Source organism: Onychostruthus taczanowskii, unplaced genomic scaffold (assembly GCF_017590055.1).
Source record: "Onychostruthus taczanowskii isolate IOZ18803 unplaced genomic scaffold, ASM1759005v1 scaffold4, whole genome shotgun sequence".
Lineage (NCBI taxonomy): Eukaryota > Metazoa > Chordata > Aves > Passeriformes > Passeridae > Onychostruthus > Onychostruthus taczanowskii.
Genome location: NW_024501459.1, coordinates 11,508,622 through 11,580,710, shown reverse-complemented (window position 1 = coordinate 11,580,710; position 72,089 = coordinate 11,508,622). Strand labels below are relative to the sequence as shown.

The window sequence follows — 72,089 nt, the reverse complement described above, 5'->3', positions numbered from 1 at the left end:
CACCTAGCTCTTGCAGAGTTCATGAGCGAATTTTGAAAATATACATAAAGTAATTTAAGAACATAAATTCTGCCCTGTAAGACCCTAAAAGTAAACAAAAATATTTTGAGCTTACATCAAATCTTGCCAGCATAAACAAAATTGGCACTGGTAAATTCCCTATTTTCTATTCCATGGATTTCACTGTCAGAAGAATGGTTCCTTTTGACATTCATTCACTTCATTGCAAAGTGACTATAAATTGTGATTATTCTGAGAGTAATATGCAGGTACTTTATGCAAAGCAGATACAGGATTACTTGGATTACATTAGGAATACATTTCCAGATATGCAACCTTTTTCTTCCTAAAGTATAAGTTCACTCGTTACAGTAAAATACAAAATTTTATTATATTGAATTCTCGAGAGGTACCAACATGATAAGTTCAAATTCAAGATTAACTAAATCTTTAAGTTTGTAATCTACCTGTATGTCATCAACGAGTGCTGCATTTGAAGCTTCTAAATTTTTTCTTAATTTTTGTCACAAAAAAATTGGCAAATCTCAAAAGAAAATCTTCTACTCTCATGTCATAACTTCTCAAGCTGCATTTTTAATACTCTATTATTTTCAAAATTTTAACCAGGCGTAAAGTTGACCTTTGTAATTATACAGGCACTAAGAAAGATTCGTTTCCAGCCATAATCTGTAGCACACCATAAAAAGAATGAAAGTTAAATTTTCACTTCAGTGACTTGACATCTGTGCTACACCTGGGACCCAGTTATTTCTGCTTTTACCAAAAAGTCATCAATATTCATTTAATATTCTTCACCATTGGCTTCTTTCTTTTACAAGCTATGTTAAATGAAGTCAGATGAGCTAGCAGTGGCCTATCTGAATATGTCATCAATGGCTTTGAATGATCTGTTTTCTAAAGAATAATCTAACCCATATCAAAATTTGCCTCATGTATTTTGGAAGGTATACGGCAATTATTTTCTTCTGTGAAGAAATGACATGGCTCAAAAGTACTTCAGAAATGATAGACAGTCCACACCTGCTCACGGAATTGAGAAAACAAAATAAGCAAGAGCCATTTATGTACCACACTCATTCAATGCACAGGCCTGTGTGGCAAGGATGAATGCAGCTAACCTGTGATCTACCAGGGAGACACTCTCCCATTTTGGGATATTTTGAACAATATCTAGAACAGCAAATATAGAAAGCAAGTATTGTGTGGAAAAAAAGCATTCTTCCAAGAACTGAAACTCAGCAAGTCCTACAAACTGAATATTAGGTCTAACAACTGAGAATGAGTATTACACAAGTACAACATGAGTATAGATGTAAGCAACTCATCAGACAAAGTTTATTGCTAGTTTGCTATCAAGATAGCAGAATATATTCAGAATAATGCCAACAGTTGTCTGCTCTGGGTGTGGTCTGTTTTTCACTAGGGACACAGATGATGAAATAGAGAGCATATTTGTTCGATTTAAAAAAATACCATGCAGAGACAAGCCACAAGCTTTTGGCAAGGCATGATTTGAATTCAAAGTTGTCTCAGCAGAAGTGGATTTTAAAAAACAGGATTCAGTTCAATGAGAGAACCAGTGCTACCCCTAGGCTGGAATTATCAGCTGAATATACAATGAGAAACAAGCTAGTCAGTGATCAAGAGGAGATTTAGAGGGACTACTCATGGAATGTGAGACATCAGGGTCATATCCATTCTGATGAAGTTATTATCCAAATTCTATTAAAATAAAATAATGTCTTCTAAAAATTTAATCTACTTCATTAAACTTAAGATGTAGTCACCAGAGAGAGAGCCTCAAAGTGGAGTTCAGCTAGCAGCACCAGAAAAAAAACCTTTAGAAGAATGGTAAGTAATCTGAAAAATACAGTACATTGACAGAGATACAGTAAAGAGCAAAAGACATAGGAGAAACACAAGAAATATCTCCAAATAAAAATGTGGCCACCATAGAAAGAAAAGAAATTACTTCTTTTCCATGTTCATTGGTAATAAAGGGTAATAGATATAATGTAACAAGTGACATAAGACAGCCCAAGGGGAAAAAAACCAAACCTACAACTCAAAGGGATGGGAAGAGTAAACACAGGCAAAACCAGTTCAGGAATATTGCAATGTCTCCATCAGAAAATAATGTTTACTTGGGTGATTTATCCTGGTTTGGAAGGGAATGGTGGTTTAGGAAGGGAATATGGACTAGACAAGGACTTCTGCCATAGTGAGAGGGTTCTGCCCATTTTCAGAATATTGTTCAATACGCCAAATATCTCCAAAATTCCCAAAATCTTGTGATTACATTGCAAATACTGTACTCATAATGGTGTAAATAATCACTAAAAGCAATCTCACAGCAACTTCCTCACTGTGGGCCAAAATCTAGCAACGATACCTTTCAAGTTTTTTATGATAAAAAATCCACTCTGAATTTTAGTCTAAATAAGGCTGCTGGTACATTTACTGCACAAGTGGAAGATGGTTAGGGGATCAGTAGTAACTCCCTAGCATTATCACAACACAGTTAAAAAAAAAGTGTACTCTGTGAAATTAGATTCATCAGTCCCTCAGTGGTTTCATCTGAGCCTGACTATGCAGCAATCAGCATCTGAATTCTATTTTCTATCTAGATCCACTGCATTTAGGACACAAAGGGATTACTTTGCAATTCTTCAACTGTTTTAAAAAGTATAACTCAAATAACTAGTCTACTAGGAAATGGACACCAGCAAACAGGATAACATAGATCAAAGCTGTTAAAAAAATCATACTCATGATTGGAAATGCATCATGTAGACAATAGTGAATGGAGACACCATAGACAAAGATACAGAAATTAAATTTTTTAATCAAAATGTGTCAATATTACATCATTTCAAAGACAGAAGAAATACACCTTTGATGCTGCTTTTTCTTTTATATTTTTCCCCATTTTTTCTTCACTAACATTCAGAACTTTAAGCAGGTTAGCACTGTCTCTTCAACATTTTGTCACCAAACTGTAAACCCACTGCTAAAATATTTTAGTCCCACCTATAATTTAATAAATCTTCTCAGGCAGACACTTATTGAAAAAACTGTAAAGAGAAACATCCAGTGAAAATGTCCTGTATCTGTGTTTTCAATTACTATTTATTTGATTTTTGCTAAACCGTAGTACTGTTTAATACAAATTGCCATAAAAAGTTGTAACTCTAAGTATATTTCCATCACAATTTGATATTTTATAACTTTCAGGATCCCACTTAGTTTTTACATGGAAGTTACATTCAAAATAGTCTCTGGTCATGCAATTTAAGTGTTTTATCTAACAATGGTGGCTAAGCTGTCAAACCCAGATTGTTTAATAAATGGATCAAGAGCTCTAGGGGATGTGGTGTGCTATTGGAGCAAGCCAAGAAATGTTTGTTGGACATTTAGTAAATACTTAAACCACAAAAACTGGAGGGGTTAAATGATTTTCCCTTCAAGCCTGTTTTTGCTGCTAAACTGAAAGGTGAAAATAAAAACCAGAAATAACACTCAAGAATCCTATCAGGTGTCATTCAAACAATCCCCACAAGGAAGAAATAATAAAGACTGATCATCTCCTATATGATGTTACTACATTTTCCTAAGCAACCAAGTATCACTTGGATAAAGATCTTCCCAATCATTCCCCCAGTAGTTACTGCATTTATAGACCTTTTCAAAGAAACCAAGGCTATGAAAGAAAAAAAAAAATCTTTCAGAAATAAGATACTAGAAAAGTTAAATAGTGACTGTTTTTTTAGCTTTTTTTTATTGTTTTCATCAATTGTGCACAAGAAGAGAACTTTGACCATTACTACTTAAAATATATTTAGTTGTCAATTCCCGTGGCCCCTACTGACCTTGAAACTGAAAGTGCACTCAAGGAAAGATCATTCCTCAATGGAGACAGCTCTGCCTAAGCCATAGTTAATCACAGGCTCCACTGAGGCACATATAGAGCCAAAACTGCATTAATCTGTCAAAAAATTTGTCCATTTAATTTCTTTGCACAATCAGCAACTTCTGTTACTGTGCTTTTGATCAAAACCAGTGAGCAAGAATACGTAGGAACAGACATCCTAGGAATGAAGTGCAGGTTACTCTAAAACATTATCTTAATTAATCTCAATTTTCTCTAGTGGGGCATTAAAATGTGGCTTTACTTTTAGTCTCATTCTACATGATGAATAATTGAAGGTTCAAATTTCTTGTCTGAATCTTGCAGAATTTTTAATTATTGCAAAATGGGCCAAAAAATTAGGCAGAATGTTTTCAAAGAAATTTATTTTTTATCATTCATCAGTTGACAATCCCATCAAGAAGTATTTTCAGAGAAGTTTGCAGTATATATATATATCTTGAGGATAGTCTGCATTGCGTGCACTATCATGAAAATGTAATCAGATAGAAATCACATATTTTCATATTACAGTTTCCAAAGCAGCTGTAATTAATCCAAGGTAAGTTAGAGATTCATCAGGACCTGTAATTTTAAATGTCATCATCTTCTTTATACATAACTTTATATCTCTATAAACTGTACCTTCTTCTATTTATGTCTCATATATATGCATAATGTGCTAACTTAACATTGCTGTAGGAGGCATAATTTGGTTGATAAGTTTCTGACTTACGCTGTTAATTTCTCAACAAATCTCATGACTAATGTTGCATTAACATATCATTTGCACAAAATTCCTCTGCTCTTAAAAACTGTGGTAAGTAATTGCACATAAAATGGAAAAGCACTTTATGCCTCTTTTGAGTGTGTGTAATATTAAAATATTAAAAAAGAGATAAATCCAGCAAGGGGGAAAAACACCCAAACAACTCACTTGATTGGAAATTGATGTAAATGCATGGAGTAATTTGTTTCAATGTGCAGTATGAGATTCAAAAGTGATAACATGCATCCACATGACATTCTGCTCAATGCTTTCTGAAACGGCTGCACACTGAAATAAACATGATGAATTTCAACCTAGAGAATAACCTTCCCAGAAAGTTATAAGAGCTTGAAAATTGCTGTTTGGAAAGAATCTGAGCCATAGAAGGAGACTAGTTCATCTAAAGTTTCTATTTTATTCAGATCAGTCAAGAGCTACAAAGAAAGAATTTATTTTGACTGCTTTTTAAACAATAAATTATTTAAGTTTTTTGTTTGTTTGTTTTGTTTGTTTGTTTGTTTTTGGGTTTTTTGTTTTTGTTTTTTTTTTCTGAGGAAATTAATTAAATAAGCAAACAAAAATTACAAAAATCTAAACCTGTTTTTGGATAGTTATTTGAAATAGGGGGTTCAAGAAGTAAAGAAAAAATATTTGAGAATCTAAAGTTTAGATGTCTGCCAATGCAGATTTCATACTTCAAGCCTATTTTATTGTGAGAAAGTTGCACATCAAACATTCATGATTTAATACTAGTGTCACATTGCTATGGTCTTTCCAGCTATGGTTGCACATTCACCTGATTCTCTTTGCAGTTTGATTTCACTTCTTAACTGAGTACCAGCACAGATGGGGATTCTGAACACAGCCTCTCCTTGCTTGAGAAAGAAAGCATGAGCAAGTCCTCATGTCATCATCATCATCATCATCATCATCATCATCATCATCATCATCATCATCAATATACTGTAGACTTTCCAGAAAATTACTTCTCTTTCCAGAATCCTGAATAACTCTATCATAGCACTTTAAGTTCCACAGGTGTCAGGTATGGTGCTCTTTTTCTCAGAGCTTTTGAAATAGTACTTTTCAAATAATTTTCTCCTAGTTTCATCACTGTTCAATGCTAGATGAGCCTTATGGATTTCTCAGAACAAAGTTGCAAACTTCTATAATGATAAAACAAGTGTAAGAAGAATTTCATCTGAGGGGAAACAAGAAAGAAAAAAAAAAGACAGGCTATACCCCTGAAATTTTGTTCAGCTTTCTATCAAACCCAGTGGATCATGTTCATAGAATGAACAATTTAACTGAGTAAACAAAGCTATTCTAAAGGCTTCATGTTTTCATTTTTGTTTCAACAGATCCTCTCTGAAGCCGGAACTCTTTTTTAAAATCTTCACGAAACAAACTCATTAATGTTCTTTGTGGCAAAGTATCTTGAACCTAAAGGTTATGTTGAAGTCTGTGTTTTAAAAGTAACATACATGCTTACAGGGGGTACAAAATGAAAAGCTTTTATGCTCTTGCTTAAAGGCAAGTATGTGCATAAACACTGCTGAATGATAATTTTATGATTGTTCATTGTCTAGAATAATTGCTCTTTTAGAGTGTAAGATTCTTATGTAACTCCCATTTTCTTCAGTGGGAGTCTTTTAATAGCTTCAAGGAAAATTGGAAAGAATTTGGTATTTGCATGCAGAGTTAGATGTTACCACTTCCCTCATCACTTGACACTCAATGTATGCTAAAAGAGTGTTCTTAATGAGGAGAGGAGGTAACTTGGAGGGGGAGAGGGGGCAAAACCCCATTAGTTTCTCTGTTAAATCCATGCCTGGAATTTTATGAAAGGACTTAAAAAAGTTGTAATGCAATAGTATCCGGTCCTCACAGCTATTTGCTCAACAGCCAGTGACAAGTTCAGATGATGTAATGCTTCTAGCACGTACATTGTTACTCAAGTGAGTTGCTAATTAATACCATGCTGAAAGAGACTTAGTTGGGTGTCAAGCTACTCAGAGCTGGTCTCTGCAGCTTAGGGAATGTTTCTGCTTTGACTCCCTCTGCTCTTGCTGTGCACAGTCTTCTCTTAGCAAGTAATTTTTTTCATTTTCAGGGTTGTGTTGTTTGGGTTCCCTCCCCTCGATTGCCTCAGGGCTCTAAATTGCTACACACATGGCACATTACAAATGCTGCTCCCAAATGAAATTTCTTGTGTGCCCTGGAAAATTATCATTAATTTATTGACAACTGAAAAATCATTCTGGCAGTAGTTTTCTAGGATGGGATCTGGGCTGCAAGAAGAAATTTTAAATGGAATGGAAAAGCCATTTGAGAAAGATCCTCTTAAAATATCTGTGAGAAAGCACGATGCACACATCATATGCTCTAGGGATGCATGTGGGTTTTTGGTTTTTTTTACGTGCAGCTGTTTTTCAGTACTTGCTCTGGAAAGCAGATGTAGTGATTAACTCATATGCTAGGAGTAAAATACATGTCCAGAGTGTGCAATGAGATTGCTAGATAAATTAGAGAAGGCCTTAAACCTCAATGATGTTTAGAGGTCTAATAGCTACATGCACACTTCCTATTTCCAACTGAAACAATAGATGTTAAGCATTTAACTAAGGACCAGTCATACAAATATTTTCAAGAAAGTAAGACTTAGCAGAGTCTTGCAGTAGTAATTTCTTAGTGATGTTTCCTGACAGGCAGTGAATATTAATATTTTGAGGAATGGAACTGGAAATAAAATATATAATGCATATAAATAGGATATCCTATTTCTTTCCCAGGAAAATGATTATTCCCTGAAGTGATGTAAACCAAATTGTGATGCTCAGGCTTTTTATTTGCAAACCAGAGACAAGTATATTTATATCTTCCTGCTTTAGGTAGAAGATTTATAAACTTCAGCAAGAATTTTATTTATTTAAATAAAGACAAAACAGTGAAGAACAGGCATAGAATTACACACATACTTCTCATTGCTGAAGTCAGTGACCAGAGTTAATATGAAATAAACCCTTATTAAAATGTATTCACAGAGTTAGAGCTGTCTCTGTCTGGGACTATCTGCTCTCATAGGTATACAAACACATCAGCATGCCTGCATCAGGGCCACATTTCTGTGCCAAGGCCTGGCACTACATCACAGGTTACAAAACAAAGCTCCCAGCAAACACACAAACTTTTTTCACAGATCAGCTCCAGACAGTAATACACATAACTCACTCATTGAATTAATAATTAGATATGATCTCTCTATTTGTAATGCTGGAATTTCATTCAGGATGTCTGCCTTTTTTGAACAGTCAAAGGAACTGACTAAAACTCTATCTGTTTCAGCTTTATTCCTATACTCTTTTAAGATTACCCAGACCCAGGGCACATTTCAATTAGTTACTTGGAATTGTAGTATTTCACTGTAACTACTTAAACGTTATTGAAAATTACTCATTCAGCCAATATATTGGCAAAGAGATAATTAAAAGCCCCTAAAAGACATTAGTGTAAGTTTGCTGAAAGCCAGCTTCTCTGAGACAGTTATGAAATATTCCCAAATGCCAACTAAATTTCCTACTGGAAGTACAGCACAGTACCCTGAATGCCATGCCTACAAAATGGCAGCAGAAAAGTTTCTTCGTACGGTTAATCTAGATGGTGAATTTATGAAGGCTGTGAAGGTTAATCTAAAGCAATAAGATACAAGTAACCAAAATCCATATTATATTTACTGCATTTTTAGCTAAAATTTTGATTGTATGATAATTCATGAGCAATAGAGTATGAAGGGTGAAGCTGGGATTGAAAGAAGTCCTTGGTTAAAATGCTTAAAAGTCTTAATTGTTTACAAAGAGTAAGATTAAAACCATTTCAGTGAAAAAGTATGCTTGTGTCCCTAGCTAGATTTCTTGTTTAGAAATACCATAATTCACTAGGGGTCTTTTTGGCAATATTAGTCCTTGGCTCTATTCAGATGGCCCTTAGGAATAGATCCAGTATTTAGAGAAAACAACTAAGTGGCAGAATATCTGAATCAAAATGCACATGTCATTGCACCAAGTCTTGACTAGTTTGCTGTCAAGCAAAATCAGCAGGCACTCCATAGAATTAGATCTTGGCAAATGCTCCAGGTAATTATTTGTGTTATATGTAATAATGACTCAATTTCTTTCAATGAAAGAAAGCATAAGGAAGGCTCAGATGAAATTTTTTTATGTTCAAACTTTCAAGCCTAGAAGATACCAAATGCTGATGTCAAGATACTGTTTTTCTTATATTATAAAAGAGAAATCCTCAGGTACCTAAAATTAGGAACTTATCCTCCTATGTTTGTTTATGGCAGTTCAGAAATCTTAAAGCATCTAAAAGCCAGACAGGTTTTTCATATGGAAGCTGGCAGAAGCAGAGAATTGTCTTTAAGGACATTAATGGTTTTCAGTACACATGGATAAATTTTTATCCCAAAATCCTCTAGTAGATGACTGGTCCTTCCTCTGGACAGCAGTATAGATGTGCTGATACATTACAAGGATTTTCCTCCATGTCAGTTCAATGCTTTTCGCTTAATAAACTAAAACAACTAGAAGAAGGTGACATCAAGGTTGGACTTGATTTCAGAGTCTGTTTTCCAGCCTAATTATTCTGAAATTGATTCTATAATAACATTACATCATCCACAGTCTAAATCTGACTTCAAAAGCATAAGACACAAGTGCAACATTTTCCTTAGTAAACTAAATATGGAACCAGGTTTAATTCTCTAGCACTGAGGGCATGCTGCAAAACTCAGCCTGAGTACAAATACTTTCCTGTGTTTTCTAAATCTGTATGTCTTTCCTTTCAAAAGAGCTCTTCTCACTTCTCATTGGGAATAACCTCTAGACAATTATTTTCCCAATATTTTGCCCAGACAGAATCTAAAAAGGTCCTATCAACTGTTAGGAAGAGCAATGCTAGAACCCATGACCTGGCAACAGAGTATCTACACCTGCAAAAATAGTGCAGCCATTTAGTAGCATAAACTGTTTGCTATATAAGAAGCATATAATACTTCTAGAGTTTATATAATATGTTACAATAAAAACAGTGGTAGATTACACACAGGAGTTATGGAAGACTCTACACTTCCTCTTCAAGATGGCCAGGAAGCTCAAAACATCCTAAGTGCTCCTTCTTGGGAACATGGTAGTGGGTGTGCATTTGGGTTGGACTACATCTCTTCTGTACCTTTATTAAACATATTGATGAGTTCTCTATTGCTCTTAGTGAGACCTGGCAGGTATGCAGAATTATTCATATAGACACCCAAATTCACGTCAGTTTAATTTAATCCAATCCACAATAAGTAAAAAGATTATCTGGTTTGTGCCGAAAACATGAAGCCTGAGGTCTTCCTTCACAAAGTAAGGAAAAACAGAATGATAGAGAATCCAATTGTTGTTTCACGTCTTTCTTCGTGAAAATAGTGAAATCTCTGTTTTTTCCAGCTCTTCAAATTCTGCTGGACAGGTCTGGATATGAAAACAACCTGCAGTCATTCAACACAAAAAATATTTTTCTCAAGAGAGCCTCCATATTTTTTTCAACTATCATTGAGTTTCTAGCTTTGGATTAGTTTCTAACGTTGATTTTTTTTTTTTTTTAATAATATTTACTTGAAAATTATATGTGTATAAAATGTGGCGTATGCTATATGATACATACTCTATAATAGTATATAATGTGGCAGAAGGGAAGACTGATCTAAATGTGCCCCAGTTCTTCTAATGAGACAAATTATGCCATATATTCAGAGGTTATAAACCATCATAATTTTACTGACTTTTGCAATTTCTTTAACTATAGAATTGCTGTGTTTGGCCCTGTTTCCCTAAGCTGGATGTGCTAAACACTTTAAGCATAAGCACAATATCTTTGGTGGCATAATGCACCACATCCTTCTAAACCTGATGGAGTACACAGTTTTAGTCCAGCACTTTTGTCTAGTAAATTCTTTCACACATCTAGCAGGATAAAGTGATCAAGAAATTAAGCAGTAAAAACCATTGATAGTCTTCTGGTCTAAGAGGTGCAAGATTTTATTATTGGTGATTATTCCCTGAATGGGAATGGAATGACTAATGGAAGGCATGTAGCTATGTAGTGATAACAGCCCACAGCTTGTGTAAGACTTTGCGTACAGTTGGCAGCTCACAGTAAGATTATTGTTCATAACAGAGACTGGTTATTAAACGGTGTCATAAATTAGAGGAGATCCTGAATGGAAAAATGCAGACAATGGGATAGACTGAAACCACCCTATCAACCCAGTTTAGAAGGGAATTTGCCAGATGACTGAAGAAGACAGTGGTTTCAAATGGCACCACCTTTGGTTCTCCCTGCATATACAGATGAAAAGCAAAGGCAGTCTGTAGCTGTTTTAAATCTGCTAGTTCCCAAACCAAATCAACTGAGATAGTAGTGAGAGTTCTAATTGTTTCAAATATCATCCAGACTATCTTTCCTTCTCTCAATGAAGAACTTATTGCATAGAAGGATTGACAGATGATTTTTAAATGCTCTATTGAATAACAATACTGCTTCGTTCACTGATGAAGCCCTTTTCCATTTTACTGGCTTTTGATTCTACTTTTACTTAGGAAAAGGCAAAAATAAGTAAGAGAAAGCTAACCAAGAGTCCTATTTTGGTTTTAAAATTTAGGAAATAATACTGAAAATTATTAAAACTAAAGTTTAGTAAGTTCTGAAACTGACACCTCTGTTAGTGTGAGAATAAATGCACAAAGTTAAGGATTATATCTCAACATTCCTGAGTAATTCCAAGTGTCATTACATCCTCAGATTTTGACAGAGGTATTCCAGCTTTGGGAAGCTTTTGTCACTGTCCTATTTGCTTCTCAAATCTATTTCATTCCAGTTCCTTCCACCACAATTAAATGCAACTCACTTTTATGGCAGAAATGTCTTTCTGTAGGTCTGGGGCATTAAGAGAATATTTTTAATGAAACACATTTCAAAAAGGTGGTGTTCTGGGGTAAGGGAGCAGGAAAAAATGCAATCAGTCACATTCTGGGTAGAGTGCAGAGCACTGTCTTCTTTACATGAACACCTTTACATGAACAAAGGGAAATCTTTCCAGTGAAACAAGCAGGAACATATCAGTATAGAGTAAGCCAAGATTTGCCAGCATATTCTTCTGAAGAGGGGCAACATTTGGCATATCACCCATTTGGGAAAATTTCTGCCTGAACTACTCTGCTCTGGATCAAGAAAGGAAGTGGGAGGAATCTGTGTCTCTCCCAGTCATGTACCTTTGCCACACCTGCCATGGAAAATTAAATAAGTGAATCCATTGAAAATAATCAACTTCATTGCTTTAACTCTATAGCAAAAATGCCATCTAAGGTATTAAAAAAGTGAAAGAAGGTATTTTATGTTGAAAACATAAAAAAACTTCTAAAATAATTAATCAGAAAAAAAAATCTAAATTTTTAACAAAACTCTCAAACAGTATTAACTATACAGAAAGAATGAAAAATAATTTCATCTATTTTCAGAAAGATTAAATATAGGAAAAGGATAGATTGAAATTAAACCCTTCACTACCATAACACTTTTTTGGTCCTTGAAACTGCTGGGTGGACAATATGAAACTCAATCAAATGTGACTGGCAAGAGGTGTCAAGTCTTATGCTAGTATGCAGAATTAGCCAAGATTTAGAGAATAGCATAATAGACTGGGAGTCAGGAAATGTGGTTCTATTCCTAATTGCTCTGCTTTCCAGTTGTGTCACACTGTAATATGAACAATTTTCTAATAATGTAATTTGCAGAACCTTTTGGTTTCTCTTAATCTTAAAACTGTCCTCCCTGCCCTCAAAAAAAAAAAAAAAAAACACAAAAAAACCCCAAAAAACAAAACAAAACAAAAAAAAAAAAAAAAAAAACCAAAAAACAAAACAACAAAAAAAAAAAAAAACCAAAAAAAAAAAACAAACAAACAAAAACACAAATCCAAAAACCTATGTAGCATTACGGATATTCTCAGGTATGATTATTTGGCCTTGAACACTTCCAGGAATGGGGATATCCAAGTGACTGATATTGATGACTGATTGAAAACTCCTGTTTTATGACAGAGGCAATTGGTAATTGACAATTGTAAAGGACACTTCAAACATTACATAAACCTCTTAAGCCCCTTTTGCTTTATGGAACTTTTGGAATTCAAACGTGATTCAACATCTTGCCTATGTGTGTCTGGTCCTGCAAAATTTCATATTCAAAAGTTAGAGATATTCTAAGAACATCTTAGGTATTTATTTAATTTACCCTTTACCATTTATTCAAAAGGTAAAGATGTTCTAAGAACAAACATTTGCAGTTTTTCAGGTGCCTTTTCAGTTGGTTACATGCATGTACATCATGCCTCAATTCATCCAGATTTTGTCAGGGTAAATTTGGGTTTTTTTCCCCACATACTCATTCTGAGGTTCTAAAGAAATAAAATGATACAGCCCAATACATCTTTTTGGACAACAGAAATTCTATACCTTGTGTGAGGCTAAATCAAATGAATTCCAATCTCAAGTCAATTATGTAAAGATTAATAGGTTGCCATATGAGTAACTGCAAGAGTTTAAACAAACATTGTAACTATTTCTCTTACTGGGAATACTGAGAATGTTTACAAACATGGTATAAGAAGTACGGCTGGCTAGAAATGCTGGTTTTGGGGTTTTCGTAATTATTTTATGCCTATAATAATAAGAAACTCTTTAAAGACAATTAAAACATAAAGGAGAACTTGTTTAAAAAGTTAATAATTAACTACAACTCTCTGCACTATATCTCCATTACGTGTATGTGGAGACAGTTCTAATGTGAAAAGAATGATATCTGTGTCATTCACCAGATCCTTAAACACTTTTTTTTTTTTATTGCAGTATTTTTTTATTATGTGATTTAAACTGGTGAACATTTTGCTATATAAATATTCTTCACAGAAAGATATTTAAGAATGAAATTTATGGCAATATCATTATCCCTCTGTATAGAGAATATGTATTCCTTTAGATACACAAAAGGAATTGATTATTTGGAATTATGTCAACATTTATCACTGAATCAAATTAGTCTAAGTCCAATGAAATACTTAAGTTCAGCCTAAGAACAGATAATACAAGGTAAGTGTCTTTGGACCTCACACCTTTGTAGATAAAGGTGATTTCATACAAATCTACATATACATTGACTTTGCCACACAGTCATTTAAAATGTATAATAAGTCATCTTTAGAGAATACAGAAAAGAAAACAACTGCTGTGCTTTAAGAGTGGAACTTATCAGTCTTTACCAGCAATACAAAATAAGAGGCAGGGGCACTCTCCAAGGGAATAGATAGTACAAAAATTCCAGAAACAGGCAAATGAAATGACATAGGCTAAACAATTCTTTCTTGCCTTTCACACAAAAACAAGAAAAAATATTTTGAAATGAAAACCTGTTTTAACTTTGTTTTTTTGTTCATACAAAGGCACACGAGCAGGCACGCAAGTAATCACTAGGTAAGGATTTATGCTGAGAGGTATGAAGAGTAATAAATGTAAGTCTCACAGAGGGAACTTAAGTTTTAAAAATATATTTCTTATAACTTTTCTTTCCTACCCTAGAATCTGTTTAGTTATAGTCAAAGAAATACATAAAACAGTGTGAAAGACTGCTTTTGTAAAATTGTCCAGTGTCAGGTCAGTTGAATAATAATTTTTGTTACATCTTTTAACCTTAGCCACAGCATGTGAAGAGGCAAAGTAGATTCATGGAGGGAGATTTTTATAACAATGCTTTCATTCGTCTTCCAGAATGAATAAGATTTCAATGGTGTTTTAGTATATATTTCATTAATACAAGAAGGGCAAGAGGCAAAGTCAAAATTTCATGGTTTGATTGTCCTCTCTAATCAAAATGTTCAGTAATTGCAATGAAGTGAATTCTGTTCACACTGCTCACCTTTATTCATAGGACAATAAAAGGCCCACAGATGATTGTATTGCTTATTAAGACCAGTACTGCAAGCAATGCAGTCTTTATGCTTGGTGTCTAAACAGGGGTGAATTCCACCTGCAGGCAACCTTGGCCTTTTGTACTAGTAATTATATTATTATAAAATATGAGCTTTATAGATGAACTAAATCCCATCTAGAATCTTCACCCAGAAAAACCAGCACTGCTGTGCCTTGTTCAGAATTTTTGTATTCCAGAGCTGGCATCCAGGTGTGTACTTGAAAAATATCTTTGATTTTACATCTACAATAAGCATAACACAATTTAAAAGCATAGATGCCACAGAGCTTAATTTAGAAGCTGCTGCTTTTATTAAATTTAGCTACTTTTCCCCTGCAGCTTTACATCAATATTGACTTCAAAGTGATAGTAGCTTTCATTAAATTGAATTACTTTCTCCTGTAATTTGAAAAGTAATGAGGCAGTTACTAAATGAAGCTGTTGACAAGAACAGAGGCTATTAAAAATTACATGGCAAAGAGTGAGTCATAAACAATGATGGTTAGTGTTCAAGGGTGGTTTCTGCATAAAATTGCACAAAATCCACAAAATAAGCAATTTTTCAAAGTCATCTCCTCTGTGCAGCTAAGAAATGTGAATTCCACCTGATTAATTATATTTCTGTTATGTTTCAAACAGGTTCTGTAATGATGCCCTGCTCTTTGTATCTGAGTATCTTCCAGCTGAGCATTAACAGATACAATTAGCATCTTCTACCAGTATCTTCTGGTTTGTGTCATTTGTTCTTTTATTAAGGGTTGGATTTGATGATCTTGGATGCCTTTTCCAACTTTAATGATTCTCCAGTTCTGTAATTCTCCCTAGAGAGAGAAGTAGAGTTTACTAGAGAAGCATTTTATGTTTTGGTATGCTTTGTAAGTGCCTTTCATTTTCCAAGGGAAAGTCTCCCAGTTTACAGACAAACATGTAAATATGGTGTTCTACAAAACTGATTAAAAGCACAGCAAATAGTATAGGAAGAGGATGAGTACAATGCACCTTCTGTATTCTTCAATGATTTACACATAGCAGCATTCACAATAACTGGAGTTTTCCAAATCCTAAAGCCTTTGTACCTGGAGTTTGTTTTCCTGTATTCTACCTGGAGTTTGTTTTCCTGTATTCTGCAATACTTTTCAGAGCAGCAGTAATGGGAAACTGAGTTCTGTTTTACAGGATGACAAAGAATTGGCCACTCAAAAAGAAATAATCTGAGCATGCTCTCCTTTGTTCCTTCTGCTTTGTTGATTGGTAACTTAATACTGAAATTGACTTTATCTTTGCAAAAGGTCACTTGATTTAGTATATTCCAATAAGATGGAACTTTGTATCAGTAGCTCATGATCAATTTAGCCAAATTGAGAAGTTCCCCACTGGTACTCTTTGGATGTTTCTCTTTGCAAATGGTGCAGACAACAGTGATCTGTGATCTGTGAATTGTGATCTGTTATAGTTTCCAATCAAATGTCTGTATCACATTTTTGCCTGCAGGGAAGTTTCTGCCAGTTCCCAGTTCTATTTCTTACCATATATTAATAATGAGAAAATTTATTAAAAACTTTATGTACACATTGGAAACAGGGCATTCTAGTTAGGTAGATGGCTTCAACCTTTTTTCCATCAAAAATGTGCATCTTCAGAGCTGCAGTAATACACTTCAGAGTATATAGAAAGACTCCAAGTGGAGCTATAAGGAAAATTCACACCGGAAATAACCTTTCTCTGCACTCTATCACTAATATAGGTGTGCCCTTTGCGAACATTCCTTTTACAAAAACTCAGTTTATACATTGTCTAAACAATTCACTCTTTCTGAAGAGCCATCATTCTTCTATAATCAACACTGAGTGTGAAAAAGAGTTTTTAGAGATTAAGAGTGTATATTTACCCTTTTTGCATGGATAAAGAAGAAATCTACTGTGGTCAAGAACTACTGTCTCCTTTTTTGTGAAATTCTAGTGTTTTCTATTTGGGTGGACAGAACATAGTGGGCACCAATGGAGAATGTGCCTCATGTGAAGAAGTGCAAGAGCAGCAGTGGCCTGACCAGAACTGGTTTTGTTGCCCAGTGACTTTAGGGCAACTGGTTTTGTTGCCCAATGACTTTAGGGCATTACCTCTCCTGTCCCAAGTGGTCAACATAACTGATGGAGGTCAAAGTAGTGAATTAATTCTTTGTTTTGGATTGCTTGCTTGTGTGGCTTCTGCTGTCCTTACTAAAATGTCTTGATCTGAACCTTCAAGCTGTCTCACTTTTGCTTTTTGGATTCTGTCTTTAATTTAACGCAGGGGAGTAAGTGGCTGTGTGGTGCTATAGTGGCTGTCTACTGGAGTTAAACACAACCTACACAAAACAAATGTAAATTTAAACAATCAAAGAAAAATGGATGTTTATTTAGATTTGCTTACTTTTATTTGTGTTCCCATAAAAATTTAAATTAATAAAAACTCCCAGTGCTCAAAAGCAGTAAAGCAGTGAATGTTGAGTAAATCACTCAATTGCCCATGTATGGATTCAAATACATAATTTCTGACATTTCTTTTAGAAAATGTGAGTTTCTGTATCTTACTTTAAGAGTTTAAAGTGAGGTCAATATCTTGCTGGTGCTTTTCCATTAACTAGTGCCAACTAAAATCTAAGAGAAGCAACTCACCACAACTGCCCCCACCCCAAGTATTCACATTACTGTTTAAAAGCCCAATTTAGTAATGTGACAGCCACCTCAGACCACTCAAAAATATTTGAACTAAAGGCAGTAAATGTCGTGCTATGAACTAACTCTGAACACCTTGTCTGCTAAACAAGAAACCTGCTCATGATTTCTAAATAATCTTATAGCACAAACAGGTATTACTAGAAGGTATTGCTTGCTTGGCATTTGTCTCTAAAAGATCTCGGAAACAAGCACTGAGCATAGTAGTCAGTAAGTATCCTTATTTGCTAGGCTGCAAGGAGACTTGTTTATGAAAAATGGTTCTTAATTATGTGTTTCATGGGTGATAGCCAATTCTACTACAACTAAATGAATGTATATGGCAATATTATTGACTCTTCTTTCCCAAAGACCATGTTAAATGCTTAGTGCACAGCCCCATATCTGTAAAGGCCTGTGGATCTGAGAGGAATTTCAATGATTTTCCAGTATCTGGCTTGTTCAGAAGTGCAAAGCAATAGAGCTGAACAGAGCTGAATGCCTGCTCAATGTACACTCTCCAGCCTTATGGGTTAAAGTACCAAAGAGGGGAAAAGAAAAACTTGTAGTAGTGTCTAATCTGTCTCCCAGTTACTTTACCACTTCAATGCAATTTGATGGTTTGTTTTATTTATTTACTGAAGTGTCATCAGTATTAGAGGGGTTTTGAGGACCAGAACATAAATATTTTTTGAGAAACTTTACATTCAGTGGGAACTCAACAAGCATTTTAAAAACTCCACCTCTTCTGCTAGCTGAAAATGGCATTGAAACTGGTTCTCTTGAACAAGGGCCTGGTTGAATACTTAACATTTTTACATTCCAATAAGTGACTGCATCTCTCATAGCATAATGCATTCCTCAGAACCTGACTCTGTCATATATACTCCCTTTTCTTTAATGCTATAAGTCACAGGAGGCTAGACTGTAGATAGAATGAAGAAGAGAGAAAGGAAGGAAGTGTAGATTTATGTATGGAACAAATTTCCTAGTCCTGCATGAAGTACAAGAAGACAGAAGGTAAATATTAATAACAGACTTGGTTCAGTTTCAGAACTAAAGCACTTTTCAAGGGATTCTGTTGGAAAATGATATCCTGTAGAAGTTGTAGCAGATAGAATGGGAAAATTCGATCTCCAAAAGCAAAACACTAACTTTTACTGAGTAATCTTTACTAGGAATTCCTTATGGCAGGAAAAGAAATATTTCAGTTTTAGAACTGATGCATTTTGAAACTGCTGCAGCTACTGATGAGCTTGTTGCCTTTTTGTGGGCCTCCATCTTAGCATAGACTCTAGGGAACAGCTGAGATCCTTTCATCTGAGCATAGGGGATGAAATCTAGCATGGTGCAAGAAACTTTGCAGCCCCACCGTCACCATGCCCAGCTTGATAATGCTCTGCTCCTCGATGGGTTTCCAGGCCCTGCCCTACCCCTCCAGGGAGCCCCTGCTGCCCTCAGCTCCCTGGATCAAGGGATCTTCTAGCTCATGGGTGGCCAACAGTCTGAAAGTCCAGAAGTGGATGATTTCCAGGTGGTTGGATAAAAGGGAGTGGTGAGCACCAGTGGCAGTCTTTTGACCCACCACCAGTGTGTGATACCTTTTCTAACTGGAGGAATTATGCTCGTATAAGGGAAGGTGTGTCTTCAAATGACACACTTGATGGGCCTATTATCCCTGCCCAAGTTTCTTTAAAGGTATTGTTTTTGAAGTTATTGAAGGTAATTTTAATTATGCCAAATTCAGGAATCTTAGATAAGAAGAAATACATTAAGATACTAGTAACTCAAATATATCAAGATAAGTGGTTTGTTGTAGCCCATAAAGCTTTGCGCAGCCAAGTTCCAGTCAAATGTCAATTTTCATTTCAATAACTTTTCTTCTTCAATAGCAAGTAGTAGTTTGTGAAGGAACTGTAGATTTTTCTTCTGGATAAAATTTAAGCAGTTTTAAAATATTATTATAAAGGCTAGCACACTTTTTGCCCCTCAAACATCCTTAGTCTCATCTTACCCCATTGAGAAATGATTTTGCCTTCATTCAAATTTGCCTATTCACTTTTACCTCTCATGTTAACACATCTGGTTTTGCTGTGCATACAAACTTTGTCGTTCTGATTTTATTTTTCCTGAGTCTGGCAACAACAAAGTCAAAATTATATTGGATTGCTTATACATTCAAATAGAAAGGAAACACTGCCTGTGGGGATAGAAATAATCATCTGCAATTTAAACGACCCCTTCAGGACCCTCCAAATATAGAGGATGGTAAACAATAATATGTGGACAAAAGACTGTGTGAGTGATGACATTTTAGAAAAAGGAAATATTGGCATGGGAGTATAGTCAGTAATGGAAAAGGAAATAAGAAAATTTTATTTCAAAACTGATCACGAGCTCCTACTTATTTCTCAAGCAGGACAATTTTTGGGTTCGCCCCTGGTGGTGTGCTACACACATTGTTTTCCATCATATGTCTGCGTTAAATGATGGAGCAGTGGCACAGGTTGCCCTCAGAGGTCGTGGAACCTCCATCCTTGGAAATATTCAAAAGCTGTCATGGTCCTGGGCAACGGGTTCTAGTAGACCCTGCCTGAGCAGGGGACCAGAACACCTGCAGAGATTCCTTCTCAGCTCAGCCTTCTGTGATTCTGAGAAATGTTAATTGTGCTTATATGAATTATGGTATTGCATGTAAAATATTATTACCGAAATTTGATAGCCACCTTACAGATAATAGTATGATATTTTCCCAGTGTTCAAATGGTTTGATTTCAAACAAGTAAATGCCAGGCCAATTGTTAGCACATTTTACTTACTATCTGGTTAGAAAATGGCTCTGCTTATCCATTCCAACAGAATGCAAAAATTATCAGGCCTATTTTAATACAGAAATATTTTCCCCAAACTATAAAAGAGATATTTCCTTTTTTTCTCTTTTTCACTTATTGTCTTCCTTTCCCTACTCCTTAATATTTTCTGAATATTTACATATATATGCCTATATGTACACACACATACTCTGATTTTCTAAAAAGCTGATGGAAACAAAGAAGAAAAAATATGACTATCACATTGTTTCAGAATGTAGTTTAAATATGTTCATGATTTAGTAGCTATTTTCCCCCAGAATCATCTACTAAAATTATTAGGTTTTCAAAGTACCTCTGATCTTATCTACAAGTGCCTTCTGCAGGGATAGATTTTTCAAAGGACTAGGTGAATTAAGTATTGTTTTACTCTGATTTTATGTTCCTACATGTAGTTTCTAACCCTGTACTCCAGAAATCAGATTTTTTAGAAAATTTGTCTATAAATGTACAGGTTATGTACCAACAAACATATATGAATATCCATATATATACATATTAAATAAAAACCCACCATTGTTACTTCATTCAGGTTCAATTAGGACCGTTTGTATCATAGATTTTTTGCCCTAATTAATAGAGAACAAGGGGTGTGTGTATTTTTCCCTCTGAGTGTTCCTGAAGCAATGCTAAGGAGCAGAGGTTTGGGTTATGCAATACCATACATATTCATAGGATGTAATCTATATTCCACCAAATAATAACAAAGACTAAATCGACAAAACTAATTTAAAGAGCTTCTTGTTCAGTCCCCCTAAATATTCACTAGATGCAGAGAAAAAAAAATCAGACCACTCCCCTGTGATTTGGCACATTTTGGAGTCTGGCAAAATATCATCTAGAACTGGCTCACCAGGACACACCTATAAAAACAAATACCTATTAGTTTGTATGAGACTGCTCCAAATACCTGGCTTTTTACATTACCATTATTTCCACTGTGCTTAGCTTAAACTCTGTCTCTGAGTTCAGCTTGCATAAATAGTTTGTGTGCTGGGGACTCTGCAGGGGTTGCCAAAAGAGTCTCTCTCAGTCAAAGAAAATTAATGACAGTAAAATTACTTCATGGTGCAAGCTAGAGTTTCTGTCCCATCCATGCAGCAAATACAATTACCTTCATGCTGGAAGAGATATCCTCCATTGTATAACCAGTTATTTATGAAATATTTATTTCAAAAGCAGTAACTTTTTAAAAACACCATCAATTTAAAGAGAGTTTTGTTTGTTTCCCTGCAATACCATTTTGTGTTGTAAACCAGGAAATGAGCCTGGGAACAGGAAATCATGCATGGTCTGTTGTATAAGTTTATGGAGGTGACAGACTATGAAACCAATTTAGATGTCCTTTTAAAAAGCTTTGCAAATGTTTATTTTCTGTGAGTTTTTGAAAACTGTAGCTTTAGAATTCTAAACTATACTATCAGCTCATGTAAATTAGCAAATTTTCCTTGAAGTGAAAATCACTGGCCTGATTGACACCACCTGAAAATTTGGCCTGAGCTTTTAAAAATCACTGTGAAAAAATGTTGGTGTTGTTTTTCTTGTCTAAGATTGTTTGTCAAAGTGGAAAATGAAGAAAAAGCTTTGGGGCTAGAAGAGTTTCAGCTATGCAGCTCAAGGACAACTGGGACAATGGGCCATTACAGGCAGTTGCTTCTTCCACATGACAGTAAAGTTAGCAGATTTTTTTTTTTTTTACTAAATTGTGTCCTTTAAACCAATAAATCCTGTTCATTATGCCAGGGCATGCATTCCCTGGCAGAAAGAGATCAACGGAGCTGTCAGCTGTGTCAAGCACAAAGACTGTCTGAAAGTCAAAAGATTTGTAACTTCATCTCCAAACTTGACATACCAAGTTTGAGACCAGCCCACATAGAGAAGAGAGGGAAAGCTCAAGGCTTTTCTGGGGCAGAAAGACCTCTAGCAATGAGGCAATGAGACCATTCCTGTTTCATTCCTTTGGTTGAAGTGAACTGTACCTTGCTTGGAAGAACATCCTGTGTCTCTGTGCACTATTCTTATTCACAGTAGTAGAGGGTACAAGATTAGTCATCTTGCTGTGCAAAAAGGCTGGCATACAGAGAGATACACACACCTGGATCACAGCAAAGCATCCCAAAAAGACATGCAGGGATAAGACTGTTGAGGAAATGTACGTAGTGGAGAGAAAGGAGCGAGATCTAAGATTAAGCGTCCACCTGGAATTTTAAACACCACTGAGGCTGTCTGAAGTAAAGCCAGAGTCAGTCATTCTTATGTGATAGAGAAGCAAAGCATTTAAAAAAAACTTGTTCACTTCTTTGTTAGTATTTTTTTCCCTCTGAAATAATTTCACACTGTTTTGAAACTTCTATAATTCATGCTACTTCATCAAACATTTCTAAACCAATGTGCTTTACTTCCTCTGTTCCCCATAGAGCTGTTCTGGTGAAATCAGACAAATAATTTTTTTTTTTTTAAATCAGTTCATTCATCACACTCAAATCTCTCTGCTTTGTTTATTGATATAATGTAGAAAAAACATTTACTTTTTACAGAGTTTTGTCTTATCTCATGGCACTACAACACCTCCCAGTTTTGCATTGTTTTCTGAGATGTGTCTTTAGTTTATGCAAATAGGCATTAATAGATTGACACAATGCTTTAAATTTGAATATGTCTGTCAGTGATTACAAGACTGAGTAACAGTCACCTGAAACAGCAAAACTGGTCATCACTTTCAGTCTACTCTTCCATTTTGTAAAGCACGTGTTCTGAGGTGGGTATTTTGGGCTCCTGACAGTGGAAATTCAGGACACTGTTTAGAGCTAGATGAAGGTCACAGACATACATCCAGCAAGAGTCGTATGATAAGACTGAAAAGGTTATTTTTTGTTATTTTCCAAAAATAATATGAAAATATGAAAAATAATATGAAAATAATATGAAAATATGACTGCATATGTGTGCGTATATATAGGTATATGTATGTATACATATACATATATATATGCATACATATATATATGTATATATATGTGTTTGCCAGTGTCTGTAGACTACCCCCACCTAAAGAATGAAAAGCATCAACTAATCCCTACTAATCCCTGCATTAAACTTCCTGATCCTGCAGCCACTGGTTGAGCAGATTAATCACAGACTAGTAAAAAGCACTAGAGGCAAGGCATAAAGAGGATCCTTTCTGTCAATAGATCAACTCTTTCCCTTAAGACCCTTGCAGAGAAGATTAATGAGTTATGGCCTTGATGAGCAGAGAGTGAGGTAGATTAAAAACTGGATGAATAGCGGCACCCAGAGAATCATGATCAGTGGCAAAAAGTCTCATTGCAGACCAGTGTTCTCCAGGCACCTGTACTGGATCCAAGCCTGCTCAACATCTTCATTAACCGTCTAGGTGAAGGGGGACAGCATATTCTCAGCAAGTTTGCTGATGACACAAACTGGGAGGAGTGGCTGAAGTGCCAGGTCATATGTCACAGTCCTACAACTGAAGTGGAACAACTCTGTGCACCACTGTATACTGGGGAACACCCAGTTGGAAAGCAGCTTTGAAGAAAAGAACCTGGGGGCTCTGGTGGACACCAATGGGATATGAGCCAGCAGTGCGCCTAAAGAGAATCCAACAAGAGGCCACACAGATGATTAAGGCACTGGAGCTTCTCTCCAATGAGGAAAACTGAGAGACCTGGGACTGTTCCACCTGGAGAAGAGAAGGCTCGGAAGGATCTTGTCAAGGTCCATAAATACCTGAAGGGAGGATGAAAAAAGGACGGAGCCAGGCTATTTTCAGTGGTGCCCGTGGCAGGATCAGAGTTAATGGGCACACACTGAAACACAAGAGGTTTCCTCTAAACATCAGTAAATTAATTTTTTACTGTGAGGATGACTGAGCTCTGGCACAGAGTGCCCAGGTAGGCTGTGGTATCCCTGGGGACACTCCAAAACTGTCTGGGCATGGTTCTGGGCAACCAGCTCTAGGTGGCCATGCTAGAGCAGGGTGGCTGAACTCAAAGATCTCTTCCCACCTCAGCCATTCTGTGATTCCATGATCATGAGCAATGAAAGTCCCAGTGAAGTGGATTAGCTATCTTTATAAAAGTCTCTTTATATTAACGTACCTCATACCAACATAAGACATCATTAAAAAGAGACAATGTTTACCTTTTTTCCACTAAAAAAAATCTGAAATACCAAGATAAAAAATCATGACATCATCATAAAATTTTGGCTAACAGCTGAATTATTATTATTATCATTATTATTATTATTATTATTTAAAGAAACGCTACCCTTATTCCAGTTTTTGAAAATCATCTGTCAATTTTGCACCATTATATAGTAATAAAGAGCTTGATGGCTTCATAATACTTTTTGCTAAATTTTCTGGTGCTCAAAAATGGTCTGTTGTCATTATTATTACAATGCTGAAGATGCCTTTGTTATCATTCTTCCTTGTACACACTCCTTCTATGGCAGGACTCCTTCCCTCCCTCCCTCCCTCCCTCCCTGCCTCCCTCCCTCCCTCCCTCTCTCTGTGATTTCACATGAGCATTTCCAGTGACAGAGCCCTGCAAGCAGTCTGCCATCCCTCTAGCCCTGCTGTGCAGAGTGATAGCACCACAGACATCCTCTCAAGATTTTCTCTTCTTTTGAAACTCACACCTTTGACTAGGAAGGAAAAGAGGCATTTATGCTCTTGCTGAGACACAAAGAAGCTGGGTTAGGTGGGAGGAGAGGCACTGCCTCTATTTCACAGTCACTTCTGTCACTAGGCATGAGTTATGAGAGTTGGGTAGCAACTTCAACTGTGCAGATACTTTTTGTAACTCCGGGGTCAACCCCAGAAGTTTTCCTGAATAACAAGTCCTTCACTAACACATATCAGTTAGGCAGTAGGTTGAAAGACGCTATTTCCTTTATAGTGGCTTTTGGGGAAAAAAAACTGCATTCCACACAAGCAGATTACTTTCCTTGCACTGTGAGGATAACCCACATATCATTACAACCTTTTATCAATGCATATTCTCTGGATTTTCATTCCTAACACACTGCTGCCTAGAAATATATATTATCAGGAGGGTATTACTGGCCAAACTGGCAGAGACATATGATGAACTAAAGATTGGAAACAACAGCAAAGACAAGAGTCTTGAATTGAACAGACTACAGGAATATAAATTCAGTTTTAAGTTTTTGTAAATTATTTAAAATAAATTACAGTTTGGCACCTCTATATCTACAAATTTAAACAAATATCTAACTCTAGAAATTAGGAGATTGCTCTGTTTAGAAGACAGGAAGATGTACTTGCTAACTAATCTAACCAATTCGGGAAACCTATTATGGTAAAACTGTAAAACAAACAACTCCCCCACCTCCATCTTCCACATCCATCACCTCCTGACTCTTAGAATAGTTCTTAAATGTGGAAGATCCATAATAGTCTTTTTATAATCAGAGAACACTGAGAGCTGTAGCTTTGTATTATAAGCAGATTCAAGGCATAAAGAAGTATTTCTGAAATACAAGGGATATTTCTTATTTCATCTTACAGCTATCACTAAATAACTTCAGACCTACATTTTTTAAAACAAATTACAAATCATTTTTTTTCTGCCAGTCCTACAAAACAAGGGAATGTAATAACTCAAACGGATACCCATTTCAGTGTTTTGTTGGCAGAAAGAATAAAGCTCACAGGAAAACTGTTTTCTGAGAGTTTGAGTACTTGTGAGTGAACTAGAAAATTTGCATCCGATTTTTGTGCACCAGTATACCTCATCAAGTTCCTATCCCCCTATTAGCCAAACTCCAGAAAAATTCTCATTCTCAGCCCTCCTGACCTTAGTTTTTGCCTACTTTTACAAACCAAAAAACCAACTTAATGAGCTTTCAGGTGTTGCTTAAAAGTTATTTGCTTTGGGATAGTAAACAGACAGTTTTAAGGTATTGAGATCAATCCTTATTCATATTCACTCTGTTCTATAATAGCATCTACCAGTTCTACTCATGGATCGTGTGATACAAGTACATAGGTTCATCTCCTAATACATCAAAGTGCCCTTCTTTCCTTAAGAGGCATTTCTCATATTCTCTGATATCTCAACTATTCTAGCTTTTGCTGAAAATTTGTCTCACATTTCCTATTAAACCTTTTTCCATGCCTTTGACTTATGTTAAATCAGAAGCTGGGCTGGAATCTCAGCCTTCTCAGGGGCCATAGACTGACATTTTTATAGGAGTGGTTCTGAGTTACTGTTTGGGTGCTGTACTGATGAGATAAGTAAGAGCTTAATGTCTTCTGAGACACTTTGGTCGAGATTATGATTTTCCTCAATTATATTTAGGTGTTTTAATTGGACTGTACTTCTCCAGGACTTGCAATGAAAACTACAAACTGAATTGAAGCATTAGCAGAAAAGAAAGAAGAATACTTTTATTGTGTAGTAGATGCAACAGTGCATCTCAGTCAAGGTATGACTTCCTTATTTCTAGGACAAATATTTACATATTACAAAACAATAACAAATTAGAAACTAATTGCCTTGTTACTTTACAAAACTGCTTTAAAATGCTTTAAAAGCTATCAGAAGTGTCCAAATTTAAATCCTTTTAATATTAGTGCCAAGCAAAAAAATCACAGCATCTGCACCATCTGCACATCGCTGAACATGTTTGGTATAATGTGAATAAACCCTCAGTCACTGGCAGAAAGGCATGTCTTTATTAATAAGCCACCTAACCCATCTGTCTAGCTATTCCTCTTATTTAAAATGGCAAAGTGATCTACTTTACCCTGCAGCTCTTATTGGATAAGAGAGAAGGGCTCAGAGTATTTCACAAAATTATTCCTTGGCTCAGTTTTATAGCTGTGCTGGAATAGGACTATCACCTCCTGTACAGTAAGCACTAAATCAATTCATACAATGCACTTCTTTGTGTACCAAACTGAGCTAAATCCAAAATCTGAGACTAAGTCCTTTTGCATAAAATGATTGCTCTGTTTCTGTGTTCAGTGCAGCCTGCAGCCTCAAAGGTCTTGGAGTTGTTCTGACACAATGAAAGAAATACTTATTCAGAGGACATGATCTTCAGTAGGCAAACAACCACCAATAAGAAACAGATGGATTTTAACAGATAAATATGGAATGAAAATTGAACTGACTACAGGGAGGTTTATTTAGCAACTGTTTCCAATTTATCTTTGAGATGTACAGTAGCAGCAATTTATAAGAAGTCAGAGCCAGATTGCTATTTACATTGCATATAAAGAAGCCTAAGTGAATAATTAAGCCTCTGAAGTACTTGTTTTTCAAACTGTGTAGGCTGTTTGGAAGCCCTACTACCTCCTAGCACTTCTAATTTCTTGAGGATCCTAAAAATAATTAGTATTACTACAAAGTCTTATGAGTTTCTCAGCTTGCAGATACATGAGCAAATCTAAAGGCAAGTTCTTGCATTTATTTTAAGATCATACTCTTATTATGGATATTGTCATGGAAAATCATTCATTCAAAAATAACTGCAAACACATCAAATAAAGTTTTTTAAACTGCATAACCAGACTTCATATTAAATTTCAATATTATTGCTAATATTGTTATAAATCCTTACGGTTTAAAATAAAATTGGAGATTTAAAAGCCCAAGAGTTACTGATACTGGCAACTGAAATCTTTTCTGTGCCTACTAAGACAAAGTGTTGTTTGGCCAGCGTATCTCAGTTTGTAACCAACAGCTTTGCTGCCAACCCTCAGAGACTAAGCCCATTGTTAGTAAAGACAAAACCAGTATTGGATAGAGCACTGGGGGCAGATATTGTATTGAATAACTGGGGTGATTACTGCAGTAATTGATGCTGATAGTAACACATAGGAGCTTCATGGCCATTTTGGTTGCATATTCTTGACTTTCCTCCTTTCGTCTCTTCTATTTTCCTGTGCCTTACCATACTAAGCTGGTGTGACTGGGGGCTTTGCTAGCTTCTGAATATTTAACACTCATTATTAGCACTTTTTACAAAATGCTGTGATGGTTTAATGATGTAGGAATCTGTCTCCCAGCAAACAGGCTGAGATGAACAAGACAGCACAGATCATTGAACAGCTGATGGCAAATTCCAGGTGTCACATTATCATCTTATGCTAACATGGAGCAGGAATCACATCATATTGTATTTTCACTTGTCATGTCAAGGACTTCTGCTTTACTAAGAACAAGATCAATAATAAAAATAACGACCATATATAAAATACTATCTCCATCATTTATTTCTGACAGCAAAGGCAGGCTAAAGCTAAGACTGGCAGCATGGCTTCTTTTCCTATATTCACAATGCATGTTTTTATAAAATCATATGCAATTTTCTGAGTGTTAAAGTGTGCTGTCATTTGTATATCTAAAGCTCTCTAAGATACATATTACGCACTGAATGAAACAAAAAATCTTCAGGCTTTTCACTCCTTGTATAATTCCCTAGAGTTCTACAGATGCTATAAAAACCCTTAAGCCATAGAAGTGTGACTGTACAGTATTTCATACAGTATTTATATACATTTCTGAATGGAATATTGCACTGTATGAATAATCTTTGTAGCTTCCAAATATTTATGTTTCTAAATCTTGCCCTTTGTATGACTGCAGAAATTGCAGGAAATAAACCCTCCCTTGTGTATTCACAGGAATCTGGGTTATCTGGCTTTTAAACAAAATTCAAAACATACTTCAAAAGCAATTGCCACACAGAAGACACTGTTAATGTGAGTACCTTGGTTACATCTCTGCCATATGAAGTAAAGGGTCATGCATTGTCCTGAACATATCTATCAATACATGAAAAAAAGCTGATGTTATTTTCCTCTTTCAAATCCACTGAGAACCCATAGACAGCTGACACTCTTGACATTTACATACAACTTGAATCTATTTCTTCAGTTAAAAAGCTGTAAACTTACACAAAGGTTCTCCCAACCTGTGTTTCAAGTTTGGTTGCAAAATCACTTTATGCAAAATTTTTCGATCAGACAGTCCTCTATGCAGAAATCAAGACACAACAAAGTATGTGAACCCTTTAATAAAAATTCCTCAGCATCCACATTTTAGGAAATATTTTTTAAGTTTCCTTAATTCATGTCCAGCTAGTACTATGAGTAAATGTCCCAAGTTCACTAAAGCCAAAAATTGACTTTTCTGTATGCTTTGTTCATCAGCAAAGTTTTCTCATACTGTTAGTTATTCTTTTGGGCTTTGTGTGAATTTCTTGTGAGCATCTGGCCTACAGTTGCTTCTGCTGCAGAAAGAAATACCAAAGTGTATCTCCCACTCTACAACTTTCTGGAAATGTCTCCTCATTGACTTATTACTTACAGTAAATACAGAAGAAAGTTTCTCAAAAAGCTGGTGTTAGCTGGAATATTTAGATAAGAACAGGATAGTCATTGCATGGGGGAAAGCAATAGAACTCCAAAAATTTGAGCAATGCAATATGTGAGGATAAAGGGTGGTGAGTAACTTTCTTCTTGTCGCTCTGTTGGTTAGTAGAGCTGCTTACAGCAATTATTCACACATGGAATGTTGGAGCTCTCTTTCTCCTCCCACCAAGCACTAATTTTATTGTTACGGCCCCAAGGGTAAACCCATGCCCTGTTGCACAGGAACTTGTACTTTGGTTTCAATCCTGAGAAATGGTTAATGCCAGTATTGCAAAATCTATATAAAAGCTTCTTTCAATGGCCACTACTTGCAGAAAAAAAATAGGGTTGTACATAAAAGACTCTTAGTCTTCCTCATCGATTTGACCCTGGTCAAAACTTGAAAAATGAGATTTATCCATAAGACTTCTGATGCAATTAATGAAAGTTTTAGGTCTAAACTCCCTTTACAGTTTTAGAACCTCAGATTATGGCTGCTTGCAATGTTTAGGTCAGAAAAACAAACAAAGGCTAATATTCAGGGTGGCTATTACATTTTTTCTCTTGAATCAGGACCAAAAAAAAAAAAAAAAAAAAAAAACCACCAATGAAAGGTATTCTTACAATGTAAATTAATTTTATTCAAAACTGATTAAAAAAACTAACAAAGCTTGCCTAACTACATGAGGTAGTACATGTAGCAAAAGAGAAGGCAGAATATAGTGTTCTAAAATATGAAGAATATGAATAAGTTTACATGTTGGAGTGAAATAAATTCAACAACAGAAACAAAATATACCAAAAATAAAGTTTAAAAGCTTTTCAGTCTTAAAGCACCAATACACTTTTCATAGAAAGAAACATAGTATCACCACTACATGTTCTTCATATACCATAATATGGTAAAATTAATGTATCAAGCTGTTCATCATAAATGAATTCTTTAAAATTGTGAAGCAACAAATGACATAATTGTCACTGGGCTTCGTGCCACTATACTTCCTGGCCTGCAGGAGTATTTGCCAGGTCACAAGGAGCGAGGTTAGCCTTTGTTACCGTTTTCTTTGGTTTTTTTGAACATTTACTCCTATATTAATGTTTAGCATATTGATAAAATGTACAGCTCAAGGCTATAAGCTTGCAAATTTTTTTGGATTTGTACAATATTACATTTTTTGTGAACCCAAATTTAAGTACATTGAAGGAATCACATGGCGAAAGTAAAGCATGTGTTTGTGCAGAACTTCAAGCTTATTCCTTAATTTCTGGTTACTGCACTTCTCAATACAAAGATTTTATGAGATCCTTCAAGGTTATATATGTCTGTTTCACACACCCATCCCAAAACAGTGGGATATCTGTGAAGAATTGGGCCATAATGAATTATGGCTGTTTGAAATAAAGAGCTTAGCAGCATCCAATAAATATTTTATTAATCTATTTAAAAAATAATAGACATGAATGACCCAGTCTCTTAAGAATATTTTTCAGAGGAAAACATGCTAGCATGACCTAGGGCTTCTTCCTATATTTCATATGAATTTATCCCAATTTATTTCAAAATAGGTATTTTTACTTGTTATGATTAGTGTGAAATTGAGAAAAATCTAGCCTCTTCATTGATGCTTTCATAGTTAATGCTACTTTAAATCAAAAAGTTATATATGTATTTATTTTATCAAAATATTGGGATGACTTCTTTTATGTACATTGAAAATAAAAACTCAGGCCTCCCTCTGGTATAGTTTTAAGGTTACTGTTAGTGGCATATATAAAGCACCATACAATAATATATTCAGATGAAGAAAACAAAGAACATTTATGAGCTTTGAATTAACTGTATAGGAGTAACTGCTAAGAAAATATAGCAATATTTAACACAGGATTCAAAGTAATGTTATATATCATTATAGATTTTCAAATGAATTTTTCTCCCATGTTTATTTTTACAGATTTTTTTCATTAAGATTTATATGTAACTTAAATTTCTTGGTGGAAAGCAGTATACATCTTCTGTACAACAATGTTACAGCTTTATACAAATTTTAGGAATCACAAGAAATGGCCTGTATTAATCTTTTCCAACTGCTCGGGTTTCACTTGCCTGTTGTGTGTTTTACTTGCTAGATTCAAACAACAGCAAATACTCTGAAAGCCTTGCTTCCTGGAGGATTCTGTAAACTGAAACATAAAAACAGTTTTTATGTTAAGACGATAACACTCCAATAACAACTTTTTAAAATTTTCAATTGTAAATTCCTGCAGCACTTCTTGTGACAACTCCTAAATTCATCTATCTAGGATTTCTTTAAAACTGCTGCAAATAAAAACTACATAAATTTTAGAATTTTTTTCCCAAAAAGTTTGATAGGAACAAAATACAACATAGAAAAATTCAATAGTAATCCTTTGTGATGAGGGATTGTGGTTTAAAGAATTGAAGCAAAATGCTAAAAAGTGTTTTGGAAATAGAGAAAACATACATGTCAGTCTTACTCTTCTAGCAACTGTATTTGGAGAGAACTTGCAGACCTAGGAGATCACTTGTTTGTTAGTTGCTTATACAATGAATAATAGATTTCTGCAGAGACCTAATGTCTAACAAAAGCAAAGAGAATGCCTTCTGAATGGATGAGTATCTGGCTTTCAAAGAAAAGAAACAAAAATACCCAATTGCAATGAAATGTTGATAAAATAAGTATTTTTGCCTTAAAAGTTGGACCAGCACATCCTATTTAATGGTCCATTGTTTTTTCTTCAGACAACCCTGCCTGAAGATTATCTGGGAAGGAAAGGGAAATGGAGTGGAATCAAGGAAAGGCACAGTGGAACAGGTTGCCTACAACAGCATCAGAATTCATAATTTCTGCTACACAGAAAACTTGTATGTGACTCTTTTCCAAACTTCTGACCTCCCAAACTGTACCAAGGTGATTAATATGTGTATCTATACATATTTTAAATTTATATTTATAGATAATATCTAATACGTATAATAAAGTATAAGTAATTATCAAATTTGCAATATTCTTCCTGTTTGCCTCTCTACTCAAGAATATTTATACTGAGAGTAAAAGTGTCAGTAAGGAAGCACTCTAAGGGAATTGGATGATCACAAAGAAAAGTCAAAAAATATGTAAAATCAGTCATCCATTGAGCAAAGAAAATCTTTATTTTCACAAGCTTCCAGAATTGTTGAATAGTCTAAGAGAAAGAGAGAAGATATTCTCCTACCCACAATTAAAAACAAGACAAAAATACTCAATATTTTCCTACTTCTGAGTTTTCTAAAGAAAATTTTTGAGGCTTTTTTCCCACTCAAATTTCTCAAAAAGGCTATAGTCTGGTTAGGTAAACATAATTTTTAGTCTAAGAAACATTCTTAGCTTTACAGGACAAAAAGAGTGGCACAATGTTTTAAAAGTGATTTCTCTTTCTTCCTTTAGAACTGGGAGAACCCTTTCAGGGATTAAATTAAACCTGCAACATATAGCCACGTGTTATCATCACACAATGCACAAATACACTCAATACAAGCAGTGAACTTTCACAGCATTTCCCCGTCTTTCAAAAAACACTGTTAACAGCAAATTATTTAAAAAGAACATAAAAAATATGTTTAAATGATTGTGAATTTCAATGTTGGTGAGTATTAATTATGATCCAGGATCACTGGTTCGATACCATGTAATGAACAGTTCATCAGGAACCAATGAACCTGCATCATTAACGTTAATTTTTTAAAAAATCCCCAAAGGAGTAGCTGCAATTTTCTTATTGTGTTAGTTGCAACAGAACCAGCAAAGCAAACAAGAGGTTTGCTTTATTTCATAAGCAGCTTTTCAGGGTAATGTTGCACGAGCTTAGAGGAGGCAGGCAGCTCCAGCAGCACAGCTTCTCCAGAGTCAGCGCAGCTGCTGTTACACAAGCCCTGTAAATCACCCCTTGTGGCCCATTTGTTTGGCTTCCAGCACTGCCCAGGTACAAGCAGACACAATGCAAGACTGAGAACCTTATCGAGGCCAAGAGTAAAGTGTAACTTCTGCAGATGGGCTCTGTACCTTTCTGAATATATCCCATTCTGAAAGGAAGCCACATAGACCTTTCTTTTGTCCACTGGCATCACATCAACGTAGCCGCCCTGGTTGCGGACCACACCCGCGTGCACTGCTGCCCGGCAGATACTGGAGATCTGGGGAGTGAAGACACAGATTAGCTTTGCAGTCATCCTTTCATTTCACCATTTTTGAAAGAAGACAAATACAGGTGTTTAAACCAAATAACATAAAATAATTATATTTATTGCATAACTAATTTTATTAGTCTTATGATATTTAAACCAGCTTCATTAGGAATTAGGCCATTTTATAGGAATTCAGAAAGAGATTTCAGATCACTTTCACCATGATGCAAAAAATAATTTATTTCAGGCTATTTGAGTTCAAAGATCAGGAAGATGTTTGAATTCTTCAACCTTTCAAAACTAAATGATCTATCAGCCAAAATCTCAAACATTAGTAAAATGATTCATGATTAAAGGAAGCATCACGGTTTTCTATCCAGGCATGGGTAAATACTAAAAGCTAATTAGATGAAGGGTATAATGTGAGCATCAGACAGAAGACAGAGGTCTAAAATGAAAGTTCTCTGTTAAGTTAACAGCACTTATAGCTGCTTGAAACTCTATTTTCTGGTCACGAATTTCCCTTATTAACCCATGAGGAATAAACAATATCCACAGAAGGATTTCTCAGTGACCATCTTGATAACGTTAATTTAAATAATTGATTTAAACTTGCAGTACTCTATTACTCTTTCAGCATTTTAATAATTGTCAGAAGAATGAAACTTAGATATTCCAGAAGGTAGGTCCCAATCTTTAAAACACAGCATAGCAAAGTGCAGTTCCAGCTTCAGTGTATCTCCACTTAGAGACAAGTATTTTTGGTGGGAAAAGTTTTCAAACAGACCACGATTTAAACAATAAACTGCACTTCTTCCAGTTATAATTGGAATAATTTATATATGTTATCATAGTCATTTTCAACCTCAATGCTATATGAAATCAGGAATTTAAAACAGCAATGATTTTCCTACTTTCATTCGAAGCACAGGACTTGCCAGGTTCACTCATACATAGTTCATCTGTTAACATTGCAATATTTAAAGCAGTAAAGATCTGAAATAATTTATGCAAATAATTGTTTGCAAAGATGCTTTAGAGTTTTTATTTCCACACTGCTGTGTGCAGTTTTTGAACATGCCAGAAAGGATGCCATTTATACCCCTCTGTATTTTTCCTCCTCCCAGTGTTGCAAAACGTTTTTTATACCCTGAACACCAATAGATGCCTTATTGTTAAGATTATAGCAAGCCTTATTTATCCATACTGTGGAGTAACTAAAGAGTAGACTGATCATGTGCTATTTCAAATACCCAGGGGGAATAATGGCCTCTCCAGTACAGGACTACAGTCAGAGGAAATAAAAGATGATATTTACAAGCAATTAACTACACTGAAGAACTAGAAGAAAACTATTCATTCTATTCATTCCTAGTACAATAACACAGCAGTAACTTTGTTTTCAGTTCCCACTGGAGATATAAAAAAAGGCTGGAGGTACAACTGGGGAAAAGAAAGATCAGCTTTTTCACCTCTGTAATAGTAACCAAAATGTACCCTCACCATTTACATCATGACATAGGGGTTTCATAATTACATTTGAGGATGGCTAAGATGTGGCGGCTGTTCCAACATTATTTGGAAGTTTCTAATCAAGTAAAAAGGAAAGAAAAAGTCAAGGGATGGAGATTTTGACAGAGCAGGCTGACTGCTTGTTGGAAACAATCTCCAGCAAAGGACAGGGCCATTGTTAGGGCTGACACCACAACTGGACCAATCAAGTATGGCTGGGCTAATGCACGACATTTCAAAATGATGGCAAGACACTTGAATGGAAAATGTGAAAAAGGAGAGGTCAGAAGACAGAGGTTCATGAAGCCAGCTCAAAGGCTATTTTCAGATGAAAATAAACTGAGAGTCTGATGCTACATTCCAGATGAGACTGGAGAACAAATTCACATAGTTTTTGAATAAATGAACAATTACATGAGTATAATTTCATAATTATGAACTTGTTTGTAGGAACAGCTATGAATAGATACCTATAGTTTTATAAACATATACAGAATATCTTTTTTTACAAAGTATTATCTGGCCTTATCTCTCAATAACTTCTCATTTTCTTAGAATGAGACTATTAGACATGCATCTAAATGGAATCAGATTCCAGTAGTGATGTCACAGTATTTCCTATGCTCAATATTATGTCATCCAGATCACACTTCCCTGAACCACAAAGGCAAGCCTCCTGTTAATTTAAGCAAAACATGATTTCACTATGTCTGTCACAAATTTCAGCATATTATTTGTGGTATACATCAGCATCCTGGTGTCACTTTTGGGAAAACTTCAAAAATTTAGGGTTATTCCTTGAATTTTGATGAAGAAATTCCAAAGGATGTATAAGGCAGTATTTTAAAGTTAGTATGAACATTTTATGCAGCATTACTGTGTTGTGAACACTCCTAAGCTTGTTGGTATTTTTAACAGGTCATGGGATCTGAATACAAAGTTAATTATATTCCTTCTTCAGATACTCAACAAATACCAGTATCTAACAGCACAGTATTACTCTACAAAGTCATTTAAACCACAAGTGTCTTTAACATACCATCATAGGAATATGGAGCTATTTAACTTTCTACATAATATTCTCTATATTTTACCATCGTAGAGAATTATGAATACTTTTGCAAAAGTTTCAGGGAATATTTGTATACGTGGTTACTGAAACAAAAATTAGTACAACCTAAGTGCTCAAATGGTATAAAATTATACAACTCCATAGAGCTCTTTAGATAAAAGATATTTGTGGCCTCTAGCCCCTGGAAGAAGTAAGGCAGACACACTGAAAAATTCAAACTAATTCTGCTCTGCAGACACCTGTTTATCTCCTTTACCACTATACTCTCTGTACTAAAAACTACTGAAAACATAACCTAGAACAGCACCTTCAGTGTAAATGTCTATCCTGATAGCATGTGAAGTTGATAAGAAGACTCCCATATCTGTTTTTTCACTTGTATGCATATCCATTCTTTTGTAAAAGCAGTATGGCTGCACACATTTCTACATAATGAAGATGAATAACGAGATAGTACACCTGAAATAATGTTAAAGTGTACCTCTATATCACTAATTAAAGTCACCTAGGACTTCTCCAGCCAAAGAAAATACATATTCAATGTAAATTTCATTGAATTCATTCAAAAATACATAATCTGAGATTTCACGCTGTCAAGGTTAAACACAAGCACGTCTTTCTCCTACAACAGTCTCTTCTAACTCACTGGGAAACTTTGTCTGTAGCCCTTAATTGCAACCACAGAGCTGAAAGAAAATAATCTTCCACGATCTGGACTTGCATTGAATCTATTTTCACTGCCCCTTTTAACATGCCCTGCATGTTAAGGATCCAGTTCACAAATCAATTATCTTTCTGAACTGGGAATACTACTCACACCCATGACACTACTTAGGGACAAGAGTGTTTTCAGGACAAGACACTCAGGTGACATATGTCTTGTCAATGGACATCAGCTAGTTTTATAATGCTGAAGAGTAAATATTCACATACTGTTTTCACACATTTCAAAGAACTGGAAAGTAGTGAAAATCATCATCTGACCCAACTGGTTGCCATACTACTCTTTATGACATACATAAGACAGTTAAACTACAGTTTACTGCCAAAAATACAAACTGCTTTCTCTGCTACTATACCCTGGCTTCTTCATAGAGACATGACAAAGGAGGGCTTAAATTAGAAATCTCTTTTCAGACTTTCTACCCACCTCAGAAATAAACATGCTGTAGAAAAGACAGGGAAAAAAAGTTGACTAGCAAACAGAATGAGAAAAAAAAAGACTGCTAAAATAATATGACGGTGTGAGACACTTTACACAAATATATCACTCTGTTGTAAATACTTAGCTATTCACACAGAAAAGAAATATTCAAAATAATGAGAATGTAGACATTTATTTTAAGAGCAGTATTTTTTGTATAATCTGATAGAATTATATCAGAATTGCATCAGAATTTGAAATGCAAGGGTTTAAATGAGTATACACTGGTAATGTTGGACAAATGTTGAAGAGTGTGAATTTTGTTAAAAATAATTGAAAGTATGGGTCAAGAGCCTAGTAAAGCCTATAATGAGTTTCCAAATAATTTTCTGTATCTTCGACATCTGACCACTGCTGACTGAAATGGAAGCCTCTGAAAAATAATTTTTTAAAAGAAAGGGGTTTTTTTGTAAAAAAATCATCATATGGAGGAAAACTGTATATCAATATTCTATCTTATAGTTACATTATAATTTTTTCATAGAATTTTGTCTCATTTTATCACACAATGTAAATCCCTATACTTACATCAGAATAAATTCGTGTACCAATTACACGAGCGTAGTGTGCATTTGCCTGCATACAGTTGTGAGGACAATACACTCTGAAAGATCAAAAACAAAACCACACACAGTTAGGAAGAGTATCAGAGGATTAATATATCATGCTCAATGACAGCATTATTAAGTATAAATCAAGTTGATTGTCTATGCATATGGGTGCATAATGCTATTTAAAACCTGTCAGTTTGCGAGGCTTTGACCATAAAACTGAAAGCATTACTGATGTGTTGAAGTTCATGTGAAGTGCTTAAAATGATACTTTAACAAGTCTGGTCTTCTTTCCTTTGAATAAGTAGATGGTATGCTTGTTAAACATATGTGAGGCAAGTAGAAAAGCCAGTGAGAAGAAAGCCTGTTCATTATTCTATAATTTATCTAATTCTAAGTGCCCTATACAAAATGTACAGTCAGATACCTTCTCAGAAGAGGCAGATGTGACTGAGGACCTGCTTTGATACTGATGACCTGGTGACACAAGCCAATTTAGCAACTTATAATGAAACTGAGCATTGGCATATGTGGCTAGAACGAAAACTCTTGGAAAGCAGTGAAACTCCTAGCTGATTCTGGGAGGTCAGAAACCTACTAAAACAAACACTGTCTTTATTAACTGCATTTTGTTAACATTTGAGGAAAATTTTCTCTGTGATTCACATCTTCTATGCCTTCAAAATGCACAGGAAAACCATGTGGCAAACTAAGTGTAGTACAAAAGGTGTCAGCATTTTATTTGCTAACTGTGATATGCTACAAGCAAGAACCATCAGCTGACTCTAGGTCTACTCTGAGCTACTTCATTTGAAAAACAGAGCCACCCTATATGGGACAGCCCTGGGCAAGTGTTCCTCTCTAAAATGTTATCCAGGCTCCAATCAATATTTGGAAGTCAAATCACTTGGGCATGCTAGAGTCTTGCCAGATGGGTAACTAAAACATGCTGATAAGAGTCAGGAAAGATATTTTTGTCAGAAGGAAGAAAGAAGTTGAAGAAGCCTGTTGAAGACCTGCTGATTTATGAGCTGGGAGTAAGAGGGAAAATTGAGGTTGTGTAATCAATGCCATGACTGACTACTTCTTGTAATTCCCAAGACTACATTTTCAGAATGAAGAGCATGCACGGAATCTTGAATGAATCACTGCCATTGTGAAGTTCCTTAAGTTGACACATCAGAATTATGTCATTTTAAACCTTGTACTTATTCTTTAATTTTCCTAAAGAATAATCATGTTTTTCTCTTAATGAAGCTAGCTTTAGTTTTTAATAATGAAAAGAAAAAGAAACATATAGGAGATTGTACCCATCCATTCCTGTGTTCCAGTCCTTAGCTTAATTCTCCACATCTTCCAGCTAGAAAGCCAGGAGTCATAGCCAAACACCAAGTAAGTCCATGGACCCAAGTGCTACATGAAAGGATGTTTTCCTAGCAGTTTTGGCTTTGTACTTGTTTCCTGTGTTGGCTGTAGGATTGCTATGAAAGTAATCCTGTGGATATCTGCAGCTTAATTTGTGGTAAGTCATGCTCTGGTGTATTTACCTTTGACTCATCTATGGTTTTAAGAACTGTTACCAAATTCTTTTGTCAAAATATTGCGGTACAGGAGCCTTTCAAAGAGTTAAAACACAGGCTTCAAAGAAATGGCACAGATATTTAAAGCCAACCTGCAGACCAGGCCTTACCTTAACCAGATATATTTAAAATTATTTTTAAAATCCAGTTTCTGCAGATCTCCCAAGCGAATTGGTAACTTCTGTGATAATTATCTGAATTTTATCCTTCTATTGTATCTGCTTTACAGGTAACTAAATTGAAATAAAGTGTACTTTGCCCAAGGTGCATATATATAATAATGGACAAAGAAAAATAAAAATGTACTTTTATTCACAGTCTTTAGTGTAAGGATTTCACTAAGATTAGCAACAGGATCTTAATGAGTGAAAGAAAAAGAGATTTTCTTAATGAAAAATCCTGCAGATCATCTTTACCTACCTTGCCTTCTACTGAGACCAAAGACTAAAATATCATTTGAACATTTTTTACTTCATTTTTACAGCTACTGTTGTCACCTTTCTCAACAACTTAAGATGACTTAAAATAATTATTAAATGGCAGAAAATAGAGCGGCACTTTAAATTAATAACATTTTATGAATTTTACCTCGGACAGTGTGAGGCTGGTTTTTGAAATGGGCACAGTTGCTCCACTGTGGTTTCACAGGTGATAGCCTGAACTGAAGAAAATAAAACACAAACAAGTGAATGTTTACTATTTAGAAAAAACAGCAGTACTGAGCTTGTAAGAAATAAATACTGACCTGTTACTTTAGAGACAGTGAAGGAGTTAGCAGATTGGTATTTTCTGAAGAAGAAATATTAGAAATTATCAGTAAATAACATATTTCAGTGATTTCTTTTAGCTAGAATAGTTTCTATTAGAAAATATGGAAGTAAACCCAAGAGAATGTCCCCAAACAGTTTTTACTCACTGCACCCCCTTGTCCCCAGCTGGAAATATATTTATTGTAATGACATATCTACTTTGTACTCCCAGCGAATGTGTTTCAAAATGCGTGTTAAACTCTTTCAGGAGTTTAATTTTCAAAGAGAACTTGTGATAGAAACCAATTAAGCAATATATTGGTCTCTCATAATGCAGCATGTGGTTGCTCAGAAGCTTTCATCTATCTGAAGAGCTCATTCACCTTTTGCTAAAGGTTTATTCCTATAAAAAATTCCAACACTGAGATGAGTTTCTCCTCACAGCCTTCCTGAAATGTTTCAAAAGTAAAAGATCCTATTTTACTTTTGGATCTTGCATCTCCTGTTATCATCAGCATCATTAAAAACCTAATTAATGTAATTATATGGCACTCAGATGTACCTGCTTCTTCTTGTTATAAAAAGTCAGGTACATAGATTATGTTGTTTCATTACAAGTTGATGAATGTTTCTATTTTATTCCCCCCATCTTCTATTTTCCTCCTCTTTTGACTCCTAGGATATGCATCTGATTATGGTATTTTTCATCAGCAACAAAAAAGCTGAGGATGCCTTTGGCACCCATAAAGTTACTTATTAAAAAAAAAAAAAAAAAAACCAAACAGAAATAACAACAAACCAAGGAAATTATTCCCTATTTAGATTTAGAGCAAATTGCTCCCGTGGATCTCACTGTTTGCCCGCGTCAGTTTATTTACTTGTCTGACTCATCAATGGCACATTACTCATTTATTGGATTCCAATTAGTTTCATTGATGTAGCTCATACTTCTGTTGCCCCAGCACTGTCAAACACTGATGTAGGAATATGTATTCTATTTTTCACTAGCTTGTTGAGATATTCAGAACAGTACCATATCCTAAGAAAATCCAACAGCTGAAAAAACATTGGCATTGGCTATCCTGATAAGAAGTCCAAGGAGCTGAAAATTAGGACACTTGCTGTATGCTGCCCTGACACTTTTCTGTATTCTGTTTTGCAATACACAGTATAGGCGAGATCCACTTTATTTAATCTATTCTTGAATAGATTAAATAGTAGCTCATGCAAAGCTCCATCTACATACACTGGTGAGAGTCAGGTAGCTGCAAGACATCCCCTGCCTTATTGATGGGCCTTTTGAAGGTTTGAAACTTTGGCAAACAACCAAAATAACTTCCCCTGAGTTCCAATTCTCAGAGGATAGGTGCTAAATACACTCTGTAGGCTGGACAATCATACAGTTTTTTCTCATATAGCATAGAAACTCAGAGATTTCAACTGATGGGAAATCAATTTGTTCCAGTTTAAAGAGTTTTTTACAGCTTATCTACTCCTATATTTGTAAGCAAGCTGGCTATTCATATGTTAGCATTGATATAATCAAGGTCTACTTCTCTCTTTGTGTCAAAGCAAGTAAAAAAGAGAAATGTTTGCCTGTATCTTCATTTTTTAGGAAGGTACATCAAACCAGAGTCCAGTCATCAGATGATCCAAAGAAACTGATTGATATCAATGCCTTAAGTGCTACCCAGGTAGCCCAAATTATAGGCCACTGAATTTGGTCTACCATGTCAATGCTCCTCTCTATGCTGGCTTAGACATACCTGTTGGAAAGGGAAATTATGACAGGTGTCATGGCCTGTATCATTTGTTTGAACAGCACAGAGTGAGAGCACAGCCACTGATGATTACCTATGTCCTTGACTCTTAGGTTTGCATGTGAGCCAAATATGTCTCAGAAAAATCCTGTTTTCTTTCAGCTCAATATTACCTCTTTGAGCTACACACATACCACTATTACACATGTACTAAGTATAGACAGAAATAAAGACATCAATGGAAAGCTCTGAAAAATACATTATGATACAGTGAAGCATAATTTGCAACCACCAGTAATATCTTAGATTCAAATATATTAATATTGATGTCTTTCTATCATTGGATAATTATATATGAAACAACCAAACATTCTCCATTTCTATGTGTTGCTTTTCTGGGTTTTTCTTTCGCATATCTACAAGTATTTGGAGCCGTTTCCCATACCAGTCTTAGGGAAGGCACCTCAGCAGTGCAGTTTCCACAGTATGGAATATTATTCCATCACTGGCCAATGTAGAAATCGTGCAAAAGATTTGCGAAAAATGTCATAGGTAAACTGTGGAACTGTGATGAAATTACTGAAGCATACAGGAAGAGATGTCTTTTCTTCTTGTTCCACATGCACACTGCAAGAGGGTCATTTACAAACATGAACTTGTAATATTATTGCTTTGTTAACTGTCATAGATTGCTCTGTCCATGTCCAAAAAACATAAAATAATCTGCCAGTATGTGCTAGTTTTTGACAATAAATATATAGTCTTATCAATTAATTAACTGAATACTCTCAACAGTTTTAATTACAAACACCAACTTACTGTCCAAGTCATTCTGTAAATTATTTAACCTTCTTTCACATTACTATTACGCCAACTCTCTGTCCACCATTAAACACTGGCTAAAGTTTCAGAATGCATACAATATCTCTATATCCACATGCCTTTTTATAGAATTTTCATATTCTTTATGACAAAAAGCATAGCAAAATGTTATTAAAAACGTGATATATTTTGAATGAAATAAAAATAAACAGATTAAAACCTTTTCATACATTTTAATTTTAAGAAAAAACTTACCCAATTGACTGAACACCATTTCTGTAAGACTTGATAAAGTAATTTTTCCTCCCTTGCCTAGTCACATCAACCCAACCACCTTCATTGTCTAGGATGCCATAATGTATGGCAGCTTTACAAATACTGGATTGCTGAAAAACAGACCAGGAAAAGCAGATCCATGTCAGACAAAAAACAGGTTTTACTTACAATCTGTCATTAAAAACTTGGTAGAGAGTCTTTTATGTTTGACTTGGTTCATGAAGGTATTATTTCAAGCAAATAAACCACCACTTTGCCTTACTCAGATATAAACTATTCTCACTTACAGTACACTTGTTCACAGTAGCTGTCATTTCCTATACTGTTTTCCCATTCTACAGAGTAAATGATATACTCTCAGCTTGTATTCAGGTTACACAGAAGCAGATCCATCTTACTGAAACAATTTATACAAGCATACCCACACATTGCTGTACTCCTCCTTTAGTCACACCTTCACATATTTGCATGTAAATATGTGGGCATAAAAATTCTACTTCTGTGTATGTATAAGTATGATGTTTGTATAGTATACACAGAATAGCAGATGCAAATTTATCTCATCTGATGCTTTCTTAAACATTTGGTGTAAGCTTTTAGTTTTGGTGAATGCTGACATCCTCAAAATCCACTCTTAATACAATTTTAACTAGTATGCCAACAGAAAAGACATTTCATCAAACACTCTACTGGTACAAAATCTAATTTAAAAGTATTTACCATTTCATAATGTACACTTCCAATAACTTTGGCTTTGCTATCCAAACAACCAGCAGGACATTCATACCTAAGAGAATTAAATACAACTTGGTTTTAAATCCTGGGATTACAAAAAGGGGAAATATTCCAGCTCATGTACAAATATAGCCTTTCAGAAAAATCTCAAAATGATAACTGTAAAATTTACCGTACCTATTGCAAGTTGTTCCTTTGCACTGATCTCTTAGCCTTACTTCACATGAAACAATCTGAGCTAAAACAAGCAAAAAGCAAATTCACTGTAATGAATTTGATACTAGATAATTCAATTTTGTTGACCACTTGCAAATCAGGTAAATTCCTTACACATTTGCTGTGTGCTTATCACTTCATTTTTCTCACTGTCATCAGTGCCTGTGGAGGCTGAAGGTTGATGTGTTCTTGGCCAGCTTTGCACAGTTGCATCCTGGGCTTTGGATCGCTGACGTTCAATCTCATTTGTTTCCTCTTCTGGTTCATGGGGGGAATAAGGCCTTTCTGAATCCTCTGTTTCAGAAAATGGGCAAAAAAAAAAAATCTCTCAAAAGAAAAATGGAATCAGTGTGGAATGTAAATCCCTTACCATGTTTCAGTAAAACAGCTTTGTTCTCACAAAATGGTGGACAAAAGGAAGAAAGCAAGGAAAACTCTCCACTGCTTCATAAGATGGAGAAGTCAAGATTAATAAAACACCTCAAGTATATTTGTGATACATTTTTTCCCAGCATATGTAGCACAATTGAAGTATCAAACTGCTCTTAATGCTCCTTTCGTATCTTCATGCCATCATAAAACCAACTGGTCAAGGACAATCTCTGCTACACATGGGCAAAGTTTTACCAAGCTCATAGATAGCATGCAATTTAAAGCTTCTTTCATAGTAACAGTCACCTGAAAATGAGGTTCTTCTATTCATACGTAGTGAAAATAATTCTGAAACACTCATAACTGTATCTACATTTCTTACTTAGAACCATAAGAAAAATATTTGGGTACACATATGCAGCTTTCACGTGGTCCATATGAAATCTCAGAAGCTATTAACACAAATTGCTAAATAAGTTGTTCACAGAGTAGAACAAAAAGAAGTAGCAGCTTTGTAATATGCTGTGTTTTAATGCTATAAATGCTATTCCAAAAATTGTAAAGTAATAATCATCCTAGCTGATATTTTCTTTAATTACCAGTGTCTTCTTGGTTCTTGTTCTTGGTTTTTCACACACATCACATGTCTTTGTCACTGAGATATTTTTTCCCCATAAACAAATTACTTCATATACTTCCAGTGTAATTACAGGAAGGCATATAAAGAGCACACAATGAGTCTCCATCCTTGTGTACGAAAACCCCTGAATCAGCATTATCAGCAGGAGTTCAGTGCACATCATTCCCTCTGGTGAAACTCAGCCTCACGTATCACAAGTACATATTCCCATCCAGCATAGTAAAGTAGGGCCTAACTAACACCCATAATATATTTTATTCCACTATGTTAAAGCACAGTGAGGAAAGAAATCAAAAGAAAAGTTACATTTCTATTCCTGTTTATAGTTGTAATGGTGAAATAGTACATACCTCTGTAACAAAGGTTTTCTCTACAACCTCCTCCAAAACTAGGGGGACATGCAGAACAGGGGCGCCCAGGTTTATAAGGAGCATGACCCCACCAGTTACCCCTTTACAGAAAAAAAAAGCAAAAAATACCTTAATCAATGAGCATATTAACATGCTAATATTAAACAGCACTTAATATATCAAGAAATAAATTATGAAAACCAGCAGGCACATAGATGGTAACATTCTTCTGATATTCCCAAGTTACAAGCAATGTACAAGCAAGTTCCACTACGAAAGGTTTAGACTGGATATTTAGAAGCATTTTTCACTGAAGGGATTGCCAAGCACTGGAACAGGCTGCCCAGGGAAGTGGTAGAGTCACCATCCCTGGAGGTATTTAAAAGGTGTGTAGAGGAGGCACTCATGGACATGGTTTAGTGGTGGACTTTTCAGCGTTAGGTTACTGGCTGGAGTCAATGGTCTTAATGGTCTTTTACAATCCAAATGATTCTATGATTCTACACCAAATACACAGGATCTAGCTGAAAAGTCCATGAAGAAAAAAAAATAAGAATTGACATAAATCACTGTAAGATCTCTTTTCAGACTGGCATAGCACCATAAGACTAAACTCCTCCACTTCATGAGAATGGGCTCCACTCTCTCCTAGAAGGAATATCCTATAAAATTTTATCTTAACCATGGGCTTCCTTTTACATTCCTTTAAGTCACAGTGGGGAGATACATTTATTTTTCAGAAAAATATCACACTATAATAAAAGTCTCTAATGTTGTATATGCACTAAAATACAGGCCAGAAAACTGAAGCACCAGAAAACTCACAAGAGTATTTGTGCAGCCGAAGGCTGTTTGGGAACAGGGAAGGCTCTATTTTGCAACGGTACAAAAATCAGATAATCCAGACTGATTTCCTTGCAGATTATTTCCTGGACTATTATAAAGTATCTTGCCCCCTCAAGATATTTTTGCGTGTCAATCTACTTACTTAGGAGAATAATTGCATACAAGATAAACTGCTTTTGGCCAAATCTGCCCCCAGATGTTCATGTTATGACACAAATTAATTGCACAACCGATTCTGCTACTTGTAGCCCAAACAACCTATGGAAAAGAAAAGAGGAAAACCAAAGATGATCAACTTAAAATCAAAACTATCTCCAAAATACAAAACTCAAATTACCAAAGTAATGTATTCCCCTCTGTTATAAACGGCTTGAAGTGGCCTAATTACAGGTGTCGAAAGGCCATTCAGTTATACCCTTATTAGAGAGAAAAGTTTTACCTTGGTGGTAAAAATATGGCTCTAATTTTATACAAATGCTCTAAACATGTATTTGAAAGTGTAGCAAAACATTTACAAAGCATGAGCGGAAGACCTGGTTCTTGGAATCACAATTAATTGATAATTTTGAGCTAGAAGTTATGGTCCCATGTGCTGGAGTTCCCAGTACAACCTAAAGACCTAGAGGGGTTTTGATTGGTTGGACTGAGACAACAGATATTTTTCAGCAATAAAAGGAGGTAAGAAAGGATAAAAACATTAAGAAAAATACTCATACACTGAATAGACCCAAGTAATGGATTTTAAATGAATATGCTTTTATGTCATTGCAACCTAAGGTGGCTGTGCTCCTCTATTCACCTTTCACCACGAATCTCAAAAATAATCAAAATGACAAAGTTTGGAATGTTCAAATGATAAAAATATGACAGGTGTTGAAAACCTATTTATTCAAGGTAAGCCAAATCTGTAGATTCAGCGGGATTTAAGAGCTGAAAGAGATAACTGTTGTGAAGACCTAGTACCAAAAAAAAGCTGTATATATGTATTGATCTTACATGAAATAGTAAATGTAATTACAGGTTGTATATACAGTAAATAAGAGTATAGAGGTAACTTTATTTTAAAATTAGATACAACTGTAAATTATGCTAGTAAACAGAAGTGTTTAAAAATTAATAATTTTTAAGTTTTCCAATGTTATATCAATAATTATATGTGGACCATAGTATAATTTGAAGATCATGTATTTCCCATTCATTGAAAGCATGACTAGTACCCCTCAAAAAATTGAGGCTAGATACACAGATTTCAGAAATTGGAAGTAAATTATCACTATTTTTAAAATCTTCCTGAAGTTAAAGCAAGGTTTTTAAGACTACTGTTTGATCTGAGGATTTCATCTAAGAAAACTTTTTTTGGTTTTTTTTTTTTTAAATGAGCTGTTTCTTCAACATATTATAGGAAGAGCTATCCAGATTATGCAAAATGAGCAGTAATACTCAGTTTAACACTGAGGTTTGTGAGCTTTTTCCTCAATCCTGCTGATATTTAAGAGGATGAAATGTAAAGATTTGTATGACAACCTTACTTTATCAATGATACCCAGTACTTGTAACTATGGAGTCTAAACAAAACCTTTCTGTGCTTTTGTGCTGTGGAATGTACTGCAAGTTTAATGTGCTCTGTCAGACAGCAACCTAGCTGGAAATCTCTGCCACTCTTTTCCATAGGTGATTAAAATCAAGCACACCTACATACCTGTGTGTAATGTGTACAAACAGGACCAGAGCATCTATATGGACAATATGGGTTGCATTCATGAGGATGGGGATATGTGAAATCTCTCACTTCATCATACCATGCCTGGACATGAAATGTTGGAGGTCTGTACCTAGGAAAGCCAGTAGCAGTGTATTAGACAATTCAAAAGTTGTAGCTTCTGCCATTTTTTCCTTTTATTCACAAGCAAATTTTGTTAGATTTTTAAAACTCTCATATATTGCACAAAATAGTATCTTAAACTACCTTCCCCAATGTGCCCCCAGATTTTGTCCAATTGATGGAAGAAGGCTTGCTGGTCCATGCTCCCACAGACAGGTTTCAGCCCATGACTCTGCAGATCTCTCCAGTTCTGTGTCCCATGTCTGAAATTTAAAAGAAAACAAAGAGAAATCTTGTTAAGAATATTTACTGTGTATCCCATTCTTAAAAAAAAAAAAAAATTGTCAATTTTTTAAATTTTTTAAAGTTTTTTTTACTGAGGAAGAAGACTGAAAAGTTAGAATTGAAAAATGTACACTGCACTTGTGTTTTGTAAGAAAGAAAAATGCTTTCACCAAGAGAAAAAAAGTTTTAATCCCTTCTCAGCATTCCCTTTAGAAACCACGTGCAGCCACACTGCAGTGAATAAAGCACAAATATGAAACTGCAAGGCTTAGTTCAATTTTCCAAGCTAAATTAAGTGCATTTTTTTGTCTTATGAGATTGTTTTTCAGTAATGGGCATTTTTCTTAACTGAAAGGGTATTATCCAACCTGCTTTCAAACAAGGCTTTATTTCCTCTAAACTAATAGTTTACGTGAAATGAAGGAGATTTCCTCTTCCTTTTCTATAACCACCTTTTGTTGAAATAATACACAATTCCAATGCAAATTATAAAAACTAGAGTAAGGTTGTCATTCACTGATTTTATGGATAGGCTAGAAAAAAAAAGGGACATTCATCATAGTAAAGAGGCATGCTTAGAAGAAGGAAAAAAAGAAAAAAAGATTATGAATTGTTGTTTATCCTTAATTTTTATTCTTTAAGGAGGATGGAAGAATAAGGTTGCAGCTAAAGGCAAATCCAAGTTTCTTTCTTTCAAAAGCATACTAAGACATACTCTTCTTGAAAAAAGTCATACCATACAGTGAATGCATAGATTCTACTGCACTAGGCTGGGGTTTGCTCAAAATGGTCCATCGCTCTAGTGCAAAGTATCTATCATTTTGCTTGGCTTTTGGAATTTCCTGATAGCTGCAGAAATAGTTTCCAGATACCTTACTAATACCAACACTCAGGTTAGGAAACTAGAATGCCTACAGGAAAGAAAAACATGTTGATAGAACCTGAAGTATTTAATCATATGTTCAGACTAAATTTCATTAAGTAAGACTATGCTATCTAAATAACAGTAATTCAATATTTCCAGATCCAAATTCCCATGCAGACACTGGAGATCATGTCTACTAATTTTTGGCACAGATAAAAGGTAGAAAACTCGTTAACACAGCCAAAGATTGCACAAATACAACAGACAAATTCCGCATGCTAAAATTTATTTTTCTATGGATTTTGATATGCAGTTTTCAAATTATTAATCAGATAACTCATCAAAAACAAGTATGTCCTTGGTTATGCAAGACCATTATTATGTAAAGACTTTATTATCACTCAGTTTAATCCTAGAATATCTGTTCTTGCTTTGCTTCTTCAGAAATCTGTTAAGCATTGGATGGCATTTTGTCTGTTATTATTGATATTATTAGCAAGTAAACAATTTTCAGGGTATATTTTAACTCCCAAAATGCAACATTTATTTTGACAGAAATACTCAAACAGTATAAAAATGAATCTTTTAACCCACCAATGGATACAAAGACCACTGACTTTAGAAAACTGTACAAATTTTCCATTCACTCTCCTAGGCCATTAGTTCAGTGTCATAAACCATAACATTTAACCTCCAGAAGAAAATATACTAATCTTAATTCATGAAGTGACTGTGTAATTCTTTTCCCCTTCCCTTTAGTTGTCACACCACCATAAAATGTTCTTCTCCCTATTGTACCCATTGTAAAAACACATGAAGATTAACACACTTTCTCCACATTTATACTTTTTTCTTATAGGCTGTAGTAGAGTTTCTTCATCTTCTACCACAAAATCACAAGTTCATAGTATTTTAAAATAAAAGCTACTATAATTTGTCTTTGTTGCATATATTGTATGGTATTAAGTCACCTCAAAGTCTTTAAAATACGTAGATTTAGTTCTTAGGATGAACAAGTCATAGAGTTAATATATTTCCCGGATAATTGCTATTAAGAATGGGTTTGCCAACTGGACTCTGAAATACAAATTTAGAATAAATTAGACTTACAATAGAACAAAATTTTTGGCACTTGCTCAGTTTTAAACCTTCCTACCTCCAAGGCTAGCTACAATTTCTTATAGCTTTTACAACCTCCAGAAAGCCAGAAGATATTCTCTTGTAAAGCATCCCCCCACATTTTCCATTTTGAAGGCGTCAGTCATGGTTAAAGGAACTGCACTATTGTACTATTTTTCTCACCACATAAGTTTAAAAATATTTTATACAGCTATTTTAACTGAAATAATTATACAATTTTTTTTTTTTTTTCAGTTTAGAGCTAGGCAATCAATAGTAGCTGCTTGAATCAGCTCTTCAAGCCAGTGAAGTAAATACCTTTAACAAAATTTTCTTTAAAGAGTGATGAAAGCTATGCATGACAGAGCCATCCAGAACTATGAAAGTAGAGCTTTTTGATGAAAAACTGAAATTCATCGTTAATCCTCCTGACAGATGAACACCCACACTCTAAGTACTGTTGAAATTGGATATGGTCTTGAAAAAAGTTCCATTTTCTTTAACTGTTTCTCTGCCTTCATCCACAGTATAAAATATTGGTTTTACTCCCTTTACCTTACCTAGACAGAGATAAGCACACTTCCCACTTCCTAGGCCTCACCATAATGCACTTTCCTTGAAGCAAATTAATTTATGAGTACCAAGACATAACTTAATTTTTTTTCTCATTTTAATCACTCCAATATATTTTGAGATGTGATGGAGTAAATATCAAAAATGTTACATATTCAGATGTAAAAAAAATCAGTGTTGTGTAAATTGCACTATAGGGGGGAAAACCTCCTTAAATGCAGTGTTTATTGTTATATAGGCTCATTTTCTCATCAAAGTCTCCACTTCCTGAAATGGCTTCAATAGAAGTTAAAATTAAAAAAAAAACAAAAAAAAAAAAAACAAAAAAAACCCACCACAACTCTCTGCTAAGGAACATAAATCGAAGTTAAAATTTAAAAAAAAAAAAAAAAAAAAAAAAAAAAACAACTCTCTGCTAAGGAACATAAATTTCATAAAACATTCTGGAAGGATGTCCAAATGTCTCAGTTCCAAATAATTTCCTAGAGATTAAAGTAATTTTCTTGATTACCAGAGACTTCAAAGAAAAAATGTGAATAAAACATCACTAATCTCCTACAGCCAGTAGACGAAAAAAAAGATACAAGTGCTAGAAGTCATAGTTACTTGTGCCTCCAAGACCTACGAAGGCACAAGCCGTAAAACACAAATCCAATTCAATGTAGAAATGAAAAGGTTTCCCAGTCTCCAGGATCTCTATAATGACCTTTAACAAAGAGAGGGAAAGATTTTCAAGGACCATTTTCTCCAGGTACAAGGATGAGGCATCCTGATGAGCAAGAAGCAAGAGACCTGTATGGATGAATAAGGAGCTCCAGTCCTTACTCAGCCATAGCCAGAAAATACACAGGGTCAGTCCAGGGTTGCCAGAATAAATAAAAAATGAGAGAAGGAAGGCCAAGGCCCTTCAAGAATCTGGTCAAGGACAAGGACAAAACAAAGGACTTGTTCAAATACATCAATAACAAAGGAAAACCTAAGCATAGTGTGGGCCTGTTACTAAATGGAGGGGTGCCTGGTAGCAGGACACAGAGAAGGCAGTTTCACTGACAAGACCAGCCCTCAGAGATCTCTCATCTAGGAGACCAGCGTAATGGAATGATGGCAGCAAGACTTTCTCTCTGTCAAGTAGGATTGGGTCAGAGAACACCTATCCAAACTTGAGATCAACAGGTCTATGGGCCCTAACAGGATGCATCCAAAAGCGCTGAGAGACCTGGCAGTCACAACAGTGAGGCTGCTCACAATCATGTCTGAAAGCTTGTGGAGATCAGAGTGGTGCCTGAGGACTGAAAAAATGCAAATGTCACCCCAGTCTTCAAAAAGCACAAGAATGAGGACCCAGGAAATTACCACAGAATCAGCCTCACCTCAATCCCTTGAAAGACAATGGAGCACCCCATTCTGGAAGCCATCTCTAACCAATGTGAAGGACAAGGTGATCAGGAGTAGTAAGCACAAATTCACAAAAGTTAAATCATGCTTGACCAACCCGATTTCCCTCTATGATGAACAAACTACCTGGCTGGATGAGGGGAAAGCAGTGGATGTCATGTACCATGACTTTAGCAAGGCTCTTTACACTGTCTCACGCAACATCCTCACAGGCAAACTCAGGAACTGTGGACCTGAGTGAACAGTGAGGTGGGTTGAGACCTGGCTGAACAGCAGATCTCCGAGGATTGTAGTCAGTGGCAGAGGGTGGCCTGTCTCTAGCTGTGTCCCCCAGGGTTTAATAATGGACCCAATATTGTTTAACTTTTTTTTTAATTACTTGGATGAAGGGGCAGATGTCTCCTCATGAGTTTCATTGTCGACACAAAGCTGGGAGCAGTGGGCAGTAGCCCAGAGAGCTGTGCAACACTTCAGAAGGACCTGGACTGGGTGGAGAGATGGGCAGAGAAGAACCATCTGACATTCAGCAAAGGCAAAGGCAGGGTCCTGCACCTGGGGAGGAAAAACTCCAGGTGTGAGGGTGCCAAGAGACTGGAGCCAGGCTCTTCTTGGTAGTACCAGGCAGTAGGACAAGAGGCAATGGGCAGAAACTGACGCAGGAAGTTCCACCCAAACATAAGGAAGAACTTTACCGTGTGGGTGACCGAGCATTGGAACAGGTTGCCCAGAGATGTTGCTCAGTTCCCCTCACTGGAGATATTCAAGAATCATCTGGATGTTATTCTTTGCCATGTGCTCTAGAATAACCCTGATTGAGTAAGGAGGTTGGATCGGATGACCCACAGTGGTCCCTTCCAGCCTTACCAATTCTGTGATTCTATAAATGGTATCCTAATCTCTGATGCAACCACTTGGAAAACTATCTTTAATTTCTATCTGACTACTCCAGTAATGCAAAAATTATACATGGGTGCTAGTAATATGAATACGTATGAAATTTCTGAAAAAAATTAAAAACTTGCACAAGAAATCTGTAAGACTGCAATGCCACATCACAGTTTACTCTGAGAAAATTAGCTTAAAGGTATTTTTAAAGGCCAATTCTACATTTATGTGTAGGTGGAATTTGAAGAATTCTGAAGATTTTCTACTGTATTATCAACATGTTTCAGAGATGGGATCAAGAACATGGAGGAACTGCTTTACATTTTTGATACTACCTTGAATTTTGTTCTTCTCTTTCAGTAATTAAAATAGAAGACCCAAATTTTTTTCCTAAACTAATTATTCTAATTGAAATTGCATGAAGAAAAATTGTGCATCTTCATTCTAAGGATAAAAGACTGTTTATTTTAAAGTTTTTTTCATACTAATCCTGTCAGATTAATTCGAAATATAATGCATTTCACTCACAAAGTAGGCTAAATGACACAAACAGGTAAAATAATCTGCCTAAGTACTTAAAACATACCTCTTTACTGGAATACGAATTTTATTCTTGTACTTTTAATAGCATTCCCTTGTTTCACTTACATGGTGGCAAGCTTTGGGCTTCAAACAATGAAAGCATCTCCATATACAAAGAAAGATAAACACCTAAGTTTTCATGATTATTTGGATCAAATAACACAATGAATAAATTCAAATAGAAAACTAATTAGTGATCTTTAAAATGCCGAGATGCTTAGGATTTTAAAAGAAACTAGAATAAAAATGGAAGAATATGAAGAGTCACAGCAATCTATTTATTTTACGTCCTACCAGAAGTAAGTATTTCTCAAATTTTAACCACAATGTCATTAGATGTATTAAAATCTGGCTCCTGAAATATATATTGAGCTGACCTAAATTAAGCTTTAAGCTAAATGCAAGAAGTTCTTCCACAATACTCAGAAACAGTCAGTATTTTACAGATTTAAACTAAGGACACTTTTAAAACAACTCTTTGAAAGAAATGGTGAAGTTGAAAAGAAACCTCTGCATAGCTATAGGCAAGGATCCTTTTGTTTGCCAAAGGATGAATTAAACCTTCAAACACTGTTACTTAAAAATATAGGAAAATTCATAAAAAAGGAGACTATAATTTTTTTAAAAAGAGGTATGCACAGCACCTGATTTCTCACCCACTAGTTCCCTCATCCATGCTCTGATGTGAGCATGTGACCAGGTTTCAATGACTTTGCTCTATGAAAATTCCTTGGTAAATACAGGGTAGTGAAGGGAGCACAAGAAGATGGAAGTGGATCAAGGCAGCTGATTCCCAGGTCTGACAAGCACTTTGACTGGGAATTATTTGCTACTACATTCAAGGTAATTCAACTTGTTTATCAAGAAAAAGTATTGCTCACTTTGTCAGAAAACTACCATGAGATCTATCTTTTGGGTAAGGTATCATTATCAGGGTTGACTTTCTACATTGAGATAGACACACATTGAAAATATCACAAACTGCTCAGCAGTATGTACCTCCTTGGAACTATTCCTTTTGTTTTGCAGAACACTGCTAGAGTGCACTTTGAAGTTGTTCATGGCTATTCATTCCACACAGAGAGACAGAGCAGAAAAAAAACAAACCTGAAATGCAATTAGCATGAATGTCAGGTTCTCAGCATTAATTCTTTCGCTCCACAAATCTGTTTGAATGGCACCACAACACTTGCCAACACAGGCATTTCTTTCATCAGTGTCCTGTTAAAACTAGTGCACCATCAAAGACATACAGATATGGCACTATCAGTGTCTCACAAATGTTCTCAAACACTACCCTGGCTGAAGCCAAAACCCAGCTGGGCAGGTTAAACTGAATGGTAGCAGTAATTACTGCTTCCAGCTGCTGACTCTTCTTCTAACCCAGAAGATTGCACCACATTTTGCAGCAGGGATGTTGCAGAAACTCTGGATCCTATGACTGCTTCTGGTTTACACCATATCACATTTATATAAACCACAACTAATGCCAGTTTAGCTTTACATACTGGACTACAAATTTTGGAAATTAATCTCTGTCAACACAGGGTTCAGGTACAGTGTGGACCTAAACCAATGTTCTACTTATTGGAGGAGCTGCTGTTTCAGTGAGACTACCACATCTTAAATTAAAATTCATCTACAGCCATACAAATTACATGAGGTGGGATTAATGTACCCTGAATTTAAACAGCCTCCAAGCATATACCTACATCTGAGCTAATTATCTAAATAACTTTTACAGTTATATAGACAAATAAGCATCGATAGAAGGAGATAATTTTAGCCACCCACTTTTAAATGAGATAAACTGTGTATTGGAGGTTCTCATTTTTCTCTGCTAATTAAAGGACACTGGTTCAAATGCAGACATATACACCACAGACATCAAAGACTTTGTGAGATGAATCCCACCATTTGTGTTGCATGAGTGTTAAATCAAAAATGTACATTCTCATCCAAGGCACAGCAGCAGAAGTTCACCTATTACACCAAAAGGTATTGCAACAGAACTGCAAAAGCCAGTAGCCCAAAAAACATTTTCCAGTAAAAATAATTTTTAAAAAACCCTCAGCAGTGGTAACATTTTAATTTGACATATTTTCACATATGTTGGAAGGCAGAAAAAATCATATGGACTGGGACTATACAGAAATTAAAGAAGAGCTAAAATTCAAGCTCAGTAAAGATGGAAAAGTAAGTACAGTGGGCACCACTGAAAGTAAACATTTACCATGGCATAGTATAAATACCTCATTGCTGTATACATTCTAAATATAGGGAAAAAGTGGTAAAGTAAATACCACGGTACAGTATGGGTATTTATTTACTTTTTAAAGGAATCCACTGTATTAAGACTAATGACACTGAGAAGGAAAAAAAAAAAAAAAAGTAAAGATGAAACATAGAATGAGAAATGCCATGAGCAAATACGCCAGAAATACAGTTGAAAACTAGAAATCACCTGCATGGCACCAATGCAGAAAAACAGAAAGGTATACCTAAAAGTTACTTCAGGAGACTGATCCTGACTGTAGCCTATCTAGCTTTTTCCACAGAGCCAAATATATGTGTATTATCCTCATTTTTATAATTTAAAGTAGTAACAGTACTTTCAGAATAATATTTACTTTTATTTCTTTCTGGATTTTTATGATTGTAAGAGTAAAGAGAATCTCCTTGGTATGCAACCTAAACCTCCTGCCCTGCAATGCTAGCTGATGTTTTATTGTCACATAAAAGAAATCTCTTTATTTCCTGTAACTACCTTGATTTATTTCCCAGATTAACCAAATTCAGCTGCTTCATTCCTTCAGTGATCTTATAAATCACATATCCTGCCTTCATAATCAATCTTATTAATATCTTTCATTCTCTCTAGAGTGGGTAGACAATTCTTTAAAAATTACCAAAAATGGACATTTCCATTTCAGGCAAATTCTCATCAGTTTCACACATGGACAACTCCTTTTACAGATTGGTGCCACATACTATTTTTTAAGTCAGTGCAAGTCCTGCATCTTTATATTGCAGTTTTACTTCTACATTTTATCCCTTGTACTTCACCAGCTTGATTTCTTCCTCGTTCCATACCTTGCAGTTACTTTTCATCATGTTCATCCCTGGCCATTACTTCTACTTCTCAAGTTTTAATTTTGATCATGTTCTTTAAAACAACCCCATCCTGTGCCCACTCTATATGTATGTATATATAAATAAATAAATAAATAAATAAATAAATATCTATATATATATACACACACACACCTATATATGTGTGTGGAAGTCACACACACTGCAGTTTTCAGGTGTACTCCTCGCTCACACAAGTCATAAGTGTTTAACCAAAATAGGAGAGGCTCCAACACCTTCAATCTTCTGCCTGTTTAAAAGGAGGTTCTGTCAATTTTCTCTCACAAAAACATGAAGGTAGAGAGTGTCAAGATCTTTCCAGAGCCAAAATATGGCACCTAATACTTCCCTAACTATTGGGTGATTAAAAAAGTAAAAATTGATTGGTTTGACATGATCTTTTCTTGATGAACAGGTATTGGCAGTTTTCATCAACTTGTCTTTGAGTCATGCTTCAGTGAGGCAATTTCATCAGTACAAAGATACTGAAGGAAGTCCATGAAAACTACTCATAATTACCACACCTGAAAAGCAAATAACTTGCACTCAGTCATAGAACTTACCTCCAGCCATTTAAGTCAGAAAAAAATGGGGTCTCCCCACAGCCTGAGGTCCCTTATGCAGCAGTGACCACAAAAACTCAGGCAAAAACACCAGGCAAAACTGCCTTGAAAATAAAAACCCAACAATACTAATTAGTACTGGTATACTCTTTAAGCACAAAGCAAGAATAGCTAAAACTGCCAAAATTTCCTCTACCAAGAAAGTTAAGACAGGCATTTTCTGCTGGAAAACTACTACCTGGCTAGAAGTGAAATGTAAGGAATTTACATGCTACCATGTGGCAGACTGGAGTTTATAGAGCTTTAAACTGGGCAGAAATCCCTGAATAGACCTTGAGGTTTCATCTACTCTTTTGGAAAAGAGTAGAAAGCAGGAAAACTGTGGCTTTTGCCTGGAAACAGGAAAGTGGTATATGGCCAAAAATATTGCTCCCAAACACTGAAAAAATTGCACCAATATTTAGAAGTATCTCCTTATTACAGCTTCATGTGTTTGAGCTCCTTGTGTTGAAGAAGTAAAACCAGGAATGGGAACTAGCAGACATGACTAATCACATTTAATTCTTTGTGTACTCTAAGCATGTTAAAAAAACCATGCTGGAATATTCAGCTTACCAAGGTGTTCTGAAATGAGCATTTTCTTTGCTACTTTTTAAAAGGAGTGCATTGAGACTGTCTATTAGAACATGACTAAAAAATCATCTATTCACTTCTATATTCTAACAGGAATAGAAGAAACAGCATGAAAGCTGATCTTGATTTCTCTAGTTTGTCCATTGTCAAATTATGAATTGCACACATTCATTACAAATAGTATTCATGAATATTTATAGCTAATCACAGACTGACCAGAGCACAGGTCCTTACCTCAAATCCTAGTAGTGATTACCAGGTTAAACTCACTGTAACTGATTGCTTTCATAAAGCAGTTTTAGACATGTTACAGAATTTCCTGGACTTTGAACAGGAATTAGTTATGGTATCTCAAATATGTGTCAAACTAAATACTTTTAAAAGATGACCACTGTATTTTGACATAAGTGAATGGCGTTTACTGCCAGAAAGCATTCATTGATCATACGTGACCTGGCATTACTCTCAGAAATATTCTCAAATAAAATATCAAAAAACATTGGAAAATGTATTAAAGGAATCCCTGACCACTTGAAGGTCCAATGGGGAATTCAGGACAAATCTATTGTGATATATATCAGGCAGCCAAATTCTGGATTTAACAGCCTCATTTTAAGAAACTGTTATCTTCTTTCATAATAAAGTGAAATTTGTCCATTTTATATTACCAGAGGATAGTCTTTTCCTTGAATCACACATTTTTGATGATAGTGACTAGCGCCAAATCTAAGGCTGATTATATTTACATAGAACAGGATAACTTCATATCTAGCATTTCAATGAAATAATGTTAAGAAATAAGTAATTTTTTCTAAATCAAAAAGAAAAAAATTAGTTGAGGAAGATTCTGAGGCAATTATCATGAAGATCACAGGCAACAGGGAGCTACTTTTATAAATATCATTGATCCTTTCTGTGTTCTGTTCATATTTGATACTTCAGCTTAGATTCTGCCACTACTGATTAGTATTTAACAATCTTCTTTAATTTGAGGACAAAAAACTTCTCTGACAGCAAAAATAAAAGATGAACAGTGTCTGTCCTGTGTTGCTAATTATTTTATTTTGGGAAGGCTCCCTTAAACTTTGAGACAGTGCGCCTTTTTGCTACTTTCCACTTTCAGTTTCTTTACTTGGAGTTGCTTAGTTGTTGTTGGCATTACATCAATAGAAGTCATACCACTTTTTTTAACTTGGCCACTTCACATTGTACAATCCTTTGCTAAAACTGCCAGGGAGAATAAGAGGATAAGTCAACGTCACTGTGTTCTTTGATGCAGTCAGTAGCCTTTGAGCACAGGCAAAGGAGCTGAAGCACTTCTACCAATCTTTGAAGTGAAGCAGAAAAGTGGAAAACCAGAGGGAAAGAGGGCAGGTTCACTCTGAATAGAGCTGCTCTGTTCTTGGCACCTAAAGTGCTCTTCAGCCACTTAGGCAATTCCACAAACCAAAGCCCTCTGCTCAAAAGGAACAGGAATTGTTTTTAATCAAGCATCACTGAAGAGTTTTGGCAAGATGGGCAAGATACACTGAGACATCAAAATGTTTTGTCAGAAAGGTCTAGGAAATTTAAAAGGGCACTTCAGAAGAGAAAAATTCACCAAAACATGTATATCCATTACCAGGTCTTCCTTTATGTTTTCTAATGCTGTTTCAATTCCCCTAGGAATACTACAAAAACAAAAAATCCTCATCTAGGGACTTACAGATACACAGAGAGGAGCTGCTACTCCCTGATTAAACTGATCGTAGAACCTAAATGCATCACAAAATAGCAAGGAAATTTATTTTGATCCCTATTCAGTCCCTATGATGTCATGAATAATCTTTTACTATCATGCAAGAGCTCTATCCACTAGTGGGTTCATATAATCCAAAATCCAATGGTTTCTATTTAACTATAACAGAAGATTGCCTACTGGAAAATTTTACAAATCTAAATAAGCAATATTTCTTAATTTTTTTTCTTCTGAAGTCTTCCTGAAGCTACTGAAATGAAGAGACAAATCTTCAAACCTCCCAAAATATAAGGCCCTGCATAGAAGTTATGAATTAGTCATGGTTTTGAAAGGAGTAATATGGTATTAGCACTTTCAACACATCACTACCAAGGTTTTCAAACTAAGGCCTTGAGAGATATTATACCAAACATCATACCAAACATTATACCAAACTAAGAAAAAATATTTCTTTTTTCCCCTCTGTGAACAAAATATGGGTCCAACACTGCTGCCAAATACACATCCAGAATTTTCCTGAAGAACAACACAGCTATATGGTACAACTATACAGAAAATATGTACAGCTACACACAACTATAAACAAAATATGTTCAGCTACATGTACAGCTACACACAAATAAATATTCTAATCTGAACTGTTTTAAAAGCACCTCTAGAACTTTGTACTTTCTTCACAAGTCTTCCAAAGTAAAACTTTATAGAAGCAAGTTATGGGCTTTGCAATGACATCCCTGGTATTTATTGGCAAGATCTGACCAAAAGACTAGAGATAATGAAATAAGCAAAGACTTCCTCGCCCCAGAAGACACTGGTGTCTCCAATTACAGTAATTACAAAATGCAGTGCATGGCTCGGGGCCAAGAAATACCAGATTGAAATGCTCTGCTATCTATCAAGCTGAAACCTGAATACTCTTAAGTACAGCTGAGGCACACGCATGGAATGAGGATTTCACATGAATCATTTGACTTCTTTGTTTGGGAAAATATGTATGAAATCAAGTAATGAATACTAAAAGAATGGTTTAAAATAGAGTGCATTATAAATTCATTAACCAAAATGACTTTTGTGAATATTATTCTTGGTGAATAATTTTACTTTGCAAACCAAAATGTTTGGAATATAGAGGAATTAACAACTTCCACTATCCAAATAATAATAACTGTTTCTGAAGTCTTGACTGCAATAATCATGAAGAAGATTTGTTTTCATTAATATATTCAGATTTACTAAGGTGCAATATTACCAATGAAATTATTGGGAAAAAGTTTTTCCAATTTCAGTTCATGATATACAACTAATGCTTTAAAAAAAAAGTATTAGGAGTTTATGAGTTTAGAAAGTTTTTTATGTTCTATTAAGCCTTTACAATCTAGTAAGAATTTATTAATATGCAGCAAACCCTTTCTAACTGAATAAAAGAATAAGGGGACTAATTTGCATGAATCCACAACAAATTCCATTGACAAGTATATGACAAAGCATGATGGTTCCACTATTTCCCTAAAGGACAGGTCTTTGGCAAGAGAGGCTGGGCAGGCACAGGCAGCTCCAGCAGAGCAGAGGACCAGGCAAGGACACCTGAGCAGCTGCAGAGCAGCAGAGCCACAGCCCCACTGCTCTGGTCAGGCTAAACAGGGCCAGCAGCTCTTGGCCACAGCTCCCAGTACTCGCTCAAGTGCCTCTTCCACATGCATGTACCCCAAGTGCACACATGGTGTGAAGTCCACATTGGTGGCAACAGCCCAGGAGGGACATGCTGAAAGCATGACACGATGCTCTAAGATCTGTTCAGGTGCTTTAGAAGGGAAGCAGGGAAACCTCATTCCTCTCTCCTCTTTTTCCAGTGTTGTTAAATTCATATGTGCAGCAAAAAGAAAATGTTCCTTACACCTTCCTTTAAAAGGAAGCAATCCAGATAAAAAATATATATAACATGCATTTGCCGTTTTCATAGCACACTGTTCATCATAACCTCAAAAAAAGATTTTTCTTTTTCTATTTAAGTCATAATGTCAACAACCCAAAAACTCTCAGCTTTGAAGGAGGAGGTCTAGGAAAGAATGATCTAACATGCAGTCATAAGGTCATATAAGGCCACTGAGAGGAGTTTCATGAAATTTTGCAATACTGTTCCCTACAGAGGAACTTATGTACATTCTCACACCAGAATTATTCCATATAGAAAAAGAGACAGAAGGAGAGGTGGAAAATCCAAAGCATCCTTAAGAAATGATAGCCAAAACTGAAAATACTGACAGTAACAAATTGCTGGGACCAAACAATATCTTTCAAGAACCTGGTAGAACTTGCTCATTAAACTTCTAATTACTGTGCAGTACATTATCTTTCTTGTTACCACATTAACAAAAAAACAGCACATGGTTGATAATATTTTTAAAAGCTTCTAGAAGATCCTGAGAAACAAGACTAAAAACTGACTTCCACTGGGATGATTTAAAAGGTAAGTTAAAAAAATATGAAATATACAGATAATTACTCCCACATATATTACACCTTGAAGGTGTCAACATGTAAGTGCAGTGAAGTTTTCCACAGAGTTCCTAAGTTACATAAAAATAACAGACAAACAAAATTTAGCTATCATAAGGTAAAGGAAGAAGTGATAAATGACAGAAAAGGGATTTAAGAATACAAAATAATTTTTCAGATTCCCTACAAGATGTGTCCATGGTCTCTGCAGCACACCTTCTCCACAAAAGCCCAAGAAAAGAGAATGCAATATAGTATTCACTATTTAATATAGGCAAAAACAGGATGGGAAAAATAAAAGATAAAGACAGGAGACTCATTAACGCTAAGTGATTGGAAGACAAAATTATTTATAGCATGCAACGTGAATAAATACAAAGTAATAAGGACATTGCTGGAGATAACAGCCAACTATATATACATAGTAGTATAGTAAATGACCTCTTAGCACATTAGAAAGATCTTGAAATCATTGTGAATAGCTCTGTGAAACATGTCAGCTGTAGGACACTAAGTCAAAAAGTAAAACAATGTTGGAAATTATTATGTAGTGAAGAAAATAAATACAACTATAACAATCTGCAGTATGCCATAACTATCCACAGTTTGGTTTGTCTCCTTTGCATTAAAAGGAAAACAGGAAAATGGAACAGCTTTTCAGATAGAACAGTTTTCAAGAAAAGGAATTAGGATTCTTCAGCTGAAAGCCTTGTGATCACTGAGGAAATTATCATTTCTCACAATAAAGAAAAATAAGGCATCAAATAAAAGACCAAGTTTAAAGGAAAACAAATGTACTTTTTCACCCACTGCATAATTAAATTTATAGAGCTCTGCAAACTGATGCCATGGATTCAAAAAATACAAGTGGACTCAGAAGCTTTCAGATTCGTAAAGAAAATTCCATGTGAGAGTATTCTATCTGATGCAAAACAGCAGATTGAGGAAGTCCCTAAGCTGATGTTTGCTGAAAGGTGGGGTGCTTCACTGCAGAAGTTTCTTTTTTCACATGCTTTATTCTTATCCTCTTGTGTTAGTAATCCATTACTGCTCACCACCAGAGCCACAGTACTTGGGAAAATGAATTTTTCATCCAGTAAGTTCAGCCAGACAACCATGAGAACACTTTGTTCATTAGACCTAGCTACTGTGAATCTTACTGTAATTTTAGGTCTCTGAACTATGACAGCCCAGTAATGTTTGCTTTTTTTAAAGCATATGGAAAGTGTGCACAGCTCAGTAATGCAACTTTTTAATTTTTCTTTGGTTTTTTTTTTTTTGTTTTGTTTTGTTTTGTTTTTTTTTGTTTGTTTTTTGTTTGTTTGTTTGGGGGGGGCGTTGGTTTTTGGCTTTGTTTGTTTGTTTTGGTTTTGTTTGGTTGTTTATTTTGGGCTTTGGGGTTTTTTGTTCTGTTTTGTTTTGTTTTTTAATAGAACCAAGATCTTATGCTGCAGGCCTTATCTCAAAGGTAATGCTGGACTTTGTGAATAATAAAACCAATAGCTCCTACCCAATGTTGTTCTCCATCCCACCCACTCCTTAGTTATGCATTCCAATGTTCTTTTATCAGCAGTGGTACTCATCTGATTCTGCCAAACAGGGAGATAATGTCATGACTCAGAATGAAAAAAAAAACCCTAAAATTACTTTTTTTTAAAAATTAAATCTGATTCTTTAAGTACTTGGATCAGTCTCATAATCAACTCAGGTGTGTTCCATCAGCAGGAGCAGGACAGAGGCACTTCAACCAGAGCTGCCTTTTAGTCTGGAACATTTTAGGTAACCTAACAGGGCAGTGAGAGCATGCAGCCCCCACATAATTCTCCCAGCTCCAAGCACTCTTGGATATCTTAACTTTCTCAACTATGCCACAGATTTATGGAGACACAAGTTTATCAGGGAGGCACCTGGACCTTGCTCATCTCCATTCAGGTTCAGTGAGACACAAAACTTCACTCCCCCAAGCAGAACTAGCTCTATTCACAAGGAGAGGGTTTACTAATACAAAGGGCAGTTTACAGGGACATGAGTGTGCCGGTAGAAGGAGACCTGTTTGCCAGCATATCTATACTAAAAAACCACACCAAAAGTAGAGAAAAGTATTTCAGATGCACTCATTTATCTTGCTAAACATCAGGCAAGCATTTAGGTGGATGGTTTCCCTTTTCTGAAGCACTAATAATTATCTTTGGTAAGACATTGAAATTAAAATCTCTAAGAGTACCATAAAAAATATATGTGCAAACAATCAGCAGTCCTGTCCTTTCCTTGTTCTGTTCAAGCAGCATGTGGTTCCCACTGTCTTCTAAACACTCCTGTCTCCATTCCCAATATCCTCTCACCTGCTTCCGCCAGACACAATCTTCCTCCCCATTTCCTAACAGGTTTAGATTTTTCAAATAGCCTCTCTTAGCAAATGTCTGTGCTCTTAACCTCCCTCCATAAACTTCTGATCCAAATCACAGTCTTAACCGTTATCTATTCCTCAAATGCTCTTTCTCTCCATCACAATTCTCAACACCTTTCTGACCGCTCTCTCCACACCCTTCTCATACCCTCCACAGGTATCTATCCCTCTGACCACACACTTTACACAGACCCTTTGCCTTCACAGGTCTCAAACCCTTGCCTATCCAAATCCCTCATTCCCTAGGACATTATGCCAAAATTGAATCCCACCCTCTTGAAAGCTGCTGCCCTGTTCTGAGTAACATCCTTGATGTTAAAACTGGGTAATTGCTTTTCCATGCTACTTGTACTCTCTGGCTCAGGCATCACTGGAGAGCACAGAAAAAACAACAAAACCAAAAGAACTTGTTCCAGATGTAGACCTAACACAGAGTTTAAGCCCAAGTGTGTGCAGTGCTGGAGGAATCTTTGAATAAAGCTGTCAAAAACCTTACTTCTGTGAATATATCCAAATTCTCCTTTCCAAGATATATAAGACAGGAAAATGTAGTATGGCATTAGGAATGGAAAAAACCACATAACTACAAATATCTACACTTTCAGAGAATCTCAAGAAAAAGGCTTGCAGTATTTTAACAAGGGAAAGAAACAGTCTTCCCAATTCTTCTTTTACAAAAATACTTAATAGCTTGTTCTTGAGCTTTCCAGAAAAAAAGCCTGAGTGACTGGGAAAAAAATGTTAACCTCCATTATAGCAAAGTCTGAAAAAATCACAACAGAAAACAAAGCTTATGAGTATGTGCAGACAATTGTAACTGAATGGGTTAAAGTGGTTTCAGGTATTATCATCCCTTTGTAGGGAGATGATCTGTGGCAATATATCCTGTGATTCCATTCCTGACGGCTCTTAGTTTAATACAATAACACTCTTAAACACTTAAGTTTACATAGGTAAACTTAAGTTAAACTGCCTTTAATGGGGGGTGGACTAAAGAACCTTGAAAGGTCCCCTCCAATCTAAACCATCCTATGATTCTACTGATGGTTTAAGCAAGCATGGTTTCTCCAGGACCCACATATGCTCAGTTCAAGCAAATCTCCAACCTGAAAGACACCACTCCAGTCTAGGAAAGATATTTTGATATGGAAATGTGTTAATACAAACCTCTGTCATGGAAAGTGTCAAGAAACCTGTATAATACTTGATATAAACAACTCAACCTATACCAATGCTCCTTCTCTGGTGCATGAACAGATATACCATGTGGACACAGGAAAAAGGTGCCGATAAAAGAAAAGTTGCCCATTTTTGTTAAACCTCTAGACTTCTTAAAAGCTCTAATGACCTGATTTCATCTATTTAGCAAGGAGAGATCGAATCAGCCTTGAACTATGGCACAAAAACAAAGTTCAGAAACATGGAACTTAACGCCACTAATAATAGTCCAAATATAGAGGCTTCTTAAGGAAAAAAAAAAAAAAAAAAAACAGAAATCACATTATTAACTTGAACACAGAAATATACAGCCCTCCAGTAACATGTGCCAACTTAAATAGAAGACTTCCTTGTAGTAAGACCCTCATTTTGTTCAGAAATGCCATCCAACCTAGAAGCATGGGAAAGAATACAGGCATGCTATCTTGAAACTTCATTGCTCAGTACTCTTCTCAGATGGTAACTTTTTAGGCCACAATTACAATCAACTTTATTGAGTGAGTACTGCAATTTTGGAAATTGGCCGCTAACACTGAGGAACTGCCACTTAAATTTAGGACAGCTATGAGAGATTAAACACATTAATATAAGTAGAGCATGACACCTGATCTGCAAACAGGCATTTTTATCTCACAGTTCATACCTGTACCAAAAAAAAACTAAAAAGACAAACAAGTGACACGTTCTTTAAATGAGAAAACAAGCAAGCTAATACTGAAAGTATGCTGTTTTATAAAGTGATAGCAACTATTCTAAGAACATTTTTTTCTGCATGTCACTATCCGTTTTTCCTTACCATATATTCCATATTGGAAGCTGGTGGATACACCTGACCCCGTAATTTATTATGAAGATCCAAGATACTTTGCATATCACTGTCTGTGATAGCCCTTTTCCCTCTCTGCTTGGCGATCCACCACTCACCATCTTCATCCATGTACTTTTCCAAAAGTTCCTCTAAGAGTGTGGCATTGGGAAGAACCATTGCAGAAACTGCTTGAGCTATGAATAGCAAGGTAGTTACTCTGAGCCATTCCTGTACTACATACTTCATGATGAATGATCTCAAAATGCTCAGCAGTTAGCTCCAAGACAAAGTCTTTCTTCCACGTTTGCTGGCTGTAAATGCATAAGAGAGAGTAATGTAATTTGTAGACTGAAGGACTGGCCTGTATGCACTTATTAATCAACAAAATCTCTAGTTCATACAGATTTTGTAACTGTTGTTCTAGGGGAAGAAAGCAGGATGCTGCATTTTTTACTCTAAAAGTGCACACTGTTGATTTGGGAAGATAGCTTATCTCCAGCCTTCTGAAGTTCAGTTTGTTCAAGAGGTTTTATATATTGCATTGATATGCACATTTCAGTGCTTGCATGCAAAAAGCATGCTTTTCATATCTACTTAAAAGGAGCCAGACTTCAATGAAGATTAGACTGTAGATAAGGTCTTCCAGTATTGGAACTTAACAAAAAAAGGTTAAAGGCTAGCAGTCATTGCCAGAGTGTAAACTGAAATCCACAATTAACTTGATACAAAGTATCCCCTCTTAGTGAATTTCAAAATATGACGTTGATTAAAGTTTTTGTTTTATAATGTGCAAAACCCTAATGAAACTAAAGGTATTCAACTCGGACACGAAATCGGAGGAGAGGGCGTTTTTCTAGTCACCAAACAAGGGAAAGCACTGAAAACTCTCAGAAAAAGTAGCACCATTTCCAAGAACGCGATATTCTAACAACGCCTGCTACACGACTGAGTGCTTTAGGCAGGAAAGCCGAGGTCGCTCCGTCACCCCGGGAGAGCACGCGCGAATCCCGCCACACCGGACCCGGCCGCTGGGAGGGAAACACAAAGAGGCGCACGGGCAGAGCCGAGCGCTCCCCAGCGCGCCGCCGCCGCCTCCCGCGCCCGGCCCCGCTCTCCGTGGGGCAGCCGACCCGGCCGGAGCGCCCCCGGCCCCCGGCAGCCCGTCCTCCCGCCGCCGCGGGGAGGATGCTGCGGGGAGGATGCTGCTCCCCGCCAGTGTCCTTACCCCTCCGGCGGCGGCTGCCTGCTCTCCCCGCAGCCAGCTTCGCTCCGCCGCCCGCCTCCTCGCCACGCCCGCCTCGGGCCGGGGGGCGCGGGCACGGCCTCGCCCCGCCGGCTGCGGCGGAGCAGCGCTGGGACGTGTCCAGCAGCGGAGCCGCGGCGCGGGGCTGCCGCCGAGCTCAGCCGCCGCCGCCGCCCCCGTCTCCCCCGCCCGCCTCCGGGTCGCCACCACCGCCCCGAGTTGCTCCACGCTTCTCCCCACGGCTCCCGCCCCGCCGGGCATTTATCGCAGGCGGCGGTGACGTGCGGCGGACAGCCCTCCCCGGCATCCCGCGGGGCGGGACGGCACGGCCGCGCTCCGGGCGCCGCGCCCGCCCCTGGCCCCGGCCCCGCGCCCTCGCCCCGCCAGCGGCATCGGCACCCGGGGGCGGCGGAACCCGCAACAGCTCCCAGGCCGATACCTGGAGTCCGGCGGGCAGCAAGGGCTGGCTGGCACCGCAGCCTCAAGCAGAAGCTGGCCGCGGTCCTGCAAAAGCGATCGCCCAGAAAAGTCGAGGGAGGCCCCATCCCCAACCGCCTCCATCCTTGGCAGCAGGCAAGAGGATGCTAAACCGGCCTGCTCCTGGTGAGACACGGAAAGAGTAAAAGCTGTGAGCTCCGCAAAAGTCCAGAACATGTGAATACGGCTGGAGGTATCAGGAGAGGAATTTTATTGTGGATTCAAACCAGCCACATGAGACTTCTCTTTGCGAAGTAGAATTCAAAAGTTTGTAAGCACTCATTTCTGTGCATAGCAAGAATAGGCATCAGATACATACTTTTTTTGTATCGAAGTCTTCTAGACTGAAATTTTTTGCGAGCTGATGGGGTTGACATTTCATTTACTTAGTATAATTTGTTACACTGAGCTAACGGCTGGATTGACCAACTTCCAGTCTTCACAGGACTGCTGTATCAGCTTCCAGAAGTTTTCTGTATTTTCATTTTCAGAAACTGAGAGGCTGAGGTTAAAATTCATCAGAATCCAACTGGCTTCAGACCAGCTCTATAAATGCTTCCAAATTTCGTGGGCCCAAGAGAAACAATGCCATGCAAGTAACACACTGCTGCTTCTTGTGCTCTCTCTTTTTCAGTTGTAGTTGTAATTTCCCCAAAGTCTTTGGAACTAAGTGCAGGATGCTATACATACTCTTTTACTTACACACTGTGATATTCAAAAGTTCTTATGCTCCATATTGGTTGATCTTAATAACTTTTTTTCTTGCAATCCTGGAATTGGATTTATGTGCTCAAGTATTGGGCACTAAACTTTTTTTTTTTTTTTAATAACAAGACTGTGTGAGGTAAAACACCACTCTGCAGCTGCATACACAGACTTGATGCAAGTTTTCTCAGCGCTCATGCAACTTACCACTTGTCATTTTGGGTGCAGAAGAATGAGCCATACTTACAGACTGGCCATGCAGAAGAGTTTAAAGAAACAGGAAGGAAACAAAATATTAGAAGAATTTGCTGGAATCTATATGTCACATCTGGATTTTTTTTTTAATACTCACATCACTATTGCATTGCTATATCTTATTTCCATCCTCTTTAGGCTTCTGCAGACCAAGATGCAGATTCTGTGCCATCAAGGCATAGCTTAGCATTATCACCTAGTAAAGTGTCTTTAATTCTGTGTACTGGTATGAGTGTTATTTCATTATAAAGCAGTAGAATAGCTGTATTATTAGACCCAGTAATGCTTGCACACAAAAAACTGAAAAATTTTAAGAGAGTGAGGGTATTTATGGCATTCACATCAACTGGAAATTGCAATAGTTGCCCCTTTCCATCAACAAAAGAATACTTGCTGGGCTTCAAACAGAATATGGATCAAATATCAGTTACTGTCTTTGATTTTGAGTATTCACCATACTTTTTCCTGAAAGCACTTGATCATATTTGGTCTTTGTCAAATTGAAGACATTGTTTTATGATGCAAGTTTCAGATTCATTAAAATAAATGTTAATGTAAAAAGAGATAGGATTCATTGGAATTGGTTTTTTTCTTTTTTTTATTTTTTGGCTATCAATTATTAATTTTTCAGCAAATGAATAAACCCTTTGCACTCCATGACTGTGCCCTTTGAGTTTTTTTTATGGCTCTATGGTTTGTAGCCACATAAAAGTGTTATGATTTTGACAAACAGTATTTTGATACATCCACTAATTTTTGTGTATAATATAATTAAACATTGCTGGATCTCTTTTCTTAATCAGAATGGGAGTGGCCCTTTTCTCTTTTTTCTTTTTTTTTTTTTCTTTTTTTTTTTTTTTTGTTTTTCTGGATTAGTTTAAACCTCTGCCACTGGATACGTAACTGCCACCCACAATTTAAAATTATTATCATAAACAATTAAGCAGCATTCCATCTCTTGAAACTAATACTAAGTATCCTCCCTTACCAAAGGCACATGCAGGCCGTGCATGTGCATGTTCAAACAGATGAACTGAGTAACTCTTTTCTGAATTGCTGTAACAGCAACAACAAAAATTGCAACCAAAAACCCACTTCAAAGAAATTAGTAATAGGTACATGCTGCACAAAGAAAATATGGCACTAAGAAAATCCTTGAAAGGAAGATTTTAGCCTGAACTTTGGCTAAAAGAGATTTAAAGTGTGAGGGGAAAAAAGTATCTTCTGGTGTCTGAATCTTCCTGCATTTGATGAGAGCAAGTTCCAGCAGTCATTGTACATCAACAAGGGTATGAATAAAAGATACTTTACTTCACCATCAATTTGCTTTCCTAATAGAAAGAATATATGGAGTATGCAAATATGGATAATTGGGCTAAGAAAGAATGACACCGCCAGTTAAGAAGACAAGGAAAGACTGTAATACATATAAAGAATATTTAACAAATCTGCTGAACTGTAAGAGTTGGAATTTAATTTAAAACAGAAGGAAGAATCTGAATCCAGGCCATTTTTCTGTTGATTTTAAGTGGCTTTAGCTAATCCACCTTGTGATTTTCTGCTTGATGTTATAACATCACAGCACTGTATTGACTAAAATAGCCACTAAAAATTCTGATCCATGCAATTTGCATCTTGTTTTTACTTAAAAATTAGACTCACAAAAACAGTGTTTAGTTGTTACCTGTTCCTGATGGTGACTAAAAAGGCAACTAATAATCATGGGAACATTTTTTTGCCAGAAAGACCTGCTGTACATCTGAAGTTTAACCCCTGGAGGTGTACATTTATGAGTTTATCACAAACTTGCTGTCAGACACATAAACTCCAGTGACTCCCAAATCAGGATCCCCATTTGCCTGTCTGTACTAACAATGTGGCCAATTGTTTCAGACTGACACAAAAATGGCCAAGCAGGAGATATTTCAAGAGGCATGTCTCTACAGAGAGAGACCAGTTTTCAGATTTAGTCTCTTCTTAATGTAGATCAGGTCCTTGAATGCTCCTTTGCTGTGATCCAATATGCCTGCTATGTTGCTGAGTGGTCTTAACTGATTTTGCTTTTGCTGACTCTTGTTTAATGTGTTCTTTTTTTTTTTTTCTTTTTTTTTTTTTCCCTACAATTAAATATACATAGAGCTAGAGAAGGTAAATATATCCATGAGAAAGTTGCTGACTAAAATGGATGAACTCTGCTCAAAGCCTTGCTTTAAGCTTCTGCCAAACTGTCCAAAATTGTTTTGTTTTATTGTTTTGTTCTTTTTTTTTTTTCCCTTGGGGGGGGGG

At 36.1% G+C, this 72,089-nt stretch overlaps 1 protein-coding gene across 2 annotated transcripts; it reads right to left on the bottom strand.

Annotated features, from left to right (window-relative positions):
- Positions 1-31,553: 31,553 nt before the first annotated feature.
- On the bottom strand, positions 31,554-68,576 carry CRISPLD1 (cysteine rich secretory protein LCCL domain containing 1). Of its 2 annotated transcripts, XM_041412706.1 has the most exons (15): positions 68,349-68,576; positions 67,112-67,434; positions 48,569-48,687; positions 48,302-48,434; positions 46,745-46,860; positions 45,757-45,857; positions 44,509-44,688; positions 44,356-44,416; positions 44,164-44,230; positions 43,423-43,553; positions 40,582-40,625; positions 40,425-40,497; positions 38,234-38,309; positions 33,796-33,926; positions 31,554-31,915 (listed from the first exon to the last, which is right to left on the bottom strand). In XM_041412706.1, the coding sequence occupies exons 2-15, from the start codon at positions 67,367-67,369 to the stop codon at positions 31,864-31,866; spliced, it is 1,542 nt and encodes a 513-aa protein (XP_041268640.1). In that variant the 5' UTR covers positions 67,370-67,434; positions 68,349-68,576; the 3' UTR covers positions 31,554-31,863. The 2 variants fall into 2 exon arrangements, with proteins under 2 accessions (XP_041268640.1, XP_041268641.1); XM_041412707.1 differs by lacking the exon at positions 68,349-68,576 and having other exon boundaries at positions 31,726-31,915; positions 67,240-67,370.
- Positions 68,577-72,089: the final 3,513 nt, after the last annotated feature.

Excerpts from the sequence above, each read along its gene's own strand:
- CRISPLD1 (XM_041412706.1), bottom strand. The coding sequence starts at position 67,369 with ATGAAGTATGTAGTACAGGAATGGCTCAGAGTAACTACCTTGCTATTC. Across the intron at positions 45,858-46,744 it reads GTATGCAATTATTCTCCTAA|GGGTAACTGGTGGGGTCATG; the intron begins GTAAGTAGATTG and ends TTTTCTGTAAAG. Across the intron at positions 38,310-40,424 it reads CCAGCCTCACACTGTCCGAG|AGTGTATTGTCCTCACAACT; the intron begins GTAAAATTCATA and ends TTGATCTTTCAG.